General features: G+C 43.2%; 1 protein-coding gene across 3 annotated transcripts; it reads right to left on the bottom strand.

Moving 5' to 3' along the window:
• Positions 1 to 11,857: 11,857 nt before the first annotated feature.
• LOC115465326 (GTPase IMAP family member 9-like) lies at positions 11,858 to 53,353 on the bottom strand. Of its 3 annotated transcripts, none has more exons than XM_030195744.1 (5): positions 53,284 to 53,353; positions 31,484 to 31,624; positions 24,381 to 24,566; positions 20,110 to 20,208; positions 11,858 to 14,014 (listed from the first exon to the last, which is right to left on the bottom strand). In XM_030195744.1, the coding sequence occupies exons 1-5, from the start codon at positions 53,300 to 53,302 to the stop codon at positions 13,134 to 13,136; spliced, it is 1,326 nt and encodes a 441-aa protein (XP_030051604.1). In that variant the 5' UTR covers positions 53,303 to 53,353; the 3' UTR covers positions 11,858 to 13,133. The 3 variants fall into 3 exon arrangements, with proteins under 3 accessions (XP_030051604.1, XP_030051612.1, XP_030051620.1); XM_030195752.1 differs by having other exon boundaries at positions 24,426 to 24,566; XM_030195760.1 differs by lacking the exon at positions 24,381 to 24,566.
• Between the last annotated feature and the right edge of the window lie 360 nt (positions 53,354 to 53,713).

Genomic DNA, 53,713 nt, shown 5'->3' with positions numbered 1-53,713 from the left:
GGGTATGACATTTGAGGGTGAAAATAAAAAGTTGTGAAACATCATTTTTTGTGGTGGGAGGGGGTTAGTGACCACTGGGGGAGTCAGGGGAGGTCATCCCCGATTCCCTCTGGGGGTAATCTGGTCATTTAGGGCACTTTTTGGGGCCTTATTCGTGAAAAAACAGGGTCCAGGAAAAGTGCCCTAAATTCTAGCTACAAACGCATACTTTTTTTCCATTATCGGCGAAAGGCGCCCATCTCTGTTCGGGTGATAACCATGCCCCAGTCCCGCCTTCACCACGCCTCCGACACGCCCCCGTCAACTTTGTACGCTTCCGCGATGGAGTGCAGTTGAAAACGTCCAAGTTCGGCTTTCGATTATACCGCGTTATTCGTTTTTGTGAGATAAACGTCCATCTCCCGATTTAGGTCGGAACTTGGGCGTTTTTCTCGTTCGATTATAAGCAGGTTAGCGAGTTGTGCACGTAAATCATAATTAATGCCAATTAATACTGATAATTGCTTGTTAACATCCAGTTGACAGTGCTGATTTCTTGAAAGGATTATATAAACATAGGATGCATGACTAGGGACACAAACATGCATTTATTTATTCATTCAATATCACAACTCCTCATGCACAGCCACAAAACAACTTTTTAGGGTGGATAGTGTTCCTTTTATTATCGACAAGATAAAGTTTTCAGTTTTGGCACAGTATAAAGTCATCACAAGAACAAAATATAAGAACCCCAATGGGCTGCTTTAGGGGCTTATAGCCCAGATTTATGTTTAAACAAAAGAGATCTGAATGAAAGAAAATATTTATGTTTATTTTGACTTATAAAACCACTTGCCCCTGAAACATGTTCAAAACAGAATAATTCATTTGTGTATCTAAAAGGTAAACTTCTACAAAACAGATGAAGATGTGATGCCATGTGCCCCATGTGCACCTCGAATATTGTGTTCACTTCTGGTCACCGCATCTCTAAAAAGATATAGTGAAATTAGAAAAGGTGCAGAGAAGGGCGACAAAAATGATAAAGGGGATGGGACAACTTCCTTATGAGGAAAGGCTAAAGCAGCTAGGCCTTTTCAGCTTGGAGAAAAGACGGCTGAGGGGAGATATGATAGAGGTCTATAAAATAATGAGTGGAGTGGAAAGGGTAGACGTGAAGTGTCTGTTTACTCTTTCTAAAAATACTAAGACTAGGTGGCATTCATTGAAGCTACAAAGTAGTAAATTTAAAACGAATTGGAGAAAATATTACTTCACTCAATGTGTAATTAAACTCTGCAATTCATTGCCAGAGAATGTGGTAATGACAAGGCGGTGGCCGTAGCTAGAAGGTTGTTAGGCTGTATAGAGAGAGGTGTGACCAGCAGAAGAAAGGGGGTGTTGATGCCCCTGTATAAGTCGTTGGTGAGGCCCCACCTAGAGTATTGTGTTCAGTTTTGGAGGCCATACCTTGCAAAGGATGTAAAAAGAATTGAAGCGGTGCAAAGAAAAGCTATGAGAATGGTAAGGGATTTGCGTTACAAGACGTATGAGGAGAGACTTGATGACCTAAACATGTATACTTTGGAAGAAAGGAGAAACAGGGGTGATATGATACAGACGTTCAAATATTTGAAAAGTATTAATCCGCAAACGAACCTTTTCCGGAGATGCGAAGGAGGTAGAACGAGAGGACGTGAAATGAGATTGAAGGGGGGAAGACTCAAGAAAAATGTCAGGAAGTATTTTTTCACGGAGAGAGTAGTGGATACTTGGAATACCCTCCCGCGGGAGGTGGTGGAAATGAAAACGGTAACAGAATTCAAGCACACGTGGGATAAACATAAAGGAATCCTGTTCAGAAGGAATTGATCCTAAGGAGCTTAGCCGAGATTGAGTGGCAGAGCCGGTGGCAGGAGGCGGGGATAGTGCTGGGCAGACTTATACGGTCTGTGCCAGAGCCGGTGGCGGGAGGTGGGGATAGTGCTGGGCAGACTTACACGGTCTGTGCCCTGAAAAGGACAGGTACAAATCAAGGTAAGGTATACACAAAAAGTAGCACATATGAGTTTATCTTGTTGGGCAGATTGGATGGACCATGAAGGTCTTTTTCTGCCGTCATCTACTATGTTACTATCCAGCTTATAATTGAAAAAGAAAAACGTCTATATTGCGACCCAAATCGGGAGATAGACGTTTATCTCACAAAAACGAATAAAGCGGTATAATCGAAAGCCGAATTTGGACGTTTTCAACTGCACTCCGTCGCGGATGCGGACAAAGTTAATGGGGGCGTGTCGAAGGCGTGGTGAAGGCGGAACTGGGGCGTGGTTATTGGGCGATCAGAGATGGGCGCCTTTCGCCGATAATGGAAGAAAAATATGCGTTTTTAGCGAGAATTTAGGACACTTTTCCTGGACCCTGTTTTTCCACGAATAAGGCCCCAAAAAGTGCCCTAAATGACCAGATGACCACTGGAGGGAATCGGGGATGACCTCCCCTGACTCCCCCAGTGGTCACAAACCCCCTCCCACCACAAAATATGCCGTTTCACAACTTTTTATTTTCACCCTCAAATGTCATACCCACCTCCCTGGCAGCAGTATGCAGGTCACTGGAGCAGTTATTAGGGGGTGCAGTGGACTTCAGGCAGGTGGACCCAGGCCCATCCCCCCCCCCCCCCACATGTTACACTTGTGCTGGTAAATGGGAGCCCTCCAAAGCGCCCCTCAAACCCACTGTACCCACATGTAGGTGCCCCCCTTCACCCCTTAGGGCAATAGTAATGGTGTAGACTTGTGGACGGTGGGTTTTGAGGGGCATTTGGGGGGCTCAACACCCAAGGGAAGGGTGCTATGCACCTGGGAGCTCTTTTACCTTTTTTTTTTGTTTTTGTAAAAGTGCCCCCTAGGGTGCCCGGTTGGTGTCCTGGCATGTGAGGGGGACCAGTGCACTACGACTCCTGGCCCCTCCCACGAACAAATGCCTTGGATTTATTCGTTTTTGAGCTGGGCGCTTTCATTTTCCATTATCACTGAAAAACAAAAATGCCCAGCTCACAAATTGTCGAATAAAACATGGACGTCTATTTTTTTTCGAAAATACGGTTCAGTCCGCCCCTTCACGGACCCGTTCTCGGAGATAAACGCCCATGGAGATAGACATTTTTGTTCAATTATGCCCCTCCACGTTAGCTTAGCGGGGTTTAAAAAAAGGTTTGGATGGCTTCCTAAAGGAAAAGTCCATAGACCATTATTAAAATGGACTTGGGGAAACCCACTGCTTATTTCTGAGATAAGCAGCATAAAATATTTTGTACTTTTTTGGGATTTTGCCAGGTGTTTGTGACCTGGATTGGCCACTGTTGGAAACAGGATTCTGGGCTTGATGGACCTTTGGTCTGTCCCAGTATGGCAATACTTATGTACTTATGCACTAATGAAAGGAGAGTTTAATTCTACTTCCATTTAATTTCTATATAATCCATCCTCTTTATAACACCAGGCTTCCCAGTAGATTACAACAACAGTTAAGATAAACCCATCAGGAAACAGGATATCCTCACTAAAATCTGGACATTTGTATTGTATAGAAGAACAGTGAAGAAAAATGAGCACAAACTATAGAGTTTATAATTGCAGTTCCTACCAGCTACAATAATTTTTGAAGCTGTTTTACTGATATTCAATTGTTTATTTCTTTTCTCCTCCAGCTTTTAAAGCACTGCATATCCAACTGAAACAGCTTTAGACTTGATACAGATGGACCAACAATAAAGAATGACGTGGATGCATCATGCAGCAGCTCGTAAGTTTGCTTGCTTTGTTTTAAGTGAACTGGTGTGGTAGCCGTGTTAGTCCACTCTTAAAGGTTATCAATAGAAATCAAACAAAATAAAACATGGAAAAGAAAATAAGATGATACCTTTTTTATTGGACATAATTTAATACATTTCTTGATTAGCTTTTGAAGGTTGCCCTTCTTCGTCAGATCGGAAATAAGCAAATATGGTAGCAGATAGTATATATAAGTGAGACATCCAAGCACTACTTTGACAGTCTGACAGGGTGGGAGGGTGGGGGTGGGTAGGAGGTATGCATGGGGACATCAAAGCATTTCATTGATATTCTAACAGGATAGGTGTGGGTAGGTGAGAGGAGGGTGATAAACAGAGAAATACAATTTTATGGTTTATAATGGGCTAGAAAACCCAGATCCCTGTTAAGTCCTGTCTGTTGGGTGTCAAAATATTCAATCATTCTGACTTCAAAGGTCTTACATTCCTGTATTGTTTTAAAGTTACCTTTCAGGATTCTTACTATGAAATCACTGGTGCAGTGTTCTGGTCTTGTAAAGTGCTGGCCCACAGGGGTGGGAACCTGACTGGCACCGGCTATCTTCATGTGATGTCTGTGCAGATTGAATCGTGTCTTAAGCATCTGGCCTGTTTCTCCAATATAGCATCCTTCGTTGCATTTTTTACACTGAATGATATATACCACTTTGGAAGATGAGCATGTGAAAGATTCCTGGAGTAGAGGCTGTAGGTCTCTTATGATTTTCCTCAGTTTCTCCAGCTCTGGGTTGACATACAACCTAGAGCTGAAGAAACTGAAAGAGATATTCCCATCCCCACCAGTGCTGGCCTTCCGACAGCCACCCAACTTAAAACACAAGCTAATCAGAAGTAAACTCCCAACACAGACTGAAAAGGGAAAGAAGAGCACATTTCCCTGCAATATATCCAGCTACAAGCTATGCCAAAACATTTCACAGGACCCCACAGTCATTCACAAAGGAAAAATATTCAACATAAAGGAAAAGGCAACCAAACAACAGAGAATTCACCCTGTGCCACAGGCACGGACTAAGCAGAGACAAGGTAGGCTCTCAGCTGAAGGAGATAATGCTAGAGCGTCCTATGCAGGCAGAGTTATGTTTAAATAGGGTCTGTCATCTGATGTCAGCTGCCTCAGACATGGCCAATCAGGAGCGAGTCCTATCACTACCCTGCCTGTCCCAGTAGGATCATAACATATGGCCTATCCGATTTGCCCATCCATGCCATCTACTCTCCTTTTCATTCTCTTAGAGATCCTATGTACTTGTCTTAAGCTTTCTTGAATTCAGATGTTTTCATCTCCACCTCCTCCACCAGGAGGCTGTTTCACAGATTCACCACCCTTTCTGTGAAGAAGTATTTCCTCAGGTTACTTCTGAGTCTATCCCCTTTCACCTTCATCCTGTGCCCCCTCGTTCCAGAGCTTCCTTTCAATTGAAAGAGAGACTCCACCTGTGTATTTATGCCATATAGGAGCAATGGGTTTAGGAAAAAAGCTAAGCTCAGTCTTAGTCATGTTCAGTTTCAGATGGTGGTGGGATAACCAGGCAGCAGTCAGAGAAGCAGGCTGAGACTTGAGTCTGAATTATTGGTGAAATTTCAGGTGTAGAAGGAGAGATCTGGGACATAAGATGCCAAAATGGTACTGAAAACCATGAAAGGAGATGAGAGCACAAAGTCAACAAGTATAGGGAAAGTTGAGAAGAGGTCCCAAAACAGAGCCCTGAGGTACACCAACTGATAATGGGATAGCACTGGAGGAGGATTCATCAGTGTCTCTCTCAAAATACTGCACAATCCCAGCCACCCAGCTCTGAACTGCTTGCATCTGTTTAAACGTTCTCCCACCTCTGCAATAAAGTTTCTTCTCTCCAGATTTCTATCTCCAGCCACTGATACAGCTCTCAGAATTACGGAGTCTCTTGCCTTGGGGCAATACTTTTGAACATCTGACTGTGAGTAAACTATCTATATTTATTCAATAAAGTAAATTTCAGAAAATAAAGAGGCTTCAAGTATATACTGACGTGCCGAGATTATACTTCTAGGATATTAAAGCTTCACAGATATTACACTTTAAGAGACCTTTACAATCAGAGCATATACTAAAAGTGCAATGGGAGAGACAAGACAGAACAGAGCCCTGAAATCCAAGTAAAGACAATCCCCACAATATTCAGCGCTATTTAACCCGCCAGGAACAGCTCCTGGTGGGTTAAGTAGCATTAAGCTTAAGAAATGGACAGAAACTTAATTGAAGATATCTACAAGATAACTAGGAAAGGGGAAGTGCTACTGATTGGTGATTTTAATATGCCAGATGTCGATTGGGATGTCCGTGCTGTGGGGTCGACTAGAAGTAAAGGGATCTTGGATTCTCTACAGGAAGAATTGTTTCAGCAGTGGGTGACGGAACCGATGCGGGATGGAGTTATTCTAGTCCTTGTGCTTACAAACGAAGACATTGTCTCTGATGTTACGGTGGGAGATCATTTGGCATCCAGTGATCACCAAATGGTATGAGGTTCAATAATAAGACAAAGGGGGAGAGGGCTTATTCAAGATTGAAGGTCCTAGATTTCAAAAAACTAACTTTGCTGAGATGGTGGAATTTCTCAAGGAAGAGTTGGTTGGATGGGAACAGCTGAAGGAAGGGGAAGTACCAAAACAGCATTGTGAGGTTCAAAGTTGAGGGGGAGAAATATGTAGAAGCTGATAAGGATAAAGCTGAACTGCTTAACAATTATTTCTGTTCTGTGTTCACAGATGAAAGGCCGGGGGTAGGACTGCAGAAAACAAATGCTAAGAGGGATGGATGTGTGGTAGACCAGGACCGATTCTTAGAAGGCTGTGTTCATGAGGAGCTAGCTAAACTAAAAGTAGACAAAGCGATGGGGCCTGATGGGATACACCTGAGGGTACTCAAGGAACTTGGAGATGTTCTGGCAGCTCAGTGTCTGACCTCTTCAATGCCTCCTTAGAGTCTGGAGTGATCCCAGAGGACTGGAGAAGGGCGAATGTGTTCCCTCTGCACAAGAGTGGAAGTAAGGAGGAGGTTGGAAATTACAAACCAGTCAGTCTGACCTCTGTGGGAAGTAAACTAATGGAAATGTTTCTAAAGCGGAGGATCATGAGGTTTCTCGAATTGAATGGACTGCAGGACCCGAGCCACCATGGCTTCACTAGAGGCAGGTCGTGTCAGACAAATCTGATTGATTTCTTTGACTGGGTGACCAAACATTTGGACGTGGGATGGGCACTTGATCTGCCATGGTTTTACAGCCTGCTTTACTAACACAGACTACTCAGTAAGAATCCTGTGGATTCTTTTGGATTTGTATTAGGTAATTGAGACTTTTATTATCTTCCCTGTCCCACTATAACATCTTTTGTACTTGTCCTCTACTGGACTTGGCGAATGCCTTTACGGTGGTATGTAAGCCACAATGAGCCTGCAAATATGTGGGAAAATGTGGGATACAAATGTAACAAATAAATAAATAAATAAATAAATAACTTAGAGGTTCTAAATACACAATGATTAAGATATATACAATGATTAAGCTATATACACAATGATTAGCTATATAACTGAAATGATCTATCTATAATTAAACAATACCTATCTATAAACAATCATTACATCACTGGTCCCTACATCCAAGGAATGCTAGGAGTTCCTAGACCAGGAAAAGAAGCAATACACTATAAACAATCATCACTGGTCCTTACATCATCCAGGCTCTAATCATCAGCTGGGGGGCCCAGTTCACAGTGAAAGCCAGGAGTTTCTTATAGCAAGAAATATGGTTCTACACGGTGCATCCACCCATAGATAAGCTTTCCATTTTACTGACAGAAACTCCCCTTTTTATTAGGCTAAGTCATGTTCAGAGCTAAGGAAAATTACAGAATGCGTGAAAATTTATCTGTGGGAATGTGGTCACGTTTCCCAGTCCAGGTGGCCAGTCTGAACTCGAAAACAGGCTCCATCTCCCCCTTAACATACCAACTGTGTCTCATCTTCTACATTCCAACTTATTTTTACATAATCAAAGTTAAACAATCATTTTCAAAAATACAGACCCCGAGTGCACTGGTCGGTCACTCAGATAGAGTTGAAGAACAATCTCTAAAATCCTTTTTATTACAGCACTAGATGTGGTGTATTTGGATTTTAGCAAAGCCTTTGACATGGTTCAGCACAGGCGACTGATAAATAAACTGAGTGTCCTTGGTATGGGACCTAAAGTGACTGACTGGGTTCAAAACTGGTTGAATGGGAGGAGACAGAGGGTAGTGGTAAATGGAGCTTGCTCTGAGGAAAAGGATGTTATCAGTGGTGTACCACATAGATCGGTCCTCGGGCAGGCCCTTTTTAACATCTTTGTGAATGATATTGCAGACAGGCTGTCTGGTAAAGTTTGTCTCTTTGTGGATAATACTAAACTTTGTAATAGGGTGGACACCACAAAGGGTGTGGATGACATGAGGAAGGATCTAGTGAAGCTTGAAGAATGATCTGAAAATTGGCAACTAAGATTTAGTGCTAAGAAATGTAGGGTTTCAATAATCCAAGGGAACAGTACAGTATAGGGGGTGAAGTGCCTCTGTGTACAAAAGAAGAATGGGACTTGGGGGTGATTGTGTCTGATGACCTGAAGGTGGCCAAACAGGTAGAAAAGGCAACAGTCAAAGCCAGAAAGATGCTTTGGTACATAAGGAGAGGGATAACCAGCAGGAAAAAAAGAGGTATTAGTGCCCTTGTATAAGTCTCTGGTGAGGCCCCATTTAGAGTACTGCGTGCAATTCTGGAGACTGCACCTACAGAAATATATAAACAGGATGAAGTCAGTCCAGAGGGCGGCTACCAAACTGTAAACGGTCTCTGTCATAAAACAAATAGGGACAGGATTAAGGACCTTAACATGTATACGTTGGAAGAGAGGTGGAAGAGAGGGGATATGCTACATTTAAATACCTCAGTGGCATTAATGTACAGGAGGTGAGCCTTTCCCAAATGAAGGAAAACTCTGGAATGAGAGGGCATAGGATGAAGTTAAGAGGAAATTGGCTTAGGAGGAATCTAAGAAAATACTATTTCACGGAGAGGGTGGTGGATGCATGGAATGGCCTCCCAGTGGAGGTCGTGGAGACAAGGACTGTGTCAGAATTTAAGAAAGCGTGGGACAGGCACGTGGGATCCCTTAGGAAAAGAAGGAGCTAGTGGTTACTGAGGAAGGGCAGATTGGATGGACCATTTGGCCCTTATCTGCTGTCATGATTCTATGTTTCTAAGCGATAATATTCAGTGTGAGATAGCCAGGTATCTCGGCTGAATACTAGCACTTAGTCGCTAGCCAGATGACCAGCTATGTCGCATGACAGCTGATCAATGCCAATATGAAGCGGCTGGCCAGCTAAGTTTGGCGGCCAAATCAGGCTGCGTGAATAGCAGGCCTATCTTTGACCACTATATCTATATCGGCTTACATAAGAATATAACATGAGTAGCCATACTGGGTCACACCACTACTACTACTACTACTACTATTTAGCATTTCTATAGCGCTACAAGGCGTACGCAGCGCTGCACAAACATAGAAGAAAGACAGTCACTGCTCAAAGAGCTTACAATCTAAGCAATAGTCCATCTAGCCCAGTATCCTGTTTTCCAAACAGTGGCCAAGCCAGGTCACAAGTACCTGGCAGAAACCCAATTAGCAGCAACGTTCCATGCTACCAATCCCGGGGAAAGCAGTTGCTTCCCCATGTCTGTCTCAATAGCAGACTATAGATTTTTCTTCCAGGAATTTGTTAAACCTAGATATGCTAATAATTGTTACTACATCCTCCAGCAAAGAGTTCCAGAGTTCAACTATTCGTTGAGTGAAAAAATATTTCCTCCTATTTGTTTTAAAAGTATTTCCATGTAACTTCCTCAAGTGTCTCCTAGTCTTTGTACTTTTGGAACGAGTAAAAAATCGATTTACTTCTACTTGTTCTACACCACTCAGGATTTTATAGACCTCAATCGTATCTCCCCTCGTCCATCTCTTTTCCAAGCTAAAGAGCCCTAACCTCTTTAGCCTTTTCTCATATGAGAGGAATTCCATCCCCTTTATCATTTTTTTGGTTTCAATAGTTTTTTTTATTGTTCATCAAGAAACACAATAATACACCTCAATATTAGTGCAAATACAGAAGGGTATAAACCACAAAAACTTAACTATTTATTTTATTTTTTGTCAGCTTAAATAAACATCATACAAACCTATTTCCAACAAAGTCATCCTAAAGCTAACTCCACCCTATTCACCTATTCCTATCCCCTCCCCTCCCTCCCCTGCTCATTCAAGAAGTTAAACCAACATTGAGATCTTTTCTTGCAATTTCTCCCATCCTCTCGTATGAGACCAAAAACAGTCCCTTCTCAGAGCCGTAAGCTGCTCCATTTGGAACAAACGATGCAATCTCTCCTGCCACATTGCCATTGTAGGTGTTACTGTAGGTGGTGATCAACAGTGTGAAAAGCAGTGGATAGGTCAAGAAGGATCTAGCCAGGAACAGGTCACTGGAGTCTTTGGCAAGAGTTGTTTCTGTAGAAAGTAAAGGGCAAAAGCCACACTGGCGTGGATAAAGAATAGCTGGAGATGAAAGAAAGTCAGGACAATGGTGGTGACCAGCATGTTCAAGTATCTTGAGTGCAAAAGTGGAGGAAGAAAATGAGACAACATCTTGTCTCACCAGATCCAATCTACTACTACTACTACTACTATTTAGCATTTCTATAGCGCTACAAGGCGTACGCAGCGCCTCTGGACTCCCCTCCTTTTTGGCTAATCTTATCATTCCTTACTCCCCTATAAGCATAGGCGCCCGGTATAAGAGGCTTAGCCTCCCCAGCCCAACCGATCCCCCGACCCCCGCTCCCCCAGTCAATCATCTGACGTCAGCCCGATGGCCCTCGTTCCCGTCCTGCCCTCACCCTACCTTAAAATAGTGTAATTCTCGAGTGGGTGGCACTGGCATTGCAAGCAGCAGCAGGCTCCAGCGTTCCCTCGCATGGCTCCGCCCTCTTGGGCGGAGCCATGCGAGGGAACGCTGGAGCCTATTCCGGAGGGCGGCGGAAGCAGTAATGGCGGCACCTGTAGTGGTTGCACTTGGGCTTGGTCTGCTGCTACTGTCGGTACCGGGCGCGAGCAGTGACTGGACCGAACTCCCGGAGTTTTCGGCGCTGCCGGACCTGGACCCTGCCTGTCAGCTGGTGCTGGGGGAGGTGGCAAACAGCAGAGCGGCGCTGAGCCAGTGTCTGGTGCGCTTTGCTCGGCCGGTCCGTCTGTGCTTGGGCTGCCGGGCCCAGTACCAGGAGCTCAGCCGCCTCCTGAGCAACATTTCAGCGGCGCAGCAGGTGAGAGAGCGAGGCCGGAGACTGGGAGGCTCTCTCTGTGTCCACCTCCTTCATCTGGCAGTGCTCCTCCCCTCCTCTTCCAAACTGCACCCCCTCATCTCCCACCACCCTTTCTCTGGTAGTGCTGCCTCCTCCCACCAGCTCCCATCCCCTTCCTCTGGCAGCACAGCACTTCCCTCTTTTTCCCAGCTGCCCCCTCTACTCCCACCACCCCTCATCTGGCATTGCTGCTCCTCCTCCCCCCCTCTCAGCACCCAAAGGAAGGGAGCTATAGACTTGGGAGGTATTTTACTTTTTTTTTTAATTGTTACAAGTGCCCCCTAGGGTGCCCGGTAGGTGTCCTGGCATGTGAGGGGGACCAGTGCACTACGAATCCTGGCCCCTCTCACGACCCAATGCCTTGGAGTTGTTCGTTTTTGAGCTGGGCGCCTTCAGTTTCCATTAACGCTGAAAAACTATACCACCCAGCTCAAATCTGCACAAATCCGATGCATTTGCCTGGCAGAAACCGTATTATCAAAAAAAAAGATGGACGCCCATTTTTTTTCGAAAATACGGTCTGTCCCACCCCTTCACGTACCCGTTCTCGTACATAGGCGCCCATGGAGATGGGCGTTTGCGTTCGTTTATCCCCTCCACTTAGATTTTTTTCTTTTGATAGACTTGTGGTATATCAAATAAACTGAACCTAAACCTGACAATATTTGGAAGGGCAGGTGGGATCCAGTAAAGAATTTTTGAGAGGTGATGTAACAGCATGTTTGAAGGAATCAGGCACAGTTGTAGTGGAAAGTGATAAGCTGAGGACATGACGGATGGACGGATGACAGTAGGGGAGATAGAGCTGAGTAGATGGGTGGGAATGGGAGAAGAGGAACAGGTAGTGAATTTAGAAGAGGAGAGAAGATGTACAATTGCGTCCACTGTGATTTCAGAAATGGAAGAAAGGTTGCAGGGGTTGAATGAAGGATGGGAGACTGAAATGGGGGAAGGAGAGATGGAGGAGGCCTTTAGAAGAACTCAAGATTAACCTTGAAAATCTTGTCATGGAAGTATTCAGACACGGTCTTGACAGAAAGTGAAGGAGGGAGGGGGTTGGAAGTAGCAGTACTTTGAGGAGGATGCTCAGCGTGGCAAAGAGACACCTAGGGCTGGAGGCAAAAGAGCTTATCAAATGGACATAGTACTTTTGTAATGAAGTTAGTATGGGTGCAAGATTTTACCCAAAGATGCTCTGCTCAGCTGGCAGAGAAATGTAGATAGTGGATTTTGGTGGTCAGTCAGGAAGAGAATGACTCATTGACAGACTTGCCTGCCCTAACTTATCTGGACAGCAGACTGAATAGTGCCACTATCTGAATAAGATCTGGTGCTGACTGGCTTATCCGGAGCTTCAGTGCCAACCGCTATCCAGATAGTGGCACTGAATATCAACATATTTTCTGTCTGCTGGGGTTGGCATTTAAAAAATGCTGACCATGGTGGCTGAATATTGTCCTGTAAGTTTCTGCCTGGGGCAATACAGGGTGAAGTGATTTGTCCAAGATCACAAGGGACATCAGTGGGATTCTTAACCTGCTGCTTTTACCACTAGGCTACTTCTCTATTTCATGTCTTCTCTTGGGCCCAAGCATGCTTACATTCTGTACAGCCTGGGCCTCTAATAGCAGGTCATTCCAGATCTTGTTTTCTTGATGTCAAAATAACAAGCGTGTTGAGGAAGCCCTAGGAAAAATCGAGCTTCTGAAGGGGACAAAGAAACTTAGGCAGCAAGAAAAGAGATCAACAAAACTCTGTTATCAGACAAATAAACATCAGACATGAACTGCAAAGAACAACTGGCTTTATACAGTAACTACCAACAACCTAAGTCAGAGCCATGGAAGAAAACGAGGCAGCTCACCAGCCAAACCAGTTTGTAATTTGGTCCCATATACATTTCCAAAATATTTCTCTAGGACAGAGATTGTCTCCTCTAATTTGATTTTGCTGCTGTTTCTCTGCTTTTTCTTGCTTCAGTATCCTGAGTTCCTCTTCTTTTGCTCTGTTTTCTTCTTGGATCTTTTTAAATGTTGTATTAAACTCTTGGTGCAGCTTTTGCTTCTCTCTTTCAAGTTCCTCCTTTTTTTTTTTAATCAGCGCTTCAGCTTGGATACAAATCTCATTGGAATAATATGTGTCATTATTCTCTTCCACCATTTTGTCAATCATCGTGATCAGCTCAGAGACCTGCTTCTCTTTGTCCTCTTTGGATGCTCGGTTATGGAACGCATAGTATCGGTTTCCACACTTTTCTATCAGCTCCTGAAGACGTTCATCTTTTAAATCTTTTACAGAATATTCTACTGTCATCTCTTCATGGCCAAAATCCTCTCTGTAGGAGAATAAGAAAATCACGTACTTCATCATTAGCTCTCCAAAATTTTCAAATAGTGCTTCCACTGTTTTCCTCTCTTCTGTGATGTAATGGCCTGGATGTAGGACCAGGAGAATTGCATGAGGGCCTAGAGAGGAGATTCTTACACAGCGACAAAGCTCTTTGGCAACAGTCTCTGGAGGGAGATCAGTATCAGAATATCCTGGAGCGTCAACAAGCATGATGCCTCTCCCGTTCCTCTTCACCTTCTCTTTACTGCACTCTTTGGTTACTGATTGTTCTGTGAGGTTGGACACAAATTTCTTCTGACCAAGGATGGCGCTTCTGATTGAGCTTTTCCCAGTTCCAGCCTTGCCCATCAAGACTATTCTCAGCTCCGATTTCAACGTTTCATTCTTCATCTCTTGAAGAAAAAGAAAAAAAAGTATTACAAATTAGAGTTATCATAAGGTAGAAGGCACATTAATTCCTGCATCTAGATTTTAACAGCATCTCCTTTGGTTCTGCTGCTCTGAAAGGTGCAATATAATACAGCGCTCTAAAAGCATAAGTACATAAGTATTGCCACACTGGGACAGACCAAAGTTCCATCAAGCCCAGCATCCTGTTTCCAACAGTAGCCAATCCAGGTCACAAATACCTGGCAAGATCCTGAAAATGTACAAAACATTTTATGCTGCTTATCCTAAAAATAAGCAGTAGATTTTCCCCAAGTCCATTTTAATAATGGTCTATGGACTTTTCCTTTAGGAAGCCGGCCAAACCTTTTTTAAACCCTGCTAAGCTAACCGCCTTTACCACATTCTCTGGGAACGAATTCCACAGTTTGATTACACATTGAATGAAGAAATATTTTCTCTGATGATTCGTTTTAAAGTTACTACTTTCTAGCTTCATTACGTGCCCCCTAGTCCTAGTATATTTGGAAAGAGTAAACAAGCGATTCACGTCTACCCGTTCCACTCCACTCATTATTTTATAGACCTCTATTATATCTCCCCTCAGCAGTCTTATCTCCAAGAGAGAACTGAACCGAGCTGCAGTTCTGCCCTGTGTGACTTACCTACTACCACACCCATCCCACCGCATTACCACCACTAATGAGAGAGTGGGCTGCAATTTTTGCACCACTCCCCCCATATTTATACCCTGTGTGGCTTCACTGCTCGCACAGCTCTTGGTACAGAAACTGTCTAAAAACTGTATTATTCCAGAGAAAACTGGATCCCATGCTTCCACTACTCTTTCTGTGAAAAAATACTTTGGTACAAATTACACCCCTATGTCTTCGTTTTTTTTTTTAATGAACATTTTTAAATACATCTAAGCAAAGAAAATACTTGTACAGAAAATTGGTCTAATTTAACAAAAGCATCCGAACACATGAAAGCATATTAGGTAAAAATATACAATTAGAACCAAGAAAGTCCTCATTAAAGAGGAGAGCAAAAGATATACAAAAAAATAAAAAATTATACTTAACAGTATCTAAGAACTAAGCAGAAAACCCCCCTACAGGTAAGACTTACATTTTTACTTAGCGAGAAAAAACCGATACAATCAAGGTTAGACATTCTGTTCAGCCAACTGCGGGCTCTGACCAGCAGCAACGACCTTATTACTCAGAAAGACGGTTAACTGAGATGGGTCAAAGAAAATATACCAGCGAGACTGATACTTCACAACACATCTGCAAGAAAACTTCAAGAAAAACAAACTGCCCAGAGCCAAAACGCTGGGTCGCATCAACAGAAATTGTTTCCTACGTTTTTTAGTTACTTTGGCAACATCAGGAAATACCTGCATTTTTAAAGAACAAAAAGTAGAAAAATGATATTTAAAGTATAATTTCAGAAGCCAATGTCTATCATAGTCCAGAGCCAATGTAACCAAAAGTGTAGAAGGAATAGCTACTCCCTCCTTTGTTTCCAAAAGGGCAGTTAAATCCAAACTGTCCTTACATATAGGGGATAGCTGATCAATTCCACTTCCTCCTGCCTTTTTTTTAAAGGTAGAACATTTTTAAAGGTAGAACATTCTAGAAATTGGTGGTAATGATTGTGAAGGTACTTTTAAAACTTCCAACATGGCGGAGCGGAGCTGCAGGAGAGTCAGTACAGGATAATACACAGGGGATACATAGCACAAACACAAGCAGCAAGAGCCGGTTGGGCACTGGAGGCTCAGTGTGTAAAATGTAGACGAGGGAGAAACACATTTTTGCACGCATTTTGGAGATGTGACAAAGTGAAAATCTTTTGGAAAAAGCTCCATAATTATTTGGAGACTCTCTTAGGGTACAGGTTAATTCCCTCTTGGAGAGGGGTGGTACTAAATAAAAGGGGGGCCTACGACCTTTCAGATAAGAACACGGATCTCCTACTGGGTAAGGCATACGCCGTGGGGAAAAAATGCATATTGAGACATTGGATGCAAGAGGAACCACCCACCATCTGGCTTTGGAGGAATAAATTTCATGAGTTGATGTTATGGGAGGCTAGAGCAGCACGAGGCACCCCAAAGAAAAGAAAAGCATTCGTTTCCATTTGGAACAGATACTTGCAAAAAACTTCTCAAAAAGCACAAAGTGCAGTGCTCAATAATCTGACCGAGCCTTGAGAAGGAAGGAGAGAGAGGCTAAAAAATTTTAGGAGTGGGAGTGGTTAGTGGAGTATGCATAGTTAGAGAAGTCCGCCTCAGAAAATGGGGTAAAGTGCCAGGGGAATTCAGACACGTTAACCTACACTCTGATAATTATACTGAGGGGAGAGGTAAAGGGACGCCATGAAGTTAAAAGTTGGTTTAAGAGGATAGAGGGGAGGGAGGAAGGGGATATAGTTTTGGAAAAGGTAAGATTCTATATAAATTGAAGAGTTACATGCAATAATAGTTTGGAGAAGTCTTTTTTTTAAAGAAAAATATTCAGAAGTCTCATCTGTAAACATTGTTGGGACTTAAACGAGGTAATAATACACAGAGCAAAACACGAGACACAATTTTTGGAGTTTAATATGGACGTTTATGGGTTAAGATAGAATTTTCTGTTATCAGACTTCTAATGTATAACAAAGAATTGCTAGTAATGCATTTTCATTCATAACAATAGTTAATACATAAATGTTAAATACAGAATAGGGTTTGGGGGGAGGGAGGGATAAGTGTTATATTACAAAATTTGATGGCTGTACGTAATGTTGCATGTTTGAAGTGTTGTTCCACTGAGCTCTGTACAACTGTTTTGAGACTGCTATGTTCAGGTGGATTTGTACTTTTGGAGTTGTCATCAATAAAAACTGTTGAAAAGTAAAACTTCCAACATATGTTGCCTAAACATTTCTTCAGGGGAGATACCAGGTATTCTTGGAAAATTAATGAGATGGAGATTCCTCCTACGAATAGAGTTTTCTAAATTCTCAACTTTATATTCCATATTGACAGTTCCCTTCACCAAACAGGTTACTAATGAGCTCACAGATTTGAATTCAGCATCCACCCCCTGAAAAGAATTTTGCACTACTGCTAATTGTGGGGCCCTTTTACTAAGCCATGTAAGCGTCTACGCGCACCCAATGCGTACCAAAATGGAGTTACCGCCCGATACCGTGTGGCTCTTGCAGTAATTTAATTTTTGGCACATGTCCGATACGCGCGTCTCAAAAATATTTTTTATTTTCGGGGGCACATAACGGACGCTCACCAAGTGGCATTAGATGCGCATGGGTCATTACCACCTGGATTTTTTACCACTAGTTCAATGGCTGGCGGTAAGGTCTCAGACCCAAAATGGACCATCGGCAATATTGGTTTTGCCGCATGTCCATTTTCAGCAAAAAAAAAAGGAAGGCCTTTCTTACAGGCGCGCTAAAAAATGGATCGGCGCACACCCAAAACCCACGCCTACACTACCGCAAGCCATTTTTCAGCGCACCTTAGTAAAAGGACCCCTGTGACTCTTGGGAATCCATACGCTGTTCCAAAGCACCAAGTCTAGCAGCATCTACATTCATCTGGGCAGATGGAGGTTGTCCCAACAATACAATAGTTTTCCAAATTTCTTCCAGCTTGAATATTTCAGCTCTTACTGGAGCAAAGGTAGTCCTGCCAGGTATAGGAGCCCTCACTGCATTCACAGAAACTTCCTCCTCCTTTGTTGTAGCAGTTGTTGTAACACACACAGTGCGGTAGGTATTGCTTCCTGCTTCACCCGAGCTGCTAAGATGACAAGTCACAACTGCAGCAGGAGTCTTAGCAGCTGGTGCGGAAACTGCTGAGATTGATTCTCCAGATGATCCTTCAGCAGTTCCCGCATCTCAGGGAACAATGAAATGCTGTTATCCAGAGGCAGCAAAACAGATGTTTCTGCTTGTCGTGCCTACAAGGGACCCCCGGACGATGACATAGTCGCAAAACCCTCCAGTATTGTTTGAATCAACGTAGCTGTCGAGGAATCTGCCATTAAAGCCACTGCAGCAACCTTCCTGTGGCGATTTTAGGCATACTTGCGGTAAGTGGAGAGATTTCTGCGTCTTGCCTCTAGGGTGCCATCTTGCCCTCCACCCCTTTGCCTTTTTTTTATTATAAAGTCTGTTTTTTAAGTCAGAGAACAGTACATTCCTGTCATCCTTCCAGATGGATCATGAAATTCTTCTTCAGTCACTTGGAAATATTGGTATTACTGGGAATGTGTTGAACTGTTTTAGTGATTTTTTTGAATTGTTCTTACAGGGTTAAGTCAATGGGTAGCAGTAAGGTCTCAGGATGAAAATGGACGCGCGCTGGTTTTTATTTTGCCGCACATCCATTTTCCGGTCCCTTAAAACAAGGCCCTTTTTCCAGGACGCGGTAAAACCTGGCCCGGAGCGTGCCCAAAAGACACGCTCGCACTTCCGCAGGCCACTTTTTGCCGCAGCTTAGTAAAAGGGCCCCACTATTATTAGTAAAATTAATTTTTCTGCTTGTTTTTGTTCATTAATGGCATGCAACAACATGAGTGGCTGGTCCGGGTACTGGAGTGACAAACACAGAATGTTGAAAGCTAAGGGGTTCTTTTACTAAGCTGTGGTAAAAAGGGCCTTGTGCTAGCGGCAGGGGCCATTTTTACTGCAGCGGATACTAATGTCTGAAAATAGCCATGGCCATTTGGTTAAGATTGCGTACGAGGGGGAGCAACTTACCACCACCCACTGAGGTGGCAGTAAGGGCTCCCGCGCTAACCCGGCAGTAACCAGGTAGCGCGCTGTACTGCCTGATTACCGCTGGATTAGCGCTGCGCTACAAAATGGCCAACTATTTTCCCTAGCACGGCAAATGGCGCGTGCTAGGACTGGAACTACCGCCAGCACCCGCGTTGGGTTGGCGGCAGTTCCAGATTAGCATGCGGTAAGACTGTATTCGGCTTACCGCCGCTTTGTAAAAGGGCCCCGAAGTATTTAAAATTCATGAGGAAATTATCACATTAAACAAAAAATCAGAGATGAATGAAAGCTATCACACTATTGAACTCTGGGTAGCACTTGCAAATATTTGGAAGCTGAATTGTAAATATGCTACAGTAAAGAAAACTCAACAAAGACAAAAGTAGTGGCTGGCATAAGCAGTTAGCTCACTCGAAAGTTACCACTTCAGAGGGTCTATCCACAAATCTTTCTGCATGATGTATGATGCATGATGTTTTATATGTATGAATATAGCTAAGACCTTTTCCATAAGCTGGGAGAACTTATATTTAAATAGTAATTAATTACAGACATACTTGCCGGGTATTACCCCACAGTAGACTATTTCAGACCCTTAGAAACTGATTTATCACAACATGGGATATAGTATTGACATTTCCCATACAACTGCAAATGACAGACCATCCAGAACCATCTACTGTACTGGCTTGAGTTAAAGGGAAGGGAGGCTAGTCTCGGATCTATATTGTGACGCAAAGATGGTGCTTCATACCTCTCCTAAGTGTTCCTGGCTTCTCCCTTAATCTGTCCTGTGTTACTGCTGTATTGAGGTTGTATTGTATCCCTTGACCTCAGACTGTATTCCCCTCAGTAGGAAACAAAGGAGCAGGTAGAGGGAAAGGAAATACAAACCTTGAGAAGTACCTTGTCCCTGCTATAGCTTCTCTTATTGATTACAGGATTCTTGTAGATTTGAAAATCCAATGTAAACACATTTTCCATTCCCAACCTCAACATAGCCCTGAGAAAGCCTCTTCCAAAATTTTCAGATTGCCCTTTTACCAGGTTAACCCCCGTTTACTAAGCTGCACTAGCGGCTGTCAATGTGTAATGCCAACACAGTCCATTCACTTTGAATGGGCTGTGTCGGCATTGCCGTGCAGCTGAGTAAACAGGGAGGTAAACTAGTACTTCTACAGGTAATTGGCTTTAAAAAATTGCCCCTCAAATTATACAGTGCCTAGTGTTTCCATCCCATTGCAGGATTTTCATCAATATAAAAAGAACCTTTCAATATTTTCAGTGCAAGCTATGTTCTGACCTGAGTGCAATCCTCCATAGTACCAAGCTGCAATTGTCCATGTAAGTACACATGACAACATCAAAGGCACCCAACATTTCCGAGGGATGATCCTGCACACTATAAACAATTTTAAAAAACACAATTAATTATCTCTAATTTTATAGCAATACAGAAAGAAGAAAAAACTGTCTGATTATTATTTTTGTAGGGATATGTTGCTTGAAAAAATAATGAAATTGGCAACTTTTTCAAGTACACTTAGGGCCCTGTTTACTATGCTGCATTATTGGCGCGTTAGCGTTTTTAACATGCGTTAACCATGTATGCACCTACAATATCCCTATAGGCGCCTACACAGTTAGCACTCATGCTAATTTTAGGCACGTTATAAATGCTAACGCACCTTAGTAAACAGGGCCCTTAGTTTTAGAAACACAACAAACATGAATAATTGCCATAATTTTTTAAAATCTATTCTTTCCCCTCCCCCCCCCTCCAGGGGTTTCTCTCGCCTTCTATGAACTCCCATGGATCCCCCAAACTATCACTTAATTTACCATACTGCCAAGGTCTTTCATCCCCAGGAGCAAGAATGATTCACAACATACTGAGGCCAGCACCATTTTGAAATTTTGCTGCCCAACAAAATGACCCTGACAACTCAGTTAACCATCATTATTTCATTGTATGGGAAAATGTTGTCTTGGTCAGTCCATTATAGTAAAGAACAACTGAAGATCACTCCAGTCCATGGGAAGGGAGGGCATGTCCCTGCTGGTGTGGTAAGCTAAGGAGTTGTGGGGTAGGTACAGGCAGGGTCTGATTTTAAACCAGTTGAACAGGTTTTGGTATTACAACATCAAAAATGTACCAAACAAAGCAAAATGAAAGGAAATGAAGCCACCCTACCAAATGAAAGAAATACCTGTGTACACCTGTTTCCAGCAGTGACAAGCAAAAGGTTTTAATAGGAGATAGATAAATAGATAGTTATAAGAAACAGGACGTCTATAGAGTTGTGTATAGCTCTCATGCTCTTCCAGTTTCTAGCAGTCATGGTTCAGGCATGCCCCGAAACTGGTGTGATATCACTAACTTATTGAAACTGATTTTCGTTGACTTATCAACCATGAATCTTAGTAATCCTTTTCTGACATCAGTTGCACATTTGATTCCACAACATCCTACGATGAGTTCCATAAAGTATCTGCATTGTATGAAGAACATCCACTTTATGGTTTGACTGGGTGCTCTAGAACTCAATAGAAAATGTCTCATAATACTCTATTATGTCCTCCCCAAACTTATTGCTTTTCCTGGTTGAAGAGTACTTAATTTACTAAATTTTTTTCTCACTTGGAAGTAGTTCTCTCTCTTTAATCATCTTTGTTACCCTTCCCTGTATTTTTTCTTGCCAACGTAAAGTACCAATTTGAGTGCCAAGTTCATAGAACAGCTGCACATATGCACAACTGATGCAAACTTGGCGCCTATGCTGTTTGGCATGGGTGTTCCGCTTAGCAAAGCACACTACGTCTACAATTCTATCAATTACATACATTGCTTGGCACACATAGGTGCACCAACTTATGCCAGCGGCGGCACCTAAGTCTCAGAGCGACAAATTGGATTAGCGGTATTATATAATGGGTTTCGATGCCCTAATGCGGTTATAGAATTCGCTCTAACCGCACCCCTTTTTGGTGCCTTAATTTAGGCACTTCTCCTATAGAATCACCCCCTTTGTGTTTTGCAGAGTGCACTGGTAGATACTGGCTTGCAAAACCAGTCTGATAGCAGATGGTGTCGCACCTGTAGACTAGGCTTAGGTTTTTTTCTTACAGATTATGAATAGTGGCGATGCAGTGTCTGCTTGAAACTCACAATCTCTGCTCATTCCGTTGGTGTGCAGATTCACTCGTCTGTGTCCCTTGCACAGCAGGAAAGGGGAGGAGGTGTGGTGGGGTCCTTTCACAACTCTCTTCATAGTGGTGGCATAGCTATGGGTGGGCCTGGGTGGGCACAAGCCCACCCATTCTTGGCTCAGGCCCACCCAGCTGTGGCACCCCACAACATCTCTCCTCCTCCGCAGCGTCCTGGCATCTGCCCGCCCATCACTGAACCCCGTCCCTCCCTGGTATACCTCACAGGCATCCCCGGCGTCTGCAGTGATTCAATTATTGCTGCCTGCACCAACCCTACAGGCTTCCATCAGCCAGGTCCCGCCCTCGCTTTCATCATTTCCTGTCTGGCGGGACCCGCCCGATGGAAGCCTGCTGGGCCGGCGCAGGCAGCAATAACTGAATCACTGCAGGCGCCGGGGATGCCTGTAAGGTACACCAGGGAGGAGCGGGGTTCAGCGACGGGCGGACAGATGCCGGGATGCTGTGGAGGAGGAGAGATTGTGAAGTGGGGGGGGTAGGTGAAAAAATCTATACATTTTTTTAATATCTCCGTGGGGGGGGGGGGGGTCTGTGGAGTAAGGTGCCATGGAAGGGACCATCTAAGTTAGTTCTCGGCCCATCAAAAAAACTAGGTCTGGCTATGCCACTGCCTCATAGGCATAATTTAAATTGAGCTTGCAGGGGACAGCACTTCCTCATATGTAGCAAGTGGCAATGTTTTATTGGACCCCCTCAAGCCTCTCCCCCCGCCCCCACCAAAGTAAAAAGACAGATTATAGCAATGGCTTGCCTCTAAAGGTTTCACTGCATACAGGAATGGTCTCTCTGGTGAATATGATTGCTAGTGTGTGTTCAGGAGTTAACTCCTCCAACTAGCACCGCTCAGGCCTCTGTCCTGGATGAACAGTTCCTATTTTATGCTTTCTCCCACCACACTGCTGGCCTTGTGTGGCCACATCTCCATCTGCACTGAAGAGAGGAGATATTGTGCTGTTGGGGTGGGGAAGAAGAGGGGGAGAGAGATGAACCATAGGAGTTGAAGGGAGAGAGAACAAGAAGATGCTAGGGTACAAGGATGGGGTGGGGGAATGTTGGGCTACAAGGGTGGAGGGAGGGAAAGGAGATGCTGAACATGGTGAAACCATGTGGGTAGAAGCCATGGGGAGGATGGTGAATACAGAGGGTAACAATGTGATAATGGGGAGTGGGTAAAAGATAGAATGGAATAAGGGCTGGGGAAGGAGTGAAACAGGGGAAATGGGAGAGCTAGGGGAGATAGGCCAGGAAGAAAATGAGAGAAGGATATGGAAAGTTGATATGTAGGTGAAAAGTAGAAAGAAGGAGGTGGAGGATTGGAGGACAAGAAAAAGTGCAAAGAGAGGCAGAAAAGAAAGAAACAGGAAAAAGCTCAAAGAAATATCAATATGTCTGAGACAATGTAGTGAGGAAATGGAAGAAGACAGGAAGAGAGAGGAGAAAGGACAAATAGACAGCAGTCACTTGAAAAGGTTTAGCAAAAGACAGACAGGAGAACTGAAAAGAGAAACTGGGGCCAATGTGATTGGAAAATAAAATGTACAGACAACAAAGGTAGAAAAAAGAGTCTTATTTTGAATATTAACTAGAATGGTAGCTTTGGGAAATTTGCATCACATATGTCTTTATAGTACAAAAAGACATACTTTTCTGATTTTATTTCTCAGTGTTATGATCATGCCAAGTTTGATTTTTTGAGGTGCTCAGTTCAACTTTTGTTTCTGATTTGTGATCCCTTGTTCTGCATTTGGTGAGGGACTAGCTGTATTTTGTGTGTGGTATTCTACCAATAACAAGTGGTTTTACCAGTAGAAGGTGTACAGGCGTTCTAGAGCCCAGTGTGATATATGCAGTGCTGCCTATTCATAGGTAGATTCTTGCGGGTTGACTCATAAGAATAAGTGCTACTATTGTATGGCAAGTTTGTTACGTAAATGTTGAGTGTAGATTTTTTTCAGGTTTTGCATTAGTTCATAATTATGTCTGGTAGTGGAAAGATTTATGTTGCTATGGCTCAGTTAACGTGAGAATCAGAATATTTTTTGGTGTGGTGATTTCCATGGCGAAATATACCACTTTTGATCTGCACTTGTTGTTGGGGGCACGGAGGGTTTCTGTGGATGCTATTTGAGAGTAAACGTCCATGAGTGATACGTGTGCAGTGAGAGCATCGTTGAAACAAAAAAAAAAAAAAGCTGTGAACCACCAGACTGACTAATTTATTGAGAAATCAGTTTTTGATCATCAAGTGGACTCTTGTCCTTAAAAGCTCAGGCCTCCAGAAATCAGTTAGTCTATAAGGTGCAACCTGCTGGTTTCTCATTCTTAGAGTTTATAAGGTTCACTTACTAGGAAGCTGAAGAGAGGCTGGAAATAGCTGCTTTAATGGCATACCTCTTCTGCATAGCCACTGCGCACATACAGCCGTAGATGGCAGTCTGGGATTCTCTTCACATAGTCTGCTATATTTGTTTTTACAATCAGAGATAAAGGATTTCCCAGCTTCCCAGACCTTGCGGACACATCTGGTTGCGCCTGTGGGTAGCAAATAAACATGGTTACTACAACCGCGCTTGTACCACATCTCTGTCTTTATTTCTTACTAACATTGGGGCCCTTTTACTGAGGCACGTAGGCACCTACGCACATCCAACACGTGTCAAATTGGCACTACCGCCTGGCTACCGCATGCCCCAGGCAGTAATTCCATTTTTGGCGAGCACCCACAACACGCGGTAGAAAATATTTTCTATTTTCTTCCATGGGGCGCTTACCCAGTGGTAATCAACAGTTTGCGTGTGCTGGACACTTACCGCGTTAAGGTCTCAGATCGAAAATGGACGTGCACTGGTTTTCATTTTGCCTCACGTCCATTTTCCAGCACAGCAAAAAAATTCCTTTTTTTCCAGGCGCGCTCAGAAAATGGACCAGCGTGCATCCAAACAGACGCAGGCCACTTTTGGGCGCACCTTAGTAAAAGGGACCCGATTGTGACTTACTCTGCTTTCAGAGTGCTCAGTGAGCCATGGAATACAGAAAGCCCAATATTCAAAGGGAAATATCTGGATATCTCCTGCAGTTATCTGTAGGTTTTCCTTAGCCGTGGCCCTCTGCTGAGATTCAATACAGTAACATAGTAAATGACGGCAGATAAAGACCTGTACGGTCCATTCAGTCTGCCCAACAAGATAAACTCATTTTACATGGTATGTGATACTTTATATGTATACCCGAGTTTGATTTATCCTCCTTGCCTTTCTCAGGGCACAGACCGTAGAAGTCTGCCCAGTACTGCTCTTGTACTAAGTTCTGAAGCTAACATTGAAGCCCCTTAAAATTTACACTCCAGCCCATCCCTATCTATTCAGTCACGATCAGGGCGAAGACCATAGAATCTGCCCAGCTCCCATTTTGTTTCCAATTACCGGAGTTGCCACCCAATCTCCGCTAAGATTCCATGGAACCAGTATCAATGGCAGTATCCAGAGAGTATCGCTGAATATCATTACAGAGCGCCTCAACGCTATCTGGATAGTGCCAGGGCAGTATGAAGGTAGAGCTGGAAGTTATCTGGGGGCCCTTTTACTAAGCCGCGTAGGCGCCTATGCGCGCCAATTTGGAATTACTGCCCGGCTACCGCATGGCCTGGGCGATAATTTCATTTTTTACACGTGTCCACTACACGCGTCGGAAAATAATTTTTATTTTCTGGCGCGCGGCACTAACCGGGCGGTAACATTCAACGTGCGTAGATCATTACTGCCTGGTTAATGCGTGAGAGCTTACCGCTAAGTCAATGGCTGGTGGTAAAGCCTCAGACTGAAAATGGACATGCACCAATTTTCATTTTGCTGCACGTCCATTTTCGGCCAAAATTTTTAAAAAGGCATTTTTTACAGGTGCGCTGAAAAATGGATCTGTGTGCGTCCAAAGCATGCGCCTACACTACCGAAGGCCATTTTTCAGTGCACCTTAGTAAAAGGACCCCTTGGTTAGCAGCAATATTTCACATTTCACATTTATTTAATGTACCGCAAATAAAAACATCTGGGCCATTTAAATAAAATAAGGAGACTAGAAAAAGGAGGAGGAAAGAAACATGAGGAGGGCTAGGTTGCAATTACAAATAGATATTCGGTTTGCTACGCAGATAAATATCCAGATACAGGTAGGACTGCTTAAAGGCTGTCCTAATTTTATCTGGTTACTATGCAGATGGCGTCACTGGTCACTGATGACTCTGGAATTTAGCAATGACTATTATCTGGATACCGGTGCTGAATATCCACATTTATTTCAGCAGCTGAGGCTGAATATCAACAGGAGAGTTACTAACTGGCACAACAGCCAGACACCAATAGGGATGCAAATTAAATCACTGGTAAGGAGAGAGATTGACGACTATCAAAATCATGTACGAAGCAGAAAGCAAAAGAGTCAAGTCATCACAGCAGAACAACAAATAGGCATCAAAGGGTAAGAACAAATAGGACAAAACATTGAGATAACGGGGTGAGTTTCATCAAGAATCCCACATTGAGTAGACCAGTTGAGCCCTGAGAATAAATGTGTGTTCTAGTTTCTTAGAGCTCCCATGGAAGTTGCTGACTCAAGTTTACTAAAGTGTGCTGAAAAATGGCCTGTAGTAGTGCAGGCGCGTGTTTTGTGCGCGTGAAGATCCATTTTTCAGTGTGCCTGCAAAAAAATGCCTTTTTTTCTTTTTGCCGAAAATGGACATGCAGCAAAATGAAAATTGGCGCGCGTCCATTTTGGGTCTGAGACCTTACTTCCAGCCACTGACCTAGTGGTAAAGTCTCACGCAGTAATGACCTATGTGCGTCAAATGCTACTTGGCGCACGTCCAATACGGACGTCTGAAAATAAAAATTATTTTTCATTTGCATAGACGCTTACACGGCTTAGTAAAAGGGCCCCTAAGATGGGTAAGCTTAATGAAGTGTCTGATTGTCAGTGACATGCCTGGCCTGTTTTAGGGGAGAGTTCAAGAGGGGTGAAATCTCGCTTACAGGTTCTAGCCAGCCTGGAGTCTTCACTGTTTCATTTTCAGATCTTATCTGCAAGTAAGTTTGTAGTGACTGGCGATTCTTCGCATCAAGTGGGCCTTAGCTATATGAAGAGGGGGAGTTGTTTTATAACAGAGAGCCTATAAGTATTTCCATAAACACACCTATTTTATGAAGGCAATATAGGCCCTTATATGGCTTTATAAAATGGGAGCCCAGATGTATCCTCATTAGTGCAAAAATTCTTTCGCACAAATTTACAGTTGCTTGACTCTTTTCTCTCCTTTCTTCCTCACATTTCACACTTGACAAAACTCAAATTTCTTTGCCTTCCATCAGTTAAGGACTATCCACCATCTTTTTAACCATGATCAATTTCATGCTCTTATTCTTTTATTCTTTACATCTCAATTAGATTACTGCAATATCATCTATGCAGGTCTTCCACGTACTGCTCTTGAGAAGTTACGAACACTCCAAAATACAGCTATAAGACTTCTCTGTCATGCCTGTCACTTGGATCACACTACTGTGCTACTCAAAAGCGACCATTGGTTACCTGTCAAATACCGGATCACATACAGAATAGCAGTACTCACCTTTATAGCTTTCAGGACAGGTTCCCCTGACTATCTCTCTAAGCTCACTATTCCCTACACACCTTCTAGGGTTCTACGCTCAGTAAATGACCATCATCTAGTTCTTCCAGGCCTCAGACTCGCTCCTCTCAAGTCCACCAGGCACTGCGCTTTCTTTTTCCTCTCCCCCTATGTGTGGAACAATCTTCCCCTCTCCTACCGCAGTGAACTCTCTTTCAAAGTTTTGAAATCTAGCCTAAAGACCCGGCTTTTTAGACAGGCCTTTGGAGGGACAATAGGACAAAAAGTACCAGCCTGAGCTCAGAGTTTATTGTTTTTAATTGATCTGCCTCCTCTCCAATCCTCTCTTTATTGTTATGGTCCTGTTTTCCCCAGAATGAATGTCATTCTTTCCTATCATTAATGGAATTCCTTTTTCATTTTCCTATCTTATGTTTTTATGTATTAGCCTGTACACTGCTCTGCTCTGCCTTGGCAATTAAGGCAGTCTAGTAACTCCTAATAAACTATAAACACCAAGGCAAGTACAATTATGCACCCGCATTCTGTGAGTGAATCTTATGAAATGCACATGTACACTGCAACTCCACCTCCAGGAATGCGTGTGCATGGTCTACATATAAACATGTAACCAATCCCACTTAGCCATCTATCCCCCCTTCAGTCCGTTCAGAACTCTGCTGCTCATCTTATCTTCCGCCTCGACCGATATACTCAGATCACCCCTCTCCTCAAGTCACTTCACTGGCTTCCGATCAGGTACCGCATGCAATTCAAGCTTCTCCTACTCACATACAAATGCACTCGATCTGCAGCCCCTCCTTACCTCTCTACCCTCATCTCCCCTTACGTTCCTACCCGTAACCTCCGCTCTCAAGACAAATCCCTCCTTTCAATACCCTTCTCCACCACCGCCAACTCCAGGCTCCGCCCTTTCTGCCTCACCTCACTCCATTCTTGGAATAAACTCCCTAAGCCCATACGCCAGGCCCCCTCCCTGCCCATCTTCAAATCCTTGCTCAAAGCCCACCTCTTCAATGTCGCCTTCAGCACCTAACCACTACACCTCTACTCAGGAAAGCTAGACTACTCCAACTTGACATTTCGTCTTTTAGATTGTAAGCTCCTTTGAGCAGGGACTGTCCTTCTTTGTTAATTTGTACAGCGCTGCGTAACCCTAGTAGCACTTTAGAAATGTTAAATAGTAGTAGTAGATTATCTATGAAAAATATATTAAAGAAAGGAAACTTCAACAGCCAGGGACGTCTACAGAGATGGTCTTCCCCCTTAAACGGGCTTGTTTTTTAATGGGACGGGAAAAGGGCCTGCGGTAAAAATGAAACCAGCCTGTGCCCAAAACCGGCCTGAGCCCTTGACGCCACCCACTGATCTAGCGGTAAAGGCTCACACGCTACACGAGCGGTGACCAGTTGGCACGCGCCAGGTGCCGATTACGGCTGGAACCGACGCGCGTAGGAGGAAATAAATAAATAATTCATCCACGCGTTATGGGCGCGCAACAAATCTGAAATTACCACCAGGAGGGTGCGCTGGCCTGGCGGTAGTCTCATTTGGGTGCACGCTGCACGTGCTTAGAACCTACCGTGGCTTAGTAAAAGGGTCCCTGAGTGACGATTTAAACTCTGAATACTGAACATAGAAGCCTGGCTTAAGTCATTATCTGATGGTCCAACCTATTTATAAATATCTCTGGAAGTAGTTTTAGAATCTATTACTCAGTTAACGTGGGAATCAGAATATTTTTTTTTGTAAGGTGACTTCCATGGAGCAATGTGCTAGTTCTGATCTGCACATGTTGTTGATTTAATTTTAATTAATTTAGCATTAATAACCTGCTTTACCAACAAGTTATAAGCAGTTATATTTAACTGTATGTTGTCAATAAAATTAATACTAATTACTAATTAGTAGTAACTCTTTAGTAATAACTTACAGTGGAACTGTTGAGAATACAGTAAACAGTATTACATTACAACTTATTGACTAGCTAACTTGGTTGAGCTATCTGCTAAGATTAACTAAGAATATAATGCCACATTAGAAAGGCTTAACTGTTTATATAAGATCAAATTTATGAAACGTGATAATCTTGATGAGAGGGAAGGTTTCTGTGAGTGCAGGACATTTTTATATTAGACTCAGAAGAACTGCTATACTATGTCAGACCAAAGGTCTATTGGGGTCACATATATGAGCATCAATCATCCATCTAGCATGACCCGACTGAAAATGTTTAAGAACCACTGGACTAACTAATGTATTGAAACATCCAACATGGATTAAGAGAAGGGAAATCTTGCCTCACCAATCTATTACATTTCTTTGATGGGTGAACAAACATAGTAGATGACGGTAGAAAAAGACCTGCACGGTCCATCCAGTCTGCCCAACAAGATAACTCATATTAGCTGCTTTTTGTGTATACCCTACTTTGATTTGTACCTGTGCTCTTCAGGGCACAGACCGTATAAGTCTGCCCAGCACTATCCCCGCCTCCCAAACACCAGCCCCTCCTCCCAACCACCGGCTCTGGCACAGACCGTATAAGTCTGCCCAGCACTATCCTCACCTCCCAACCACCAGCCCTGCCTCCCAACCACCGGCTCTGGCACAGACCGTACAAGTCTGTCCAGCACTATCCCTGCCTCCCAACCACCAGTCCCGCATATGGATAAAAGTGAGCCGGTCGATATTGTGTATCTGGATTTTCAAATGGCATTTGACTAAGTACCTCATGAAAGACTCCAGAAGAAATTGGAGAGTCATGGGATAGGAGGTAGTGTCCTATTGTGGATTAAAAACTGGTTAAAAGATAGAAAACAGAGAGTAGGGTTAAATGGTCAGTATTCTCAATGCAGAAGGGTAGTTAGTGGGGTTCCCCAGGGGTCTGTGCTGGGACCGCTGCTTTTTAACATACTTATAAATGATCTAGAGATGGGAGTAACTAGTGAGATAATTAAATTTGCTGACGACACAAAAGTTATTCAAAGTTGTTAAATCGCAAGAGGATTGTGAAAAATTACAAGAGGACCTTACGAGACTGGGAGACTGGGCGTCTAAATGGCAGATGATGTTTCATGGTGAGCAAGTGCAAAGTGATGCATATGGGAAAGAGGAACCCAAACTATAGTTACGTCATGCAAGGTTCCATGTTAGGAGTCACCGACCAGAAAGGGCTCTTCAGCTTGGAGAAAAGACAGCTGAAGGGAGATATGATAGAGGTATATAAAATAATGAGTGGAGTGGAACAGGTAGACGTGAATCGTTTGTTTACTATTTTCAGAAATACTAGGACTTGGGGGGCATGCGATGAAGCTACAAAGTAGTAAATTTAGTACGAATCTGAGAAACTTTTCTTCACTCAACGTGTAGTTAAAAACTGGGATTCGTTGCCAGAGAATGTGATAAAGGCGGTTAGCTTAGCAGAGTTTAAAAGGGTCTGGATGGCTTCCTAAAGGAAAAGTCCGTAGACCATTATTAAATTGGGGAAAATCCACTGCTTATTTCTGGGATAAGCAGCATAAAATGTATTGAGCTTTTTGGGGATCTTGCCAGGTATTTGTGACCTGGATTGGCTACTGTTGGAAACAGGATGCTGGGCTTGATGGACCTTTGGTCTGTCCCAGTGTGGCAATACTTATATACTAACATCAGTTTTGGAGGATCAAGTGGAGTCTTGTCATTAAAAGCTCAGGCGTCAAGAAATCAGTTAGTCTATAAGGTGCCACCAGCTTTTTTGTCATTCTTAGTTTCTACTCACTTACTAGAAAGCTGAGTAGAAGCTGGAATTAGCAGTTTAATGACTTACCTCTTCTGTGTAGCCACTGTGCACATACAGTCGCAGATGTCAATCTGAGTGTCTCTTCATAAAGTCTGCTACATTTGTTTTTACAATCCCAGATAAAAGATTTTGTGGCTCTCCAGACCCTCCAGACACATCTGGTTTCACCTATGGGTTTCCAAACAAACATGGTTGCTACAAGTGCGCTTGTACCATATAGAGGGGGGTGTCTTTTACTAAGGCGCGCTAGTGTTTTTAGTTCACGTTAATATTTAGGGTGCGCTAAACATCAGAGATGTCCATAGACTTTCTCTAATGTTTAGCGCTCCCTAAATATTAGCACAAGCTAAAAACGCTAGCACGCCTTAGTAAAAGAAGCCCCTATTTCTTTATTTCTTACAAGACTTTGGGAACCTTTTACCACAGCAATACAATGACTGCTATCCATTTTCTGAATTAACGGCCACACGCAGATTAGCATTTGAGCCCTTTTCACCACCTGTTTTGTGAGGGCTCATGCGCTAATCAGTTAGCATGCAGGAATGCTGACACGCTAACTGATTAGCATAGCTGTGCCCACTCTTTGCCACCACACACGCCCCCCTCAGCAAAATAATAAAAATTATTTTTTGCTTGCGGTTTACACGCGTACATTTCAAAATTACCATAGGACATCTCGGCCCACCCCACAGTATGCCATTTTAAGCAGTGGGTAAGCATGGTAGTGCTTAATACAGTTAGTAAAAGGACACTTTTGTGACTTTACTGTCAGAGTACAGCAGAAGCGTAGCTAAACCTTGGTTTAAGAGACGGCATGAGCCCAAAGTGGGGGGGGGGCACATTTTGCCCCGCCTCCCCACCGCTCTTGACTCCCTCTGTAACCCCACATACTTTGGCTGGTGGGGGGTCCTTAAGCCCCACCAGCAGAAGCTTTCCTGCAGCGATACTCCCCGTCACGCTGCCTGCCCTGCTTTCCCTCCTCAGTGCACATGCTACATTCAGTTTAGGAAATAGATGCACAGATACATTGGGTATAATTGGAGGCCCAATCTCAGCAGAAGTTTAGTAGTCCCAGAAAGGATCTTAATTATCAGACAGTTTGGGGGTAAAGACATTTAATACTTCCCTAATTTGGTAACATACTGGGCAAGTAGAAATACATGACAAAGTTAAATAGAGAATGTCCTTGTACTATGGCATAAAATTCAGTTACATGGACTGCACATAGGTTAACCACAATACATGTTAAAAATCATCTTGCTGCCTCGGTTGAGATGTCTAACCATATATTTAAAAAGCACAAGGTAGAGGATTTCTGGCAGTGCTCTGCCTGAAATCCCAAAAAGGCACCCAGCATTCTCTGAAATAATACCTGTTCTTATTTATACATATTCTTTCAACCTCTCCTGGTTAAATCATCAGGGCTACATTCTCTACTACAGTCAGCCCAGTCTTTACAGTTTCTGACACATTCACACACACCTTTAATCACTACAAATCACACTGGTGGCATGAGACCAGCAAGACTCTGTCTAAAAGAAATATCCCATCTGCTAACATCCACTGTTTCTCTGCTCCTGGGGATTTAGAAGACCCCCACAGGCAGATAAAAACTGAAGCTTCGAAGCTGTGGGACTAGATCTCTCATTAACTCAGGAAATTTTGTATCCCACTGCAGGGGTCTGCTTTCTCTTTCATACTCCTTTTTAGCTAGCCCTATATCACAAAAAGGGCAGTAAGATGGGTATTAATAATGTAATCTTTTTTAATGGTCTAGTCATTGTTATTACCAATCACCAGGACTACAGGAAAATATACCCGAATCCACAGGGGGCTAGAGTCTAGGGAAAACTGGTCCAGCATCCCAATGGCAGTGTATAAGAATGGCTCTGTTTTATGAAGAAGGGAGACTTAGGTTAGAACAGGACAAACAACAGGGGTGTTCAGCGAGAGTGCTGGCATAAAGACTACGCCCCAGAGTTATGTCGAAAATTCAGAAAAGAAATAGAAATAGGAAAAGAGAGTCAGGCTGATGAGAAACAGAACAAGTGAACTCAAGGTAAATTACAGGAAAGATGTGAGGTGACTGCTTAAACATGTTGTAACAGGTATATTTTGCCATATGTAATCACTAAACAAACAAAACATGAGAAGCAAGAAGCAACTTTACTAGTACAAAAAACTTTTCTGGCAATCTATCACCTTTGGTGGGCGATACAGAATCTACAATCCTTGACAGTGGGGATCCTAGGGGTATCTCAACCTTTTTAGGCATTTTCCTTGAAAGGATAAGAAGAAAGACAGAATAGTAGCATCCGGGATGCTAGGCACAGATGTTCAGCATGAAGACCATGCCCAGAATACTACTATTGAAGTGTTGGCGGCCCTTATGAGAAAGCGGACTTAGATGCAAAGTACAATGCAAGCGAAAAAAAAGTCAGAAAGCCTTACACTACACTGACCATTGTAAGCAAAAACAGAAATAACAGCAAAATTATAACTTACCTCTCTGAGGTCTTCCGACACAAGTATCTACACCTCTGACAGGATCACTTACGTCCCAAAGTGCACAATCCAGAAGGTTCTTGATCTGGACGACGCGCGTTTCAGCCGAATGAGAAGATTTCCTCGATTGTGAGGCTCAGCACTAGGAGGCAATATAGCACTCCTGGCTGCTTGCTCAACAAGTTGTCTGAGAAGGAGGGTCCGCTCCTCCTAGACACTCACTGAGGGGATAACTCTTCCTCCAATCTCTCCCAGATGGAGGGTTTACCACAAAAGAAAATCATTCACACAACCAGCTGTCAGTTCAGCAGCAATGTGCTTTTAGCATTCAATCACCTATATGTGGAACCGAATGTTAAACTTTTACATAAATTACAACTGATTCAAAGTACAGCAGTACATTTAGTTTTTTGTGACTTCATTGGCTTCCCCTTAAAGCATGTATTACTTTCAAACAGTTTGTATCATTTTCTATGTATTATATGGCAGTACTACTGAATTGTTCATACAACTTTGTTCTGGCTTTTTTTTTGTTTCTTCTTGGGTATGTGACAAATTGTTGTTAAAGTTACCTGCATTTACAGGTGTGTGGTTTTGATATAGAGGGGCATAATCGAAAGGGACGCCCAAGTTTCCTAAGGACGTCCTCGCAGGACGTCCCAGACAGGGGCGGGGAAACCCGTATTATCAAAACAAGATGGACGCCCATCTTTCGTTTCGATAATACGGTCGGGGACGCCCAAATCTTGACATTTAGGTCGACCTTAGAGATGGTCATCCCTGATTTCGGCAATAATGGAAACCGAGGACGTCCATTTCAGAAATTACCAAATCCAAACCCTTTGGTTGTGGGAGAGCCAGCATTCGTAGTGCATTAACCGGGCACCCCTAGGGGGCACTGCAGTGGACTTCAGAAATTGCTCCCAGGTGCATAGCTCCCTGACCTTGGTTACTGAGCCCCCAACCCCCTCCCCCAAAAACCCACTCCCCACAACTGTACACCACTACCATAGTCCTTAGGGGTGAAGGAGGGCACCTAGATGTGGGGTACAGTAGGTTTCTGGTGGGTTTTGAAGGGCTCACATTGACCACCACAATGTAACAGGTAGGAGGGGGATGGTCCTGGGTCCGCCTGCCTGAAGTGCATTGCACCCACGAAAACTGATCCAGGGACCTGCATACTGCTGTCATGGAGCTGGGTATGATATTGAGGCTGGCATAGAGGGCTGGAAAAAATATTTTTAAATGTTTTTCTAGGGTAGGAGGGGGTTAGTGACCACTGAGGGAGTAAGGGGGGGTCATCCCCGATTCCCTCCGGTGGTCATCTGGTCATTTAGGGCACATTTTTGTGGCTTGGTCGTAAGAAAAAAAGGACCAGGTAAAGTCGTCCAAGTGTTCGTCAGGGACGCCCTTTTTTTTCCATTATCGGTCGAGGACGCCCATGTGTTAGGCACGCCCCAGTCCCGCCTTCACTACGCCTCTGACATGCCCTCGTGAACTTTGGTTGTCTCCACAACGGAAAACAGTTGGGGATACCCAAAATTGGCTTTCGATTATGCCGAATTGGGTGACCCTGTGAGAAGGATGCCTATCTTGCGATTTGTGTCAAAAGATGGGCGTCCTCTTTCGAAAATAAGCCTGATAATATTCTCGTTTCAGGCTATTTCAATCTGGAATACTCTTCCTTTGCGTATTAGATCTATGACGAATTATATGCAATTACGCAAGAGTTTAAAAGCATTTCTGTTTGATAAATTTTAAGAATATTTTTATTTATATTTATTATTATATTATTATACAGCTCAAACAGAGATGATATAGCAATTTGTAATACTGTCTTCAACCAATTATCTCTATTAACATTAAGTTGAAATTTACTTACTCCTTCGACCTTGACAATTAGGAAATAAAAGAATACAGATCCAAGAAAAGGAAATAAAATAATATTATTAATACATACCTTAGAACATAAATCAACACAGGAGGTACATTCACTTCTTCCTTAGAAACCGAAAAAACTGCTTAGGATCAAAGATTTAACATTTATTTGACTGAAATAATATTCGACATATACAAGAAAATTTAGTAGAAAATTGGCCCCTAAACCAAAGTCCTCTGACGCATAGCCAAAAAGGCCTTGCGCCTCTTCTGCGTTTCCTCTAGATAAATCTGGATAAATTCTTATTTTAGATCCTAAAACAGAGAGTCCAAATGCCTGAGAAAAAGTCTCAGAACAGCATCTCGAGTCCATTTCCAGAGCAAAAGACACCACGGCAGTAGTTCTTTGGGTAACAACTTTCCAATGATGATTCCAAAAAGGATGTTAAGTTCATACCATCCTCCCATATGTGGTTGAAAAGTTCCATTACCAGATTTATAATTTCTGAAGATATTGCACACGACTACAGGAGGCAGTGAGGTCACTCGGCATCCCCAGAACCTCAACCAATATTTTTTAACCATATCCACAGGTGTTATCAATGGAGACCTTGGGAAATTGGTTAGTCTCAGATTAAGTTTCCTGATTGAGTTTCTAAATATTCTAATCTACGTAAGGTAAGTTCCTTTCCATAATGGAGACTTGAATCAAATTCTCCAATTTGTGTAAGTTTCCCCCAAGTTGTTTCACTTCAGAAAACCGTTGGGTATTTATTTGCTCCTGGATTAGGACTGCCTCAGACAAAACCTAATTTCCACTGTATTTTTTTTTAAAATCAAAGATTGCAGGGAGGAATGCAAAGTGAATGTCAAGTCCCAGAGTGACTCCATTGTCACTACGGCTGGTTTACTTAATGACCCCAATGAAAGAACGGGGGGGGGGGGGGTGGGGGGGGGGGGGGGGGGGGGCTTTAAGGATCTGGTTCAGATTAGTAACTATCTTTAAAGGAAAGTTTGAAATTTGTTCTCCTACCAGACCACTCTCCACCACCTCATCTGGCATGAGCAGGTTCCCTCCCTGTACATTCTGCTCCTCTTCTCCGGGAAGCTGAGTGCACGCCCCGCTTCCATGCCTCCTCCTCCTGGCTGTGGGGGAGCCGCAAGCATGACGGGGCTCAAAGAAACCCCGTCTGCACTGCCGGCCAACTCAGATATGTCGGCGCCAGTAGCAGGGGAAGAAGTTTGTCTAGGTCCCGTCGTCCCACCGAAGCGCTCCAACGTTGGTTGATGGGAAGGGTGAGTCCCAGTAGGGGTTGAGGGAAACTCCCGTACTTTTCCTCTACTTTTCTCCATCTCACGAAGGGTTCAGGAGTCCTCCTCAGCTCTAACTCGGAGCGCGTCTGGGGGCATCTGGTGCAGCAACTCACTACAACGCCATCTTGGAATCCATTGGACTTTAAGAATATTTTTAGATGATTTTTTTTGTGCTATGAGATTGTTTTTGTAAACCGCCTTGAACCTCAAACTGGGATTAGCATGGTATACAAACCTTAGATTAGATTAGATTATTTTCTCTTACTTAAATCAGCAGTCAGCAATCTGTAGCAGAAGCAAGCGAAGTGCAGCTAACAAAGACAAAAGGAGAAAGATTAGAAATGGAGGCTAGGAGGAAAGTCAGCTACTACTACTAATAAATTAGCTCAAGTTAAAGGAGGCTGCTATAACTTGGCTGAGCCCTTCCAGAAAAAGAAGTGCTTCTGAGAATTAGCAATGGAATGATGGGCAGGTGAGGAGGTTTTAGATGTGGGGGAAGGTGATGGAGGAGTGGCCTAGTGGTTAGGGTCAGGGTTGCCAGATGGGCGGTTTTCCGCAACCCGCCGCGGGAAACTTTTGCCCGCGGCGGGTTGCAGTTTTTTGGGCTGGTTTTGGTTTTTTGGGGCGGGTTTTGGGGCGGTTTTCGGCCGGCGGGGGGGGGGGCTAATGGTGACAGAGGCGGGGTTTATGACATTTTGGGCGGGGTTGCCGACGTATTGGGCGGGGCGATGACGGTGGGGGCGGGCTGATGACGGCGGGGGTGGGGGTGATGACGGAAGGGGCAGGGGTGATGACGGCGGGGGTGGGGTGTGTGCGGTTTTTGGGCGGGTTTTGGGCTGTTTTGGGTGGGAATTTTTTTTTTATATGGCAACCCTGGTTAGGGTGGTGGACTTTGGTCCTGAGGAACTGAGTTTGATTCCCGGCACAGGCAGCTCCTTGTGACTCTGGGCAAGTCACTTAACCCTCCATTGCCCGCCGCATTGAGCCTGCCATGAGTGGGAAAGCGCGGGGTACAAATGTAACAAAAATAAATAAATGAAGTAGAAGTACAGAAGTTTGAGTGGGAAAGGAGCTGAAGAGAGTAGTCAGCTGAAGTGAAATTTTCTATTTAATTAAGTATTAAATTGCCCGCCCACCCACCACGTAGGTTTTGGATGGTTAGAGAGTTTTAGGGTCTTGTATTATTGTAGGTTTTGTCGCAACTTAAGAGTTTGCGATAGAAGTTAGAAGTGAGTGGTGATTGTAGAAGTGTAGGAGGTAAGGCATGTGCGATTCCGCCGTGCTTTTAGGTTAAAAGAAAGGAGGGGTTGAAAAATAATTTAAATTATTTGCAGTCTTGCGTTACCGCAGGCTGTGAAGAGATGAGTTATGTATTGAATGTATGGACTAGTATGACACCGTCTGGTCCTATTCAGTTATGTTCATTTATTTTTTAAAGTTTTATTTATAATAATAAAGCTGCGGCCAAGATTTGCCACCTAATAGTTGTCAAGTCTGAGTTATTGGGAGTTGGGCAAAGATTCAGGGAGCTGTGAGGGAGGAGTGGCCTAATGGTTAGTGCAGAAGGCCTTGATCCTGGCAACCTGGGTTCAACTCCCACTGAGGCGCCTTGTGACCTTGGGCAAGTCACTTAATCCTCCATTGCCGCACTGTACATTTTTAAAGCAGTATATCTAGCTTGCCTCATCTGGAAAAACGTGATTGAAAGTGCAAAACCCCTCCTCGAAAAATTACACTGCTCCCAATCAAAGAACGCATTGCCTTCAAAATCTGCACCCTGGTTCACAAAATCATCTACGGTGAAGCCCCTGGATACATGACAGACTTAATCGACTTATCAACCAGAAACACATCCGAATTAACGTGAACATATCTAAATCTACACTACCCAAGCTGTAAAGGACTTAAATACCGTTCACAGCCGCTGTCTTGATTTTCTCTCCTCTCATGCCATCCTCGACCCACTCCAGTCCGGTTTCCGCCCTCTCCACTCGACAGAAACAGCACTCTCTAAAGTCTGCAATGACCTGCTCCTCGCCAAATCCAGAGGCCACTATTCCATCCTCATCCTCCTCGATCTATCCGCTGCGTTTGACACTGTCAATCATGATTTACTTCTTGCCACACTGTCCTCTTTTGGGTTTCAAGGCTCTGTCCTCTCCTGGTTCTCCTCCTATCTCTCCCACCGCATATTCAGGGTGCACTCTCATGGATCTTCCTCCACTCCCATCCCGCTATCTGTTGGAGTTCCCCAGGGATCTGTTCTTGGACCCCTTCTCTTCTCTATCTACACCTCTTCCCTAGGCTCACTGATCTCATCTCATTGCTTCCAGTATCATCTTTACGCTGATGACACCCAGCTCTATCTCTCCACACCAGACATCACCGCAGAGACCCAGGCCAAGGTATCGGCCTGCCTATCCGATATTGCTGCCTGGATGTCCAACCGCCACCTGAAGCTGAACATGTCCAAGACCGAGCTCCTCATCTTTCCACCTAAGCCCACTTCTCCTCTTCCACCACTCTCTATCTCAGTTGATGGCACCCTCATCCTCCCCGTCTCATCTGCCCGCAACCTCGGGGTCATCTTTGACTCCTCCCTCTCCTTCTCTGCGCATATCCAGCAGACTGCCAAAACCTGTCGCTTCTTCCTTTTCAACATCAACAAAATTCGCCCTTTCCTCTCTAAGCACACCACCCGAACTCTCGTCCACGCTCTCATCACCTCTCGTCTCGACTACTGCAACTTGCTCCTCACTGGCCTCCCACTCAGCCATCTTTCCCCCCTTCAATCCATTCAGAACTCTGCCAGCACATCTCATATTCCGCCAGAACCGATATACTCATATCACCCCCTCTCCTCAAGTCGCTTCACTGGCTCCGATCAGATACCGCATCCAATTCAAGCTTCTCCTGCTTACTTACAATGCACTCACTCTGGCTGCTCCACCCTACCTCTCTACCCTCATCTTCCCTACGTTCCTGCCCGTAACCTCCACTCACATGACAAATCCCTCCTCTCAGTACCCTTCTCCACCATTGGCAAACTCCAGGCTCCGCTCATTTTGCCTTGCCTCACCCTATGCCTGGAACAGTCTTCCTGAATCCCTACGCCAAGCCCCCTCCCTACCCATCTTCAAATCCTTGCTTAAAGCTCACCTCTTCAATGCTGCATTTGGAACCTAACCTTTCGAACATATAGGTTGCCCCAATCCGTCTGACCTATCTGATTAACTGTACATTTGTCTTTTTAGATTGTAGCTCTTCGAGCAGGGACTGTCCTTCCATGTTAAATTGTACAGCACTGCGTAACCCTAGTAGCGCTTTAGAAATGTTAAGTAGTAGTAGTAGTAGTAGTAAATACAAATCTGTCTACGCATCCAGCTTTTCCTACATAAGCACACAACTGTGGAACGCGATACCAAAAGCCTTGAAAATGACGTACGACCACCTAAACTTCCAGAAAATACTAAAAACCACCCTGTTTAAAAAGGCATACCCTACTGATCCAACTTAAATGCCTGATCTCGGCTACACAAGAAAACTAAAGCACGTAATGAACATAACACAACTCTTCTGCTCTACGATTCCTAATGTGGCTCTGCCACATGAATTTTATCTAATCACAACATCAAATTGTATTTATTCACACTGGAGTCTGCAAACACCTCTCCGGTACTATGTAAGCCACATTGAGCCTACAAATAGGTGGGAAAATGTGGGATACAAATGTAACAAATAAAATAAATATTACTAAATATGAGGCAAGCTAGATATGCTGCTTAAAAAATGTACATTTCTATCCTAGACTGGTTATTCAGTATGCTTAATTATTTATATGTATCAGGGTCCCTACAAAGAAGAGCTTACAACTCAATCACTATTACTAGACAGGGTGCTCCACCCCATTGCTTCTACCAGCACCTGCTATACTAATCACGTTGTCCTTTTTAAATATTCTTATTTATACTGCTTATCAAAACTATGTAACACACTAGATCTGCACTGAGGGGTCATTTTACTAAGGTGCGCTGAAAAATGGACTGCGGTAGTGTAAGTGCGTGTTTCAGATGTGCACAGATCCATTTTTCAGCGCACCTGTAAAAATGCCGTTTTTTATTTTGACCGAAAATGGATGTGCGGCAAAATCAAAATTGACACACGTCCATTTTGGGTCTGAGACCTTACCTCCAGCCATTGACGTAGCGGTAAGGTCTCACGCGTTAACTGGGTGGTAATGGTCTACGCAAGTCAAATGGATTTTACCACCCAGTAGCGCCACGTGACAGAAAATAAAGTTATTTTCTGGCGCCTGTAGGGGAAATGCACCAAAAATGAAACTACTGCCCAGCACACGCGGTAGCCAGGCGGTAACTCGGAATTCACGCGCGTTGGGCACATATAGGCCCTTACGCAGCTTAGTAAAAGGGCCCCTGAATCTTTTATCTGGTTGTTCTTATTGGTCTGGCTACCTTTTCGGACAATACATAAGGCAGGCCGCTACAGATTTCTATATAAAACCTACAAGCTGACCAAAATTTCAAGGAAAATAGCAATCAAAATTGACAACAAGCTATACTGCTGTTTAAAAAAAACCAAATGATTATATGGTAGTAGCACTCCCAAAAAATAACTCAGCCAAAATGATTGAGAAAGAACTCAGAAAAAAAATAATAATTCAGGTTGCTAACCGTACATAATATTAGGACTGCAAATTTCAATCATGGCCATAAAATTCCACTACATCATAGTAGCATTACAAAAACTGGGAGGAAACCCATCATCCACATAATCAGAAAACTGGAGGCAAAAAACAATCCCAAGGTAACATTTTTTTTCCCATATCAAATCAAAAGAAAACGTTATTTTTCAATAGATCTTCATACAACTCCCTGGCCAGAGATGACAGCAAAGAGAGAAAAGTGCTGGATGAATCCTTCAATCTTTACACAAGGAAAACACAGGCCATCACTTAGGCCTGTGGTAGTGTAGGTGCGGGTTTTTGGGCGTGCGCAGAATCATTTTTCAGCACACCTGTAAAAAATGCCTTTTTTTGGCCAAAATGGGCATGTGGCAAAATCAAAATTGCCAGGTGTCCATTTGGGTCTGAGACCTTACCGCCAGCCATAGACCTAGCAGTAAAGAATTTGGGCGGTAATGACTACATGCGTCAGATGCCACTTGGCATGCGTCTGCAGATGCACGCCAAAATTGAATTACCGCAAGGGCCACGCGGTAACCGGGCGGTATCTCCATTTGGCGCATAGGCGCCTATGCAGCTTAGTAAAAGGACCCCTTACTAAAAAGAAATAAGGGGGACCCTTTTACTAAAGCTTATTGGCATACATCATTTACTAAGCTGTGCTAAAAACATGACCTGCGCAATCCCCAGCATGCATCTCTCCCACATACTTAGCCACTTTTAGGGTGTAGTAAAATGGCCCCATTGTCTATTTTTCCTATTAATGACCACATGCTAATGGCTGGCTCTTTTTAACATCTTTGTGAATGATATTGCAGAAGGTCTGTCTCTTTGCAGATGATACCAAACTCTGTAATAGGGTAGACACCCAGAGGGTGTGGATAGCATGCAGAGGGATCTGGTGAAGCTTGAAGAATGGTCCAGCAATAGGCAACTCAGATTTAATGCTAAAAAATGCAGGGTCATACACTTAAGTTGCAAAAAGCCAAGGGAATGGTATAGTACAGGGGTGATTGTGTCGGATGATCTCAAGGTGACCAAACAGGTAGAAAGGGTGATGGTCAAAGCCAGAAGGAATGCTTGGCTGAATAGGGAGAGGAATGGCCAGCAGGAAAAAAGGAGATAGCACCCTTGTATAAGACTCTGGTGAGGCCCAATTTAGAGTAGTGTGTGCAATTCTGGAGACCACACCTACGAAAAGATATAAACAGGATGGAGTCGGTCCAGAGGGCAGCTACAGAACTGGTCAGTGGTCTCTGTCGTAAAGCGTATGGGGACAGACTTCAGGCTCTCAATATGTATTCACTGAAGAAGACATTTAAATACCTCCATGGCATTAATGTACAGGAGGTGAGCCTCTTTCAAATGAAGGAAAACTGGAATGAGAGGGCATAGGATGAAGTTAAGAAGTTATAGGTTCAGGAGTAAGGAAATACTTTCACAGAAAGGGTGGTAGATGCGTGGAATGGCCTCCCGGTAGAGGTGGTGGAGACGAGGACTTTGTCTGAATTTAAGAAAACATGGGACAGGCACGTGGGATCTGTTAGGGGAAGGAGATAGTGGTTGCTGTGGATGGGCAGACTGAATGGGCCATTTGGCTCTTCTCTGCCGTCATGTTCTATGTTTCTTCTACGTTTCTATTACCATTGCTCTAAGCTTTAGCAAAAGGACCCCTAAGACTAGAAACACTGCTTTTGACTTAAGTGATCACAGCGTCTTGATTTTGCTGCTGGATTCATTAGGGATTCAGGGTTTCTGTTCTATCATGGTTTTGGGGCTTTTTAATTAAATCATTTAGGGTGATGATGCAAGGTGAACTCTCTGATTCTTGGGGTGCATTGTGCAGGGTTCCTCAGGTGTCCCCCCTTTCGCCTTCACTGTTTAACATTTCTAATGCAACCTCCTATAGTTACAGTTTTATATTTATGCTGAAGGTATCTCAGTGTTAATCCCTTTCACTCCAGGAAATTTATCTCATGAGACTAATGCATTAAGTTGTTTGCAGGCAGTCGATACCTGGATAAGTACATTCAGGTTGAAATTGAACACAGATAAGACCAAGGTTCTTTGGATAGGCCCATTAACTTTTTTTTTTTTTAATTTGCAGCCCTTCAACTTTTTGAAGTTAATCCCACTATTAAAATAAGTAATTCTGATATAACTTTTGATACAGTCTAAAAAAAAAAAAGGAAATGCACATTTTCAAAGCTGTTATCTTTCTTTAAATATCAAAAATAAACCTGTCTGTATCCTTGTTGTCCAACCATTTTGGTTTTCCAAGTGGGTTGATTCTAGTGTTCTTACCACTTCCTTTTGTTGCATTTCCTCAAGTCCCATTCCAGGTTCTCATTTCAATTTTCTAGTGGGGCTCCATCTTCCTCTCTCTCCCCCCCCCCCCCCCCCCCCCCCCCCCCAGTTCAGAAGTTCCAAGAGTGCCTCATCCTCAATGCTGCTGAGGCTCCAGGGTAATGATTTATTTTTAACCTTTTTTTTTCAGTTGGGATACACCACAGCAGTGGTTCTCAACCTTTCTTCTGTTATGACACACCTGACACACAATATTCAGGTATGTGACACACCAAACACTAAAATTCACAGCTGAACAAAGCACATCTAAATATTTCATTAACTGTTAAGTTTAGTATGTATTTGCCTATTCCATATGCCAAAGCTGTATGCAACACATTAGTTCCAGATTTCTCACTTGCCATACAACAAAACAAATATGTATTCAAATTCTAGTGTCACCTCAGTAAAAGCAACACAAAAGCCCTACACTGCCAGAGATACTGTGAATCAACACAAAAACTTGCAAATATGCTTCTCAAACTATATAGCAAACAGAATCTATGGACAGCAGACCTGCAACATTTTCACTTGGAGCTGGAAGCACCAGTTATTATTGGGGGTACTGGGGAAGCAGAAATAGGGCCCAGTTACAGGGATTTCAAGAACCCGACTCTCAAGGTTGCTGGTCTTCCCAGCTTGCAGACACTGATGGTAGTAAAGGAAACACAGCCTTGCTGTCTACACCAAATTTATAATGGTTGAGAACCACTGCACAAAAGGGATCATGCTTGTACATGTAACACAGCATACATGACCCTCACGGACCTTTAGTCTGACATAGTATAGAAATTCTGAGTTAAATGTAAACATGCTCTGCATCCAGAAAAGTTCAAACTCCCCCCACCCCCCAACACCACCAAATAGGTGCAGAGCATAATTACATTTCTCCATGGAAATCACCATAAATACATTTCTGATTCTTATGTCATCTGAGTGATAGCAATATAAATCTCTCCACTACCAGGCACATTGTGAAATAATACAAAACATGAGAAAAAAATCATAACTCAAGATCCTCAAGAAAACTCCATAAGCCATTATTAAGATGGACTTTGGAAAATCCACTGCTTATTTCTAGAATAAGCAGCATAAAATGTATTGTATTATTTTGGGATCTTGCCAGGTATTTGTGACCTGAATTGGCCACTGTTGGAAACAGGATTCTAGGCTTGATGGACCTTCAGTCTGAACCAATATGGCAATGCTTTATTCTTCTGTTTTTATGTATCAAACATGTCAGAGAACAGTAGCACTAACTCCTATAATGCAAACAACATGAACCCTAATTTAAAACAGGCAGCACTACAAATATTACACTGAGCCCTAGAACACCAATACACCTACTACTGGTAAAACAGAAGAAGTGGGACTGCTACAGTTCTCAATACAGGAACTAAATGTACACAGAATACTACACCTCAGTCACACACAAATCACAGACAGACCCTCACCAAATACAGAACAAGGAATCATAAGTCAGAAACAAAAATTGAACTGGGAACCCCATGAAGTCAAACTTGACGTGATCACAATATTGAGAAATAAAAACAGAAATGCATTTTCTTTTGTACTGAAAAAAAATACAACAAAATCCACAATACCAAAGCCACAGGCTGAAATGACCCTGAACATTCAATATCGCAGCATGTGTGGCTCCCGGCATATCAGCGGTCACCCAGACGTTAACCAGGCGCAGGATGATATTCAGACCATCACTTGGTTAATTTCACTGCATAAAGTTAGGGCAGCCTTTTTCTGTCCAAGCTTTGGGGTCTTTTACAAAGGCATGCTAGCGTTTTTAGCGCACACTAAAAATTCATGTGCACTAAACACTAAGATGCCCATAGGAATATAATGGGCATCTTAGCATTTAGCGTACGCTAAAAAAACTAACGCGCCTTTGTAACTTAGCCAGTTAGCAGGCTGAAAATTATTACCAACTGGCTACATAAGAACATAAGTGACATACTGGGACAGACTGAAGGTCCATCAAGCCCAGAATCCTGTTTCCAACAGTGGCCAATTCAGGTCACAAATACCTGGCAAGATCCCAAAACAATACAATACATTTTATGCTGCTTATCCTAGAAATAGGGATAGACACTGTGTGTTAAATGCAATGTGAAAATGTTGGCTAATGAAGGCGTCTCATATCAACATGGAAGTCTATATATATGAACTTCCTTAACGGCTAAATAGCCGATGTACGGTTATAATCATGGACCACCTCCAACCAACCAGCAGTGCCAAATGTTGTTAATATTTGGAAACCTGAGAATCAAAAAGTCTCTATAATCTGTTTTACTCTCAAATTTATCCTCAGGTAAAGAAAAATATATAGAAGCGCACTGCTGTTCACAAAATAAACATTATAACAAAAATAGACATATAATGCAAAAATTCACTTATCTTAATAGTTTAAATCAAAAAGGCCATCTGCTGGGGCCCGAATTCATCAAATTTCAAAAAAGATTTCATCCATCAGACTGCTGATAACTCCGGTGACATTGTGAGCCCGACAGGACCCTGTTTCGCGGTCTACTGCTTTTTCAAGGGCATACACATTTTCACAGTCACTGGTGTCAGCTGTATATTGACACCAGTGACTGTGAAAATGTGTATGCCCTTGAAAAAGCAGTAGACCGCGAAACAGGGTCCTGTCGGGCTCACAATGTCACCGGAGTTATCAGCAGTCTGATGGATGAAATCTTTTTTGAAATTTGATGAATTCGGGCCCCAGCAGATGGCCTTTTTGATTTAAACTATTAAGATAAGTGAATTTTTGCATTATATGTCTATTTTTGTTATAATGTTTATTTTGTGAACAGCAGTGCGCTTCTATATATTTTTCTTTACCTGAGGATAAATTTGAGAGTAAAACAGATTATAGAGACTTTTTGATTCTCAGGTTTCCAAATATTAACAACATTTGGCACTGCTGGTTGGTTGGAGGTGGTCCATGATTATAACCGTACATCGGCTATTTAGCCGTTAAGGAAGTTCATATATATAGACTTCCATGTTGATATGAGACGCCTTCATTAGCCAACATTTTCACATTGCATTTAACACACAGTGTCTATCCCCATTTGTGTATTGTTTACAAAATATTTTTAGACACTTGTAAGCCTTTTTTCGTTTTTGATATCCTAGAAATAAGCAGTGGATTTTCCTCAAGTCCATCTTAATAATGGCTTATGGACTTTTCTTTTAAGAAGTGATCCAAACCTTTTTTAAATCACGCCTTCTTACGACACAGTCTTCATCTCTGGAAGAGATGCGGGAGAGAGAGGATATGATAGAGACATTTAAATACCTCAGTGGCGTTAATGTACAGGAGATGAGCCTTTTTCAAATGAAGGAAACCTCTGCAATGAGAAGGCATAAGATGAAGTTAAGAGGAAATAGGCTTAGGACGCATCTGAGGAAAACCTCTTTCATGGAAAGGGTGGTGGATGCATGGAATGGCTTCCTGGTGGAGGTCATGGAGATGAAAACTGTGTCATAAGAAGGCACGGGACAGACACATGGGATGTCTTAGGAAAAGGAGGAGTTAGTGGTTACTCAGGATGGGCAGACTGAATGGGCCATATGGCCCTTATCTGCCGTCATGTTTCTACGTTTCTAAGGCTCTGGTGAGCCCCTGGGTGGGGTCCCACCTACTGATCCTCTGCATGCTCCCTGTTGGACATCCTGGGAGAGAGAAAGATGCGACTCCATCCATATACTTAAGTTTTTACATGTCTCTCCAAAAGCTCAAGCGTAGATGTTATTAGGCCATTTTTCAGAATACACCTTCAACTATTCAGTTTTGATTCACACCTTTCGGGACCCAGGAATGTTTCTCCTGCAACTGAACAGGAAGAAATTTTTGGAGTTCTGCTATATGATATTTTGTGATGCAGTATTTGTTCATTGATGTTGTTCAATTGTTATTTACATTATGTGGGCTTTGATAACACACACTAGTGTGGGTTTTTCCTTAAGACATAAACTGAAATTACAAATCACATCTCATTCACTTATGCAGGGAACAATTCTAGACTAAGACTAGCCCCAGAAATGTGAGCTACCTGTTTATCTCTGACCCTGGAGAAAGAATTTCAGCATTAAAAAAAAAGAGGTAAGCACTGGGGTACATTAGCTCCAAACCCTCTGTACTCAGGAACCCAGTATCCAATACCCTAAGCCAGAGGGGATCCATCTTTGGACCCCCAAACCAGAGGGATTATGTTCTGGGACCCCTACTCATTAACCCCTTCCACTCCAGACACCCACTCATTAATTCCCCACTTACTCACTAACCTCCCCATCTCCTCCCACTCACTAATTACCCACAATCACCACCCACTCACTAACTACCCACCTTACTCACCTACTCATTAACACCCTCCCCTGCCCCAGCATGCACAGTAAAGTCATCCTGCAGAGCACTCCACCCAATAAGTCACATGAAGCAATCAATAGGTTGCTTGTCTACTGTGTCTATGACCTGAGTTCAAATCTTGTAGCGACCTCTGGCCAACTCAACCATCTACTTGGACTTCAGCAAAGCCTTTGATACGGTCCCCCGCAGAAGACTCATGAATAAGCTGAAAGGGTTGAACTTAGGACCGAAAGTGGTGAACTGGATATGAAACTGGTTGACCGACAAGTGGCAGAGGGTGGTGGTAAATGGAATCCGCTCGGAGGAAAGGAAGGTGAGCAGTGGAGTTCCTCAGGGGTCGGTGCTGGGGCCTATTCTGTTTAATATATTTGTAGGAGATATTGCTGAAGGGTTGGAAGGAAAGGTGTGCCTTTTTGCGGATGACACAAAAATAGTGTTGTGAATTGAGGGGTCCCGAGCCCCCCAAGAAGGCTGGGGTGACCTTAAATCTGACTCCATCTCTAAATAGCACTAGTACTGGGGTAATCAAGGAGTTGTGAAGTTCTAAAAGGAATTGCCACTAAGGGAGACGTTAGGTCTAAGGAAAAGATACCAGCCTTATGACAAACTGGATTTATGTCACAGGTTATACAATGCAGAGAAAGATAGCCTGATACAGCAAAAGCATTTATACTTACAGCCTTTGATCATTAAGTGAAGCCCACAAATCATCATTTGGAATGAGGAGTTTATTTGCCAAGGTATAAGTCAAATCAGTGATTGACAACAGGCACGTACAATCAATTAATTATAGGAATATAATAATCCAGCTGCAAACAGGTGTTAATTAGTTCCTAATCTTTTATAATTTCTTTTACTAATTAAAGGTTTTACAAGGGAAAGCAATTAGGTAATTTGTCAATTCTGTTGGACACATTGGTTTCCCTTGGAGAGAGAGAGTGGCAACCCTTTTCTCTCTCTCTAACTTAAACCAGGAAATACCCTGATTTTTATAGGTGCCCTCAGGATATGGATAATATGACAGTAGATATACCTGATTGGATCTATGCTAATGTCATGGTTACCACTGATTGGCTCATGCTAATGAGTAGCTTCTATCTTGCTAACATGGTTTTGTCTTTAGCTCGCTTGACCACAAATCTTAAGCAAGACCCTGCATCCAGCTACACCTTTCCTTTCTCACACCATAGCTGACCACAATCCTGCTCACAGGAAAGTCTCATTTCTCAACTTGTTTTTCTAACTTACATTAGAGAAAATTCCACTTTGTAACAGATACGGCTTCCATTTTGTGCTGAAATCCTCCATTTTGTTTCCATATCTATTGACCTAACTTTTCCTAATTTAGCTTATTTAGGCCTCAATCCGGGCTACAAACTAGGCCATACTTTTCCAGTAAGCTCCCAGTTATGTCAGCCATCAGATTTCTGACTCAGCCAAGGTCTGTAATGGCCTGAGCTCTATGACTGGGCCCGCCACCATTCCAGTGGGGGGGTCTCTGGCTGTACCATAATTATACAATAGCTAATAGAGTGGATACCCTGGAGAGAGTAGAAACGATGAGAAGGGATCTCCGAACGTTAGAAGAATGGTCGAGGGTCTGGCAGTTAAACTTTAGTGCAGAAACCCAAAAGAGAGATACCGGATAGGAGGGGAGAGATTAGTAAGCTCGACTCGGGAGAGAGACCTTGGGGTGTTGGTGTCGTAGGATCTGAAGGTAAAGAAACAATGCGACAAGGCGACGGCCGTGGCCAGAAGGATGCTAGGCTGCGTAGAGAGGGGCATAACCAGCAGAAGAAAGGAGGTGTTGATGCCCCTCTACAAGTTGTTGGTGAGGCCCCACTTGGAGTATTGTGTTCAGTTTTGGAGGCCGTATCTTGCTAAAGATGTCAAAAGACTGGAAGCGGTGCAAAGAAAAGCTATGAAAATGGTATGGGATTTGCGTTGCAAACCGTACGAGGAGAGACTTGCTGACCTGAACATGTATACTTTGGAGGAAAGAAGAAACAGGGGTGATATGATACAGACGTTCAAATATTTGAAAGCTATTAATCCGCAAACGAACCTTTTCCGGAGACAGGAAGGCAGTAGAACTAGAGGACATGAATTGAGGTTGAAGGGGAGCAGACTCAGGACTAATGTCAGGAAGTATTTTTTCACGGAGAGGGTGGTGGAAATGTGGAATGCCCTCCCGCGGGAGGTGGTGATGAAAACGGTAATGGAATTCAAACATGCATGGATAAAAACAAAGGAATCCTGTTTAGAAGGAATGGTTCCGTGGAATCTTAGCGGAGATTGGGTGGCGACGCCGGTAGTTGGAAACAAAACGGGAGCTGGGCAGACTTCTACGGTCTACGCCCTGATCGTGACTGAATAGATAGGGATGGGCTTGAGTGTAAATTTTAAGGGGCTTCGATGTTAGCTTCAGAACTTAGTACAAGAAGAGTGCTGGGTAGACTTCTACAGTCTGTGCCCTGAGAAAGGCAAGGACAAATCAAACTTGGGTATACATACAAAGTATCACATACCATGTAAAATGAGTTCATCTTGTTGGGCATACTGGATGGACCGTACAGGTCTTTATCTGCCGTCATTTACTATGTTACTGTTGGTCAATAAATGAATACTCGGCCTTAGCTGGGGGGAAAAAGATGATTGGTGATGGCAATATCAAACAACCCAAGACACTGTTATGCAAGTGGCAGCTGCCATAAATGATTCACAACTTGCATACAGGGGGCTTTAATCTTTTTATCTGGGTAGGAGGTGCTCCTATCCAGACAGATTCTATTCACTAGGACCACACTACTACTACTACTTATCATTTCTATAGCACTACAAGACGTACACAGTGCTGTACACTCGAACATGAAGAGACAGTGCCTGCTCAACACAGCTTACAATCTAATTAGGCCAGACAAACAGAACAAATAAGGGTTAAGGGAATTACTAAGGTGGGAATGATAAAACATGGGCACTGAACAAGTGAGTAAGGGTTAGGAATTAAAAGCAGCATCAAAAAGGTGGGCTTTTAGTCTAGATTTGAAGATGGCCAGAGATGGAGCTTGATGTACCGGCTCAGGGAGTCTATTTCAGGCATATGGTGCAGCAAGATAAAAGGAACGGAGTCTGGAGTTAGCAGTGGAGGAGAAGGGTGCAGATAAGAGATTTACCCAGTGAACGGGACCATACCTGAATTTTCATCAGCATTATCCAGACAGTGCCACTGAAAATTCGGACAGACCGCCTCAGTGCTATTGGAGGAGTGCCAGGGAGATCTGGCAGTGAGTGGGTATCAGTGATAGTCAGTGCTGGTTCCAAGATAATTATCTGGTTTTCTTAGGCCATCAAGAAATGTAGCCTAAGGCAACTGGATAGTATCCACATACCAGTGCTGAGTGTTTTGTTTACTAAAATTTGCATAATCGCTTTTTTTACAGCATAAATCAAAGCGATACATATAATCAAAACAAATTAATAAGAAAAGAACGCCATTATATAGATAGAAAAATCAGCAGTCACCCTAAGAAGCAATCGTCCTGCTTTTATTAAAAACAAACTATGTCTAGCACTCTTCTCCCCCCAGGAAGTCCAGGTAATTTAAGAAACCGCCATGGTGAAAAGGTGAATCTTTACTTTGAATTTCTTTAAAACTGATTCAGACGAGTGGATATTATTCCAAAGGAAGGGTGCCAAAAACTAGAAAGTACTCTTCAGACTGGCCTTGTAGTAGGCTTACTTCGGATTGGGCAAAATGAGCTGATCACAGACAATGAGATGGAAGATATGGAATAGTCAGCTTGACCAAAAATTCTGGAAGACCCGTATGGATCGCTTTGTGAATTAGAATAAGTATTTTTAATTGAATATCACCAATACCTGGATAACTCTAGTGCGCACTTCCGTACCAGGATTTTCACTTCTAATATCATATCAGGAAAGCAGCTGGCACTGACTGAACTTTAAACGCTACAGCTGGCATTTGAGAGAAATGCTAATCACAGAGTCTGAATTTTAAGCCAACTATTTTTAGCATACACAAGAGAACCTTACAATGTACGCTAAAGTTTATCACAGCGGCTCCTTTAAGTGTAATACATATACAAAATGTCATGACAATAAAATTTTCTGACTTTAAAAGACCAGGAGCTGTGGAGAAGAGGAAACCCGGCATGCGAGTACAGAAGTTTTACTGTAGAGCTGGGTCTCTTGCAGCCAGACCCTAGAAGCAGTATATTTTGTTGGCCTACAAAAATACAGAGCATACTGGAGGCAGGGCCAAGCCATTAGGCAACACTAGATGGTCGCCTAGGGCAGCAGCTTCTTGAAGACAGCAAAGAACAAGCTGCAGTCAAAGCAAAACAGAAGGTCCTGACAGGCACACACACAGACTCAAAGAACCATCCTCACATGCTTTTAACCTGCATTTTTATAGAATATTTGTGTGATGATCATGTTTGTTGAGTTTTTAATATCAATGGGAGAGGAGGGGGCTGCAGGCTAGAGGCCTGAACATTAATTCAAGGGGGTGTAAGGCTTAAAGTTTCCGTACCCCATTACACTTGCAGGGGCTCTCTGACTGGAGGATCTGGATTCTGGAAGAGAATCACTCCCAGCTAACATGCAACCAAGAAAAGGCATGACCCAGTCACACTGATGTCCTGTGGGGGAGGTTTAGTTCTAAATTGTTACCTCTTTGCATGTTGTTCATATCAGAAGCTCCCAAGCTGTGCCTTCTATCTGGACTCTGCAGCCTTTTTATCTACTGCCGTTACTGATGCTTCTTCGGGTACAGCTCAAAGCGTCTTTTCTTCAGTTTCATTTTCTCTTGAGCTCAGAGATTTTTTTTTTTTTTTTAGTCTATGTATGGACAGGAAAGCTTTCCACCCCTTAACTGCCAGGGAGAATTCCCCAGGAAGACCTGGACTGGAGCAGATCAGACGTTACTGAATAAGTGAAATGTTTCATACTTACAAATATAAAAACTACTGAAATAAAACAAGTATTCTAACTACTACTACTACTAATCATTTCTAAAGCATTACTGGACATACCAGCACTGTATACAAACACGTAAGAGACAGTCCCTATACAAGACAGACAAACTGGACCCCCAAGAGAT

This window comes from Microcaecilia unicolor, chromosome 1 (assembly GCF_901765095.1).
Source record: "Microcaecilia unicolor chromosome 1, aMicUni1.1, whole genome shotgun sequence".
In the NCBI taxonomy this organism is placed as follows: domain Eukaryota; kingdom Metazoa; phylum Chordata; class Amphibia; order Gymnophiona; family Siphonopidae; genus Microcaecilia; species Microcaecilia unicolor.
The sequence above is the reverse complement of the archived record's forward strand: the minus strand, read 5'-3'. Positions and strand labels throughout refer to the sequence as shown.

Excerpts from the sequence above, each read along its gene's own strand:
- LOC115465326 (XM_030195744.1), bottom strand. Across the intron at positions 24,567-31,483 it reads ACAGTGGCTACACAGAAGAG|GCGCAACCAGATGTGTCCGC; the intron begins GTAAGTCATTAA and ends TGCTACCCACAG. Across the intron at positions 20,209-24,380 it reads AGCCTCTCTTCAGCTTCCTA|TGTGCAGGATCATCCCTCGG; the intron begins GTAAGTGAACCT and ends AATTGTTTATAG.